The 69666-nt window shown below is 42.0% G+C and overlaps 3 protein-coding genes and 7 pseudogenes across 3 annotated transcripts; 5 read left to right on the forward strand and 5 right to left on the reverse strand.

Moving 5' to 3' along the window:
• The first annotated feature begins 1877 nt into the window (after positions 1-1877).
• On the forward strand, positions 1878-4866 carry LOC130140034 (uncharacterized; annotated as a pseudogene).
• A 6921-nt stretch (positions 4867-11787) lies between these two features.
• LOC115683580 (uncharacterized) lies at positions 11788-14067 on the reverse strand. The gene is made up of 2 exons (XM_030608114.2): positions 13406-14067; positions 11788-12951 (listed from the first exon to the last, which is right to left on the reverse strand). Exons 1-2 carry the CDS (start codon positions 13745-13747, stop codon positions 12040-12042), a joined length of 1254 nt encoding a protein of 417 aa, XP_030463974.1. The 5' UTR covers positions 13748-14067; the 3' UTR covers positions 11788-12039.
• A 7234-nt stretch (positions 14068-21301) lies between these two features.
• Positions 21302-23464, forward strand: LOC115683548 (uncharacterized; annotated as a pseudogene).
• Positions 23023-24714, reverse strand: LOC115683581 (uncharacterized; annotated as a pseudogene).
• A 406-nt stretch (positions 24715-25120) lies between these two features.
• Positions 25121-26967, forward strand: LOC115683549 (uncharacterized; annotated as a pseudogene).
• Positions 26968-27828: 861 nt separating this feature from the next.
• LOC115683550 (uncharacterized) lies at positions 27829-29643 on the reverse strand (annotated as a pseudogene).
• A 1552-nt stretch (positions 29644-31195) lies between these two features.
• On the forward strand, positions 31196-34094 carry LOC115683551 (CRIB domain-containing protein RIC5-like; annotated as a pseudogene).
• Positions 34095-35546: 1452 nt separating this feature from the next.
• On the reverse strand, positions 35547-37359 carry LOC115683552 (uncharacterized; annotated as a pseudogene).
• Positions 37360-38143: 784 nt separating this feature from the next.
• Positions 38144-42499, reverse strand: LOC115683595 (kinesin-like protein KIN-10A). The gene is made up of 6 exons (XM_030608138.2): positions 41783-42499; positions 41167-41322; positions 40971-41078; positions 40754-40864; positions 39089-40660; positions 38144-38597 (listed from the first exon to the last, which is right to left on the reverse strand). The coding sequence occupies exons 1-6, from the start codon at positions 42446-42448 to the stop codon at positions 38316-38318; spliced, it is 2895 nt and encodes a 964-aa protein (XP_030463998.1). The 5' UTR covers positions 42449-42499; the 3' UTR covers positions 38144-38315.
• A 10387-nt stretch (positions 42500-52886) lies between these two features.
• LOC115683554 (KIN14B-interacting protein At4g14310) lies at positions 52887-57174 on the forward strand. The gene is made up of 3 exons (XM_030608093.2): positions 52887-54649; positions 55496-56115; positions 56400-57174. Exons 1-3 carry the CDS (start codon positions 52955-52957, stop codon positions 56923-56925), a joined length of 2841 nt encoding a protein of 946 aa, XP_030463953.2. The 5' UTR covers positions 52887-52954; the 3' UTR covers positions 56926-57174.
• Positions 57175-69666: the final 12492 nt, after the last annotated feature.

Below are 69666 nucleotides of genomic sequence, written 5' to 3' on the forward strand. Positions count from 1 at the left end.
ATGCCAGCCCAAATCTCTCTCCTGGATCTTTTCAAATCTTCTGAGAAATACAAGGATGCCTTATTAAAGGTCCTTAACGAGGTTCATGTCCCGGAGACGATCGACGAAGCCCAGTTAGAGGAATTTGTGGGGACCATCCTGTTGAAGGATCAAATCTCTTTTGCGGACAAAGACTTTCCAGTAGAGGGCCGGAATCATAATAAAGCCTTGTACATTTCGGTTAAGCATCACGATATGATGGTCGCAAGGACATTGATCGATAATGGCTCCGCTTTGAATTTATGCCCGTTAGCCACTCTCCGTCTCTTAAAGGTTGATCTAGGGAAGATGCGTACTGCCAAAAATCCCGTGCGAGCGTTCGACGGCACTAGAAGGGAAGTAATAGGAGAGATAGAGTTGGAACTCCTGGTCGGTCCCGTGACGTTTCTGGTGCTTTTTCAGGTACTAGACATCCTAAGTGCATTCAACTTTCTACTAGGGAGACCATGGATTCATACCGCGGGTGCTGTACCCTCTAGTCTCCATCAGAAGGTGCGGTTTGTGGTCGACGGCAAGCTTGTCACAGTACATGGAGAAACAGACTTCAAAGTCTATCACGAGACAGCCATCCCGTACGTGGAACCCGAATGCAAAGAGGAATCCAGTTTCCAAACTCTGGAATTGGTATCTATGGTCCACGTTCCCGTTGGCTCACTCATGGGCACCCCTGAACTGTCCAAGCCAACTCTAGCAGCTGGAAAAATTATGCTCGCAAACGGGTACAACCACGGGGAAGGCCTTGGATTGCATGGGCAAGGGATTCGGAAACCTATCGAAGCCGGAAAAGGTGTGAAGAGGGAAGGCTTAGGGTATCGAAGCCGGAAAACCTGTCGAGGCCTATTACTCCCTCTATTGAAAGAGATGTTCCCCGGGCCTCCGAAGATGCTACATGAGGAAGAGGCAGCCATCGACAGTATAGCTAAGCTATTCGAGGAGAATGTCATATGCACTATTCTGACGTGTGAAGAAGCTGAATCTTCTGGAAATGTCGCCGACCCTGCAAAGTAGGGCAGTTCCCGTTCGTGTTGTTATTGGCTTTATGTTCTCTCCCCTGCGTGGGAGCTTAGCGTTGTTTCAATTTGCTAATCTAAACTCGTTTGTAATGAAAACTTTGTCTAGCCCCGAATCTTGAGCCGTTGGTTCGGGGCGGTATGTGTTGTAACGCGGCCTTATCCTTTTAATTCAATGAAATGCGTGCACGTTTTATTAAGGACACGTGGAACTGTACCAAACTAGTCCTATGATGGTCGCTGAGGGCTGGGGTCCCGCGTGCTCCCTGTTTTCATGGTCTTCACGAGCAAGGAAATCCGATGACATGAGGATGAGCTTTCAGAAGTCTTTTCCAAAAATTTCAAAAGCATTTTCAAAATGGCATGTACCATGTTTTGTGTCCTAACTCATCTCATCACATCTCAGGCATCACATTATGCATAATCATGATAAGGACACATGTGGTTCGGATTCGCACGAAAGGAATCTCTCAGGTATCGATAGAGATGACGATGATCCGAAGGGGATTGAGCGTGAATGGAAGCGACATGAGGAATCAAGGCCATTAACAGTGGAGCAAACAATCACCATAAACTTGGGTAATGATGAAAATGTCAAGGAAATAAAGATCGGGGCAAGTCTTTCGAAAGCAGAGGTCGAAAGAATGGTTCGTCTTCTTAAAGAATATCAGGATGTGTTCGCTTGGACATACGCTGACATGCCGGGATTGGATCCAGAGATTGTAGAGCATGTTCTACCGACTGATCCTGACATATTGCCGAGGAAGCAAAGACTCCGAAGGACCAAGCCAGAGTTGTCCAAGAAAATCGAGGAAGAGGTTATGAAATTGCTAAAAGTGGGGTTCATCGAAGTGTCGCATTACTCCGATTGGATATCAAACATTGTGCCAGTGATGAAGAAAGACGGCCGAGTCAGGGTCTGTGTGGACTATCGCGACTTAAACCGAGCTAGTCCAAAGGATGACTTTCCACTCCCACATATAGATGTCTTGGTCGATAGTACTGCAGGATTCGAATTGTTCTCCTTCATGGATGGATTTTCAGGGTATAATCAAATCCGTATGAAGAAGGAGGATAGGAGCAAGACCTCGTTTATAACCCCGTGGGGGACCTTTTGCTACAAGGTGATGCCTTTCGGTCTGAAAAACGCCGGGGCAACATATCAAGGGCCATGGTCGCGTTATTTCACGACATGATGCGCAAGGAGATCGAGGTGTATGTAGACGATATGATTGCGAAATCAAGACGAGGCGAAGACCATGTCGAAGTTTTGCAAAAGTTGTTTGATCGCCTCCGAAAGTTTAAGTTGCGCCTCAACCCCGCGAAATGTGTATTTGGGGCAAAGTCTGGAAAGTTGTTAGGGTTTATGGTAAGTAACAAAGGCATCGATATTGACCCGTCGAAGGTAAAGGCCATTTGCGACTTGCAGCCTCCGGCCACTGTCAAAGAAGTCCGCAGTTTGTTGGGACGGTTAAATTATGTGGCAAGATTTATCTGCCAGTTGTCAGAAACAGCAAGGCCATTTTTCAAACTCTTGAAGAAGAATGCGAAAATCGAATGGGATGCCGAATGTCAGGATGCCTTTAAAAAGATAAAGTATTATCTGACTCATTCCCCGATCCTGGTCTCGCCGGTGCCCGAAGTTCCATTAATTTTGTATCTAACTATCCATGATGAATCGCTGGGAGCCATGCTGGCCCAAAAAAGGCCGGACGATGGGAAGGAACGCGCAATATATTATCTCAGCAAGAAATTCACTACCTCCGAGGTGAACTATCCGGAAGTTGAGAAGACGTGCGCAGCCTTGGTCTGGGTGTTGCACAGGCTACGCCAATACACCCTCCATCACCAAGTTCTGCTAGTAACTGAGAATGATCCCATCAAGTATCTCTTAGAGAAGCCAGCCTTGATGGGGAAGCTGGCCAAGTGGCAGATTCTAATTTCAGAATTCGACGTGCAAAGCCTGGTGCAAAAGTCCGTAAAGGGCAGAGCCATAGCGGACATGTTAGCGGAGAATCCTGAAAAAGCGGAAGACCCCGATGAAGATGGTGACATGGATAGGCAGATTTTATTTGCGTCGAATAACAAATGGACCATGTACTTTGATGGTGCAGTCAACTTATCTGGTTCCGGTACTGGGGCAGTTCTCGTCTCTCCGGATAGTCAGCACCACCCCGTGGCTGCCAAATTGACTTTCCCTTGCACGAATAACATCGCGGAATACGAAGCGTGTATCCTTGGCCTCCAAGCTGCTGTTGACATGGGGATCCAAAAATTGCAAGTCTATGGCGATTCGGCCCTCATTATCCTCCAAACCGAAGGCAAGTGGCGAACGCGGGACCCAAAACTAGTCCCGTATCATGAGTTTCTGGAAGAGTTGGTAAAAGAATTCCAAGAAATATCATTCGATTACCTACCCAGGTCTCAGAATCAGTTCGCTGATGCTTTAGCCACGTTATCGTCAATGCTGCAAGCAACAAAAGGCTTGGATATCGAACCATTAAGGATTGAAATCCTTAAGCGTTCAGCCTATTGTATGGTAATTGAAGAAGAGCCTGATGGAGAACCATGGTACCATGACATTCTGAATTACCTGCAGAAAGGTGAGTTCCCTCAAGGAAGTGAAGCATCAGACAGGAAATATCTGATGAAGCTGGCCTCAAAATTCTTCATTAGCGGGGACGCACTTTACAAAAGATCTTATGACTCAGTGTTACTGAGATGTATTGACGCGAAAGAGGCCAATCGTTTGATGAAAGAGATACATGAAGGGGAATGTGGCCCCCACATGAACGGCCATCTCCTAGCAAAGAAGATCATGCGACTCGGGTACTATTGGTTGGCCATGGAATCTGATTGTATTCAGCATGTGCGATGCTGCCATCAATGTCAAATTTATGGAGATAGGATTAATGCTCCGCCGAACGAACTCCATCAGATGTCTCAAGCTTGGCCGTTTTCCATGTGGGGGATAGATATAATTGGACCGATCAACCCTAAGGCGTCAAACGGACACAGATTCATCTTAGTAGCAATCGACTACTTTACGAAGTGGATTGAGGCCAATTCATATGCTAATGTCACCACAAAGAACGTGGCCAAGTTCATTCGCCGCGATATCATCGCCCGTTACGGAGTTCCGGAAGCAATCATCACTGACAATGGCTCCAATCTGAACAACAAGATCATGGATGGATTGCTAGATACATTTCGGGTCCGGCATCTGAATTCATCACCATACCGCCCTCAAATGAACGGGGCAGTTGAAGCGGCAAACAAGAACATAAAGAAGATCTTATCAAAGACTGCTGAGAATTATCGCGATTGGCATGAAAGACTTCCATATGCATTGATGGCATATCGGACATCGATCCGCACCTCGACTGGAGCAACCCCTTTTTCGTTAGTATATGGAATGGAAGCAGTCCTACCCGTGGAAGTCGAAATTCCGTCCTTAAGGGTTCTCTCTCAGGCAAAGCTTGATGAGGCCGAATGGGTACGACAAAGGCATGAACAATTGAACATGATCGATGGGAGCAGATTACAAGCCATATGTCACGGTCAATGCTATCAGAAGCGAGTAGCGAAGTCGTTTAATCGAAAAGTTCGTCCCCGACACCTCAAGGTCAATGACTTGGTATTGAGGAAGGTGATATCAATTGTATGTGACCCTCATGGCAAATTTGCCCCGACTTATGAAGGCCCTTATGTCATCAAAAAGATCCTGCCAGGTGGTGCTTTAGTGTTAGTGGAAATGGATGGCCACGAGTTGTCAAAACCTGTAAACTCTGACGCAGTCAAGAAGTATTTTCCATAAATGAAATCAAGGCTAGAAAGCTGTTTCTTGTGCAATCCAAATCACTTAGTATCATGCATGTCATGCATACATTTCCATACACGTACATGTGTTTGTGTTTCAGGTATCCAGCCGCAATGAAATGAAGGATGAACGATGAAAAGGCTGAGGTACAGGGACGAGAAACATTTCTCGCGATAATAATTCTTTGAATGAATGCTCAAAGTCATGTTTGGTGATTGATCGTTATGCGGTTATGAACTTTCCTATGCATGTGAATGATAAGTCAAAAATGCCCATGTCTTTTGAAAATGGACTTTGTAATGATTTTTATCTGTCTAAGTCGCCAATTCCATTGAGGATCATTAAAATGGACAATTTAATGAGTGGTGCGGAAATGCTTGAATATGCTAAATGAGACGTGTCGGAATGATGAAAGGCAAGCCATGTCCCATACACTGTCCCATGTACTAACTCCTAGTGAGTTGAGCAGAAAAATTCCATGTTCACAAGGTGAAGGGTTATCTCGCAAAAGGTACGGCAACTAAGGTGATGAGAGGCATTTCATTCATCCATCGCAAACGCAATAGGTTACCATTTGCTTAACCCTTTTGAGCTCAAACACTTGTGAAGCTTCTTTCATACTACCCCTGTCAAGAACCACCCCACACCGGGGCAAATCGGAGGTGAGTCGGCATATCGAGGTGAGAAAATGAGTAGAAAATATTCTTGCTTTCACTTGTATCAATCTTTGAGTGCCTCTATTACGAATGAACTAGTACGTGAATTCAAGTGCCTTAGGACGACGAAAAGCGTTTCTTTCTCTATCCTACATACTTATATCCATTGAATAACCCAATTGAGCCTGCAATTTTTGCTTCTCATGAACCCAGTTGGTGATCGTCCCCCACACCGGGGCAAGGTAAAAGTCACCACTATTCGAGCATCATGGTCCGGAGTGTCGACTAAAGATGAAGACTTGAGAGTTCAATAGCATTGTATTGTTTAAATTTGTCTAGGCCAATCCATAAAAAAAAAAAGAAGTGAAAACTAGGGGCACGAAAAAGCAGTATACCTAGTAAAAGCAAGGCCAATGCCCATAGATATAAATGTTGAAAAAAAAAAGGGGGGGGGGGGGATGAACTAGGGGCATTAAAGGCAGTGTGCCCGTCAGAGTGAGGCTGGCGCCCATGTATTAAATAAGAAGCAAAATGTTAAGATGATATGTGTTGAAATAGCAAAATCAGCCCTAGTCAAGCAATAGTCGTCCTTCAAGTCTCAAGGAGACGAGTGCCAAATGGTTAAGATCGATAGTGCATTTCTGAGGATAATCCCCGATGGCGAAGAAGAAGATCGGTGACAATGTCAAGATGATCACCAACTCTCACCCCAATACACATCATTGAGCCTGTGATCCTTTCGTTTCTCAACCCACGAACCCAACCTACGTTACGTCCTTCGTAAAGTCTTTTCTGATTGAGGCACTTGAGTCAACGTAGGAGCTCATATGTTTATAAGCATCGCTCGAAGAAGTGCAAACAAGACTATTTTCTATCTCGCAGAGTTCTCGACTTGTAAACCCGAAGATGATCACGAAGTATTTATTTCATAGCTTCGACTTGGACAGTCTCATTTGTTAAACCATCGACCAAGCCTATATTACGGTCCTGATGAAGACCTCTCAGATTGGTGAGGTTGCACTGTTTGCAAGAATACTCGGACCTTTGTCGACGTGATGATGGTAAGACAGAGTGATTCTCACAAAATAACCCTTTTAGATGAGAGTGAACAAAAGTCCTTTTTAATTGAAAGTCCCTCATTTAGCATTTTCAAGATGATTCATGCTATGAGTGGAAATTGTCTTAAATGATAATTATCCCCGGTGGAAAGTTGGCGATGCGGACATGTTAAAATCGTTACGCATGAACTCCAATGGAACTGATCTTGAAGCATGTATTTTAGAGAGTGCCGGTCGTCTATTTTCGAGATGAATACATGTACCTGTTATTACTAATCCTGTAAGACAGGTGACGTTTCCTCAAACACCAACCTTCAGGCTGATCTCGGAAATGCTAAGACACATCCAAGCATTCATGAATTCCCAAGACCCTGCTGGCAAGGACACAATAGGCGATTTATCAAACCCTCGGACAAGGACCCCTAATTGTCTGGGTCTTTTCAAGCCCCGCTGACAGAGAGCCTTTAGACAATCCGATCTGACCTATAGGTATGTATACCTAGGTACGTTTTTCCAAAAGGTTTATGGTCCAACCTTAAACCACGCTTCCAAAGGTTTGTGGTCCAACCTTAAACCACGCTTCCAAAGGTTTGTGGTCCAACCTTAAACCACACTTTCCAAAAGGTTTGTGGTCCAACCTTAAACCACGCTTTCCAAAAGGTTTGTGGTCCAACCTTAAACCACGTTTTTCCAAAAGGTTTGTGGTCCAACCTTAAACCACGCTTCCAAAGGTTTGTGGTCCAACCTTAAACCACGTTTTTCAAAGGTTTGTGGTCCAACCTTAAACCACTCTTTCTCAAAGGTTTGTGGTCCAACCTTAAATTTTCTTTAAACTATGATTTTCGTTTATTTAGATTTTATTTTATTTTATTTTCCCCTCTTCCTTGCATTGCATCATCCCGTGCCCTCTGTCAACAAAATTTAGGCGTCTCTTATCTTTGAAAGGAACCTCTTCGAGCTCCCCTTCAAAGAGGGGCAGCTGTTGACACCTAAATATTACCCAAATCATTTAGGGCTTTATCGCATAAAATTTTTAGGGTTTAATTTTTAAACCACTAAACAAAAAATATTTTCATTAAATTGCATGGCATATAGACATTAGGTGCATTTGTATTAATATGGTCTATTAGGACATAATCGGAAAAAAAAAAATAGATTTCCGGGCAGAGTTCGTCGGCCCATTCTTTTTCCCCCTGTTTTTCTTTTATTGCGCTCGGCCCATGTTCCCTTTTCTATTTTCGCGCGGGCCGGCCCATTTCCCACGGCCCGGCCCGCGCACTGTTCAGCTCCCCCTCCCCAGTCAACGCTGCTGAAGCGTACAGGGAAGAAGACCGGAACAGTGGCAGAACGCCACAGATGGGCGGAACAGGAGCCAGAGGCACGGGGATGGCAGCGCGATCCGCGGGTCGCAAGATCGGCCGGCCGCGACAGCCTGGCGGTGGCAGAGGCCATGCGCGCCTGCCGGCAACAGGGGCCACGCGGGCGTGCCGGCCAGCTCCTTTAAGACCAGATCTGGTCGTGAAGGAGAGAGGCGGGGACTCGAGAGAGAGAGATCGGTGAGAGAGATCCGAGAGAGTGAGAGGTCGAGACGGAAGGGTCCTTCGCCGGCGACCGCCGTGCCCAAGTCGCGGTCGACAATCCTTTGTCACGGTAGGTCCCGGTCCCGAGCGCTCGCCGGGTTTTGTTTCGTTTTGATTCGATTCGGGGTCGGTCTTCCGAGGATCTCGGCTCGTAGGTGTGCGAGGCGCGCGGATGTGGCCCGATCCACCGCGTTCATCCTCCATTCGCCGTCGCCGAGTCGGGTAGGGAGTGTTGCAAGGAACCGTCGCCCCTGTTTTTCTTTGCACTCTGTTTTCGGGGCTCATTGGCCGGAGCTTACGGCCGTCCGGCTCGCGCGAGTTCCGGCCCGTGACGCCTCGTGCTTGTTCTTTCTCCTCCGTGTGTCTTATGTTGATGATTTGAGTCCGTTTTGAGGCTCCATCAAGCCTAAAATCTCCCGTTTTCATCGCGCGCACCGACTGTTCGACGCTTTGCCCGAACCAAATTTCATGGGTTTTTCTCTGTTCTGCTGCTTTTTTTGGGAATGTCAGACGGCCCCGGCGTACCGCCGGTGGCCGCGGCGGTCCGGGCGTGACCGCGGGAAGAAGTGCAGAGCCAATCCCTTGCCGGGATCTGGCTGGTCCGTGACTGATCAGCCTCTCGTTGAGGCTTGGACAGTCCCGGACGGTCGCCGGTCGCCGTGGCGGTGACGTAGCTGGTCGGCTCGGCGGGTGGCGGCCGAGCATGGGCTCGGCCACCGGACCGGAAACCCTGACCGCGGGGGTCAGGGTCCGGCGGGCGGTGGCCGAGCATGTGCTCCACGTCGGAGCGGCGGCCGGTGTTCAGGCGAGCCCCTGGGCGCGGTGTGGCGGCCACGAACCGGGTTAGGCGAGTCGGGACGTGGGCGCTAGGGTTTCTAGCGAGTCGGGTCGGCGGCCGGTGACCGGGTCGGGTGCACGGGTCCATCCGGGTAGGGTTTTTTGTTTGGTATTTGGGCCAATTTTAGATTTATTTAGTTTTATTTGATTTGGGCTGGAATAGGTAGTGGGCCGGCGCATTTAGGATTTAGGGCTTTTATTTCCTTGTTGGGTTTTGGTTTGTTTTAAAACAAATTTTGGGCTGGGCCCTTTCCTTTTTTTTAAAAAAAAAAAAAAATTTCAGACCGGGCCCAATGAATGAGCCCGGTTCGGTCGTGGACCCGGGCCGGCGCGCCCGGGTCAGTCCTGATTCGGGTCGGATGTGGAGATCCGACCCGGTCCGTTTTATATTATTTTAATATTTAAATATTAAAAAAAATTTTAAAATTTTTTTTTTTTTAAAAATTTCGAAATATCAGAAATTTTATTTGAACTTTGGATTTGGTTTTTCTTGCCCTATTGTGCGATTAGTGTCAGGTTTAATTGCACGTTGCTTGGTTCACGCACTTTGAATTGCATGTTTAATTTAATCTCGCGTGTGGTTGAGTATGCACATCAGGTTCATGTATTGATTGTGGACTCCCTTAGCCTGGTTAGGGATCGAATTTCGTGACTCTCGATTAGTGTGAACACGTTAGGCAGTAATTGAACGAGGTTAGGTACCGAAATGCCACTAATTGGTCAATTAGTGTAATCAAGTTCCCGTACCCATTGAATCTCTGGTTCGTAGAAGTAAAGCATTCCTCCCGTGCTTTACTTGGGTGTCTAATCGACCCACAAAAAAATCGATTAGTGGCGACTCCTAGATGAAATTGATTTGCATGTTAACAACTTAAACTTAAGTCGCGAATTGGTATGGGCTTGGGAGAGCTCGAGCTAGGTTTAACTTAGTAATCCATTAGCCAAACCCCTTAGGCGGCTGGGGCCGGTTCGGGGAGGTCGCGACATCGGTGCCTCCATCTTTCTGGGCATCACAGAGTTGGATGGTCTGATGATCAGTTCAAGAATATGCGAAGCATGATTATGCAATAATTTAGAGATTAATTTATGGAGACTCAACCACATGATGCATTCTAATGATATCCCACAACCAGCTTCCATTTCGCATGGAATTGCTTGACGATTCACTGATACAAACAAGGATGCTCCAACTCATAAGGACATTGAAAGAAAAAGCATTGAGATCACTTTCGTGAAGTCTTTGTCATACAAACTAGCAGCTAATTCGCTGCATGCTAATGCAGATGAGCAAGTTTCATTCGACTCTGCAACTCACGTTGCAGCTGGTTGATCCTCTAGGAGAGACCACAGACCCTTCCATACATTTGGCATCCGAAGGTTGGTTCCAAATTTCCTCCTCAAAGTGCATCTAGAAAGACCAGATGATATTCGTTGTTAAACACATTTAGCATGAAGAATAATAATCTTGTTCTCTACGTGCAAACTTGTCGTTGCAACAGATACGGAGCAAAGTGGGGCAGCAAGCCTGGACTCGCTCTTGCAAAACATTAAGGACGCACAGGACTCACTGAGACACCTACTATCTACCAGTTTTGGCTCACCTCAGAGCTCACCTTCCAAGCAGGGCTCTGGTGCAACGAAGCATGTGAGGTAGCACTGCAAATCAGCTGCGTCCACTGATTCCCCAACTCAAGAATCATCGCGCCCCACCCAACATTCTAGAAGAAATCAGAATTTGGGTCTTGGGGTTGAGTCATCCTCACATGATGCCGCCATGATGTTGAAGCAATCACGGAGGAGAAAATCGAAGGGTTCATCTGGTGGTGGGTCAACGTGAACATTGAGATCAAAGGGGCAAAGTCCTTCGAATGATGCATCCTCATTCACAGAGCATGGATCAGGGTCCGAACATGGACAAGGACTAAGGAAGATTCAGATCATCTCAGCGCAGTTGCCGAAGTGACCGAAGAAGGGATAGGGTAAAAAGTGATAGTGATTAGTGTACATGCAAATTGTTAATACTTGAACAAAATCTTCTGGAGCCAGGTTGTCCCTCTTGTTGAGTTTCTTGTTCTAAGGACATTTTCTGCTAAAAATTTGCGTGTGGAAGATAAGTACTTTGGTAGGCTCACAAAGAACACAAGACCGCACGAAGGCTCAGATAATGAAAGACTTCTACGCTCAGAGTTGCATCAAGACATGTAGCTCAACTTGAGGGTGCCATGTTTTGACCATCGACAAAAACTAAATGCATGTGCTTAAGAATACCCCAGCCCAAATACAAATCGTGGGGATAAAAACAGACTCAAGCAACATTTGCAATTCCTATCAACTAGTCAGGCAGGTAAACTAGCAAACCTATTTTTCATACGAATAGAACTAATGAAGTTACTTAATGCAAGTTATCAAGGTTTCAACTTTTAAAAGAGTTGCTTTCTTACAGGTTGCAGTTTGCAGACAAGAAAAGGTGTCTAAATACGTACTACCAATGTATACGAACCATAACCGACCATCTGCCCCCAAAAGATTTCTTGACTTATTGTCTTACCATTATTGTTGCGGGTACATTTCTTTCCAAATGATTGATTATATGCAATCAGGTGCAAGAAAACCATCCAGTGCTCAAACATTTGCTCGCACAAATTGATTCCAGAAATCATGAAACAACTACTAAATGAAAAAATCAGACCTCCCTCCAAGTTCTCTCTGGTGCTGCTAATTAAAAGTACCAGGGTGCTTTTACTGAAATAGGTAGGTCTAAGATCAAGCTGTCCGCAAAAAACATCAATCAAACAGAATAACCCGCAAAATAATGCACTGCTGATATTATACGATTTCCAGATATTCAATGAAAGGAAGCAGAGAAATACACTGGACCTTCATTGTGCCTGATGTACTAATGACAAACCAAGAAAATTAGCATCAGGTGCATATATGTCAGATACTAATTTCCAGCTTTCTGTTCAAAATTCCTTCTAATTCAAAAGCCAAGTCAGAACTATGATGCTGTTCGCTCATTACTTACAAACTCAAAGCATTTCATTTACTACGAGGCGTGATAATCTCAAAGAGAGTCGAATTCTCCTGGATGCCATAGCTCGCCAGGTCACGGTCGTCTGCAAGCCTTTTTCCCACATAAGCAATAGCATGCAATTTGGCCGGCACACTCACCTGGAGCTTATGAAGAAGCTTGTTCTTCACTTCTTTGACTGTGTCAGTACTGCAAACCTGAAGAGCAACAGTCTTACCATTCTTGCACTTGACAAATATCGGAAATGGAGCATAGGGAGACACCAATTGCAAGACAGAGCCATCCGCAATGTTGTAACAAGCTAAGGTTGTGTCATCCTCAAGCTGCTTCCCCTGATAGATCATGTGCAAGCTCATCACCTGTGCTGACATCATTGCTCCGACAATGGCTTTGACATCACGCACAGTGTACCAAAATTTAGCGCCTACTGTGACTCTGCAATTGGACATGTCAATAATAACTGACACATCATCTTTGGGATGGAAAACTAAATGAAATGTGGGCTCTTGCAGCAAGTCAAGCGAGGCGAGGGTCCTGTCCACTGCAAGCACCTTTCCACTGAATACCAGATCGAACTCATGCGGTGGAATCCCTTCCTTGTCTTGAATCATCACTTTGACATCTTGGATGGTATCCTGATGCCTCGGTTCGACCAGCAAGCTTTTCTGAGTGGATAATATTTCGACTTTTACTCTCATCCTAGCCGAATCCTGAAGGATGACATGGAGCGTGGGGTGACCGTGGATTCCGTAGTCAATCAGTCTTTTTCCATCTTGGAGACGATTGCCTCCAAAAAAAACCTGCTGACTATGTTCATCGATTTGTTCCTTGTCTTGAATAAATGCTTTGATATCCTCCACGGTCGAATTTCTCCTTGCTTTCAGGGCCACTGTCTTGGTGATCTTCAAGTATAGATTCACCTATGGCACCAAAAAACAAATGGGGTTCCATTAATGACGATAATCTGAAAATCAAATCAACATCCGTATTATAAACAAAATCGAAAAAACCCGAGAGAACTGAGAAAGAACTGGTTATCTGTTTTGAACAGCAAGTGCTCGAAACTAGACCTTCACCAAGCAATATCTCAAATGGAACGGCAACACACAAAAAAATTCCAGTTTCAACGAGTTTCACCAAAAAGATGGTTCTTTTCCACTAAAGATGTTTCTTTTCCAGTAAATTAGTCTTCTTTGCTCTAGTTTTCCTCCTTCAGGCTGACCCAGTTCAGAAAATAGGGGAAAAACATGAAGTGTCCTCACTTTTCGTCAAAAAGCAAGAATCTCGAAGCCCTCATGAAAATACTAGGAAGTCGACAACCAAAAAAACGACGAAACGGACAAGAGACCCCAGAGAGAGAGAGAGAGAGAGAACCTCTTCATCGTCTGAACTTGGAGGCACGGAGGGTGGCAGTAGAGAAGGCGAAGCAGCATGGAAAGCTTCGAGCGCAACCACGGCATCTTCATGACCATTCTTGATCAGAAGCTCCTTCAATTTCTCGCGTGCATAAGACGGCAGCTTCGCCACGCGTTCTTTGAAAGAGTTGCGACCCGGGTGATCCTCAAAGACGCCATTACACGAACCTTGAGCATCGGACAACTGAAAACTATAGTCGGTAATAACCGTCATGGATTGACTCGGACTTTCCCAAGACGTGGCGGTGGAATTCAGGCTATTCTCGTCAAAGAAGAAGATGCGTCGGATTCTGGGAGACATGCTTGATGGGTCGAGATCAAATGATCCGCTGCAAGCAGGAAGATGGTGCAGGCAGAATGAGAGTGCTTCCTGTACAAGCAACGATGAAGGATTGTGCCGAGCTTCTTGGTTGGATCATGGATGTTGACTCGATGGAAAAGCCTTTCTTTATTCTTCTACTGTGCTGGATATGGTTCTTCCCCTTGTAGTAGGGTGACAAGTCTCCTTCACTACTGGGAGAGACACGTTGATGGGTGGTCGAGATATAGTGCAGGCAGAGCGAGGATGCTTCCAGGAAAAAGTAACGATGAAGGATTGTGCAGGGCTTCTTCGTTGGATGTTGACTCGATGGAAAAAGTCATTCTTTAGTCTTCATCTCCTGTACATAGTCCCCCCCTTGCAGTAGGGCGACAAGTCTTCTTCACCTGTACTTTATTTTTGCCTTTTTTCAAAAATTTCAATATTGATAATTTGAGCGTTGGAAACAGAAATAAAAAAACTATCGGATAAGAATCGAATAATTGATGACGGAATATCATTAATCTGTTATCGTACACGCAATCGTGCTTGTTATCTATGTGCTTTATATAATATAATTTGTAAGAATCCAATTGCCGCCGATTGCTTTTTTCTACTTAGTGAATTCGGTAATTCATTCCTTACTTAGCTTATTAACTGAAATTTTTTTTGACTTAATTGAACCCTTCAAGTCTTATGGTTATCAAACAATGCCTAGGAAGCGTAGGGGGCAAAATGCCAGGAGGGTACAGTAACTTATGCTAGTACGATTGTTCAGATATTCAAATCAAGTGGCTTGTTAAATCAAATTTATGCTATAATCCGACGTTATCACCCTCCATTTAATCTAAATTGCAATCCTTGTCGATCACTTTCAGCATAAAAAGACTAGCTAGATGCTCTTGATTGACCGAACGAGCTCCTTAGTTCAACTTGTATATTTTGAACAGTTCCCTAGTTTTCTGCACAATAACCGTCAGAAACAGTGGAAACATCTATTCCAATTTCTCCCAGCTTCTGGCAATATTTGATCAGCATGACAACTGATTTTTTTTTTTTTTGGTCAGAATGACAACTGATTTGAACATGTTGTTTACCGACTACCCTGCTAATTGTAACGCTCGGGACTGGTTTTGCTGGTACCATGACGGCGGGCACAAGATTGTGTAAAGCGGAAAGAATGGAGAAGACCAACATAACCGTTAAGGCAGAAGCTTCCTGCCATATATATAAGGGATACACAAAAAGATGCAACATATTATGACCGCATCAATTATCCAGCAAATGCACCTATACTCTCAAGTTCCTCCAATTCCAACATCAGAGATTACACATCCAGAGTATGCCTACTCTGGTACCATTATCATCATGAGATCAACCTGAAGTGAGGCGGGACCACGAGAGAAGAACCGAGGCCTTGTACTAACTTTGGCGATGAAACACCCCCGCCTCCGTGTCAAGAGGGAACTTGGATCAAGTGGTAGTTTGTTCTCGAGGGGAGTTAGAGGGAGATGGTTTGAGCATTGCATGCTCTTGGCCGGTCTAAAGCACACAAGATGGCGCCGGTTGGATCCTGCATAATTTGAACAAAAGTTAGAATTTTTCTAAGATCCTAAAGTTCGCCATACATAAGCTGGTGATATTCTTTGTGTAAGGACCTCGGCCCCACCACGCTTCCGCTGCGCCACTCCTTGTGTAATATTGTCCGCTTTGGACACTAAGTCCTCACGGTTTTAAAACGCGTTACACAAGGATTAGGGGCCAAGCCTTATAAACTCACCAAGATCTCACTCCCTAAGCAATGTGGGACAAGAGCAATGCAATCCCTTGCCATCCTAGAAGATCTCACTCCCTAAGCAATGTAGGACAAGAGCAATGCAATCCCTTGCCATCCTAGAAGCCTGCCGGAAGCCGCTCCTTGTCCAGGTCCTCGGACCCCGGCGACCACTCCCCGCCCTCGTCGGATCGGGTCATTACACTTTGTGTCGTAGTTGATGTTTCAATTCCATTAACACTTGGACACCAACTAATTTTTTGGCTACCTAGTCCATCATCATTCATAAATATAAGTCAGATATCCTAACTATTCAAGATCATTAATCAGAGTGAAACATAATGGGGAAAAAAACAAGAACAAGAAACAAGAGACGGGTGAAAGCTACCGCTATCGGTCTTAGGAATTCCAGTCTAAATTATGAAAGAAAAACAAGCCAGGAATGGAAATAGAAATATGCAATTTCAAACGCATATTCACACATATCCTTGTCACGTCGTGTTTCAATAAAACTCCGCTGTAAATAACTCAGCATGCTCAAGAAGTTTCTTAGCAAGGATGTTCACAGGCCCACACAAGACATGGTCGTCAAGCAAAGCAGAAATGTAATAAGAGCAATCAGAGCAAGAATCGGGTAAAAGACATGGTCAATTAAGCACGAAAGTGCTGTGACATTACCCGTTGACTCATTATGTCCAACAGAACCAGATAATCATGTACTCATAGGGTTCCCCATAGTTCAGCTCTAAATATATTGGCGCACTTGACAAAACCTACCAAACAAATTTTCATAAAAAACCAGAAGAATGTAGAGAAGACTGGACGACATATCCCAAGCACTGCCAGGAAATCATTTTTTTCAAAACCTAACATGATCAATGACCTGTCCTAGAATATTATAGACCTCGGAGCATGATTATGCTTTGGCGTCGCTGACGTCTCCATGTTTCAGAGCCATTGCTAGCGTTTCAACGAACAAGGACAGAAGACACTTTCAAAATTTAGTTATGGAAGAAATTGCAATTAATTATCGTGCGTTTTCTACGCGAACATCCACGTTCCATCCTGTTACGGGTCTCGTTAATGGGAGTACCGTGCGAGGCGGAGAATATCTACATCCGCATCTCTAGCCATGCGGGTGCATGCATCTGAAATTTCTCGGTCAAAATTGGAGGATTTATAAGTTCCTCGTTGAATTTTACTATTTCCTCCTTTTCACTTCGACGCACGAGTAATCTGCATATTCAAGGGATGAAATAGCCGTTTCGTGTCCACGAAGGGATCGAGCGAAATGCGTGGAACGAGGAAATTTCAGTGGAGCTCATCTCTAATTCAAAGGAGTATTTTGATTTGGTTGGTTAGGATCCACCTATTGGTAGAACTATAAGGATTACCCCTCTACACGCTTCAACGAATTATTGTGGCTCATGAAATCCATGCTAGGAACCAACTCCATCGGGTATATATGGGCAACTTCAACGAAATACTCTCTATAATTAGGAGAAGGTAAGGAAGAGGGAAGTGGACAATTACAAGGTAGTGGCTTTCCGTGAGCTTCTAAATGGTTGTTCCCTAATGGATGTTCAGGGTAAGGGTTGCGCCTTTACTTGGGAAAACAACAGAGATGGTGATGCCTTGGTAAGGAAGAGACTGGTTATGGTTGTTTGCAATATCCACTGAAGAGTTATGTTTCCTAACACTGAAGTTTATGCGCTGCTGCGATCGGATCCGATCATAGTCCGTTACTCCTCTTGCTACATCCGAAGCTTATGAAAAGGAAAAAAGAATTTAAATTTGAAGCATTTTGGTTAGAAGATCAGGAGTGTTGTGAAATCATCATAAGAGTATGGCATGAAATGTCAGGAGACAATGTTGAATTTAAAGATAAGATCAAGATGGTCTTTGAGGAACACATGGCCTGGACTAAGAGAAAATTTTCCAGTGCCTATCGGTAATTTAAAGAGCTGAAAACGAGACTTACTGAGATATCAAATAGCACAACTAGTATTGATAGTAAGAGGGAATCCCAGGTGATAGAAGAACAGATTGAAAGATTGTAGAGGCAGGAGGAGATGTATTGGAGATTGAGATCACGAATTAGCCGGCTAAAATGGGGAGACAAGAACACAAAATACTTCCATGCTACCGCCGTTCAAAGGAGACAGGGAAATAGGATTTTGGCATTAAAAATTGATGAAAGTAATTGGTGTCGTGAACCTAATGCATTGAAGGAGCATATTGTTGACTTCTACCAGTCCCTCTATGAAATAGTACGATCCAGAAATTTTGGTCTGGTCATCGCCCAATGCTCTTGTATAGTGCGAGACAAGATGAATGTGAATTTGATCGTACCCATTTTGATGGAGAAAGTAACAGAAGCTGTGTATTAAATGGGAGCCCTAGAACCTCTTGGCCTTGACGGTCTAAACAACCAATTCTATCATCATCATTGGGACGACATTCAGTTCCATGTGCTCAGGTTGTTAAAAATATCTTTGATTCCGGCACCTTTGACCCCAAACTCAATGAAATCCATATTTCTCTCGTTCTGAAGATCCCGAACCCAGAAAATGTGACTCAGTTTTGGCCAATTAGCCTTTGCAATTTCAGCTATAAAAAACATTTCGAAAGTAATGGCAAATCGCCTGAAAACTTGGCTTCTCGACATCATAGCCACGGAGCAAAGTGCCTTTGTTGACGGGAGGTAAATCCAAGACAATATTATGATTGTTCAGGAGGTGTTACATTAATTAAGAGAAAGAAAGACAAAGAAGAAATTTCAAGCGGTTCTAAAACTCTATATGCAAAAAGCGTATGATAGAGTGGAATGTGATTTTTTGGAAGCGTGTTAATTGAAATTGGGCTTTTGTGAGAAATGGGTACATTTAGTAATGCATTGCATCTCCACGGTTTCTTTTTAGTGTGAAAATCAATGGTGAGCCTACACACTTCTCCGAATCCTCACGTGGGATAAGGCAGGGTGACCCCTTATCTCCCTACTTATTTATCAGTATGGCAAACGTCCTCTCGTGGCTAATGAATAAAGCAACCGAGGAAGGAAGCATCAAAGAAATTAAGTTGAATAGGTTTTGCCCAACTCTCTCTCGTTTACTTTTTGCTGATGATGCTGTCTTTTTTACGGATGGGACAGTTAGAAAGTGCCAATATTTGGCTGATATCCTTAATTAGTATTGCTTCACGACAAGTCAAGCCATAAACCTGAACAAATTAGGTATATTTTTTAGTGGCGGCTACCCTTTAAACTTGGAAAGGAACATCGCACAAGAGCTGAGAGTCCCGATTATTGAGAAGACTGGGATGTACTTGGGCATTCCCTCGGATTGGGGCCATTAAAAAAATACAGATGTTTGCGTGGTATTAGTAAGGGTTAATATGAAACTAGAGGGATGTAAGGAGAAGTTTGATATCAAAAGCAGGCAAGGAAATCCTCATTAAAACGGCGGTGCAAGCATTACCCACATATGCCATATCGATATTCAAGATACCTATTTCGGTATGTAAGGCAATAGAACAGAGAACTGCTTTGTTTTGGTAGAAATAAAATGAGAATCGAGTTGGCATGCATTGGAGCGGATGGGAAGTCCTAAAGACCAGGAAAGACAGCGGAGGGTTGGGCTCCAAGGATCTTGTTACCTTCAACAAAGCAATGCCGGGAAAACATGCCCTATCATAATCCCCATCAGCTTTGTGGAGTAGAATATTGAAGAGCATCTACTTTCCTCTGGGGGATATGTGGAACGCAAGAAAGGGGTCTTGTCTCTCATGGGGTTGGCAAAGCATTATCATGGGAAGAGATGCGACGCGGTTTAAAGTGAAATGAGCGGTAGGCTATGGTGCAACAATCAGAATACGCGAGGATCACTGGTTACCTACGGATGTGATTGGAGGGCCGGCAAACATAGATGACCCTTAGCTAGTCACAGAATTCATAAACCGAGAAACAGGCAGGTGGAACGAACAACGGTTGGAAAACCTGTTGGATGAGCACATAGTGCGACAGATCCTAGCGATTCCAATTATCTCGACACAAAGAGAAGACAGACTAGTCTGGAACGGACATAAACCAAGGTCATGTACAGTGAAAAGTGGGTATAACAGCATGCGACACACAGCCCTGCTACCAAGCACTACTCAACCTTCCACATCATTTCAGCCTCCCGGAACGTCATGGACTAATGTATGGAATCTACACATCCCTCCCAAAACCCGTATCTTTCTTTGGAATGCCTGTCAAAATGCGGTTCCCACACGTGAAAATGTCAGATTATAACATGAATGCGGTGGATCAAACCACAAGAAGATGCTTTTACCATCACAAACAGCCTATTGAACAAAGGGCTTTATCTCTGCGCTTAGTTTAAGAAGCTTCCTCCATATATAAGAGGAAGAACCAGCGGAAAGAATTCGCCGAAAGCTCTTCTATTTTGAAATATGGTTTTCACCCAAGCAATCCTCGAAGGACCAGCATCATCCACAACCCACAGCCATAGTAGCTTCATGATCCAGCTTTATTTCGTTGGTGAATCTGCTTTAATCCCAAACCTCCCTCCTCCTTTGGCAAGCAAATCGTCTGGCCACTCTACTTTTGCATTTTTGGTCTTCATTTCAGAACCTTTGCACAAAAGGCGCCACAGCAACTCTCTATAGGCATAATAAACTTCATCGGTAAAACAAGCACACCACACCCGTATGAAACAATGCTATATAGACAGAACCAACAAGTTATAACTTGCAAGCATAGGACAAGGGACGCAATCTCTCGGACAAGCTTGTGCTCGAGGAGCTCGGTCTTGAGTTGCGATTCGCACTCACAGAGGTCATAGACAAGGCGGAGGAGCTAGGAGATGTCAGGCGGGTGGGGCTGGACCTGGGCGGACTACTTTTTGCATAGCTGGTTTTTATGTTAAGCTATTTTACCAAATTAATCGGGGTCGTATTACTGGTTTTGATTGACTGGAAAAAGTTGAAACAACAAGCGCGTCCCAACCAGATTGTGTCTGCGACATGTCAATCCATTTTCCTTATTGACGAATAATAGTCATAAGGTCTCGTCTCATCGCCGTCTTCCTTGTACATCCTCAAGAAAATAATCGCGGATCGATCATTTTGAGCATATGAGCGCACATTCAGAGCATGACCGCCTCTTCGCCGTAGCTCCTCCACATTTTTTATCTCACAAACCGACCTGATTAGCGCTCCTTATATTAGAGCGAAAAAGAACGGTATTGTGCCGACCGGACCAAGCAATGTCAAGATGGCCGAGCTTCTGTCCCTCACTAATTGGCCGGAAGAGCCGAGATCGCCTTGATCTCACTTTGATACGCTTGTTCTCCATTCTTTTTCGGAGGTCTGCTTCTTATCTCGGATACACTTGGTGATGATGATTGGCCTCTAAAGCTTTCTCTATACTTGGAGGGATGTTTCTTTCTTTTCTTTTCATAAAAAAGTACGTAAAACACAACCACATCATTCGTCTTGAAGAAAAATAGGTTCAATTACCATGCCATAACATATGTTCTCAATATTTACTGAGTCTTAATATGCATTGAACGATGTTCATTATTGCTACTTGTCAAGTGTCTTTAGGACAATTCTCGACATAATGCTACATGCGAGTTTGGTCTGAGAAAACTTTCTGTCTTCTGATACTGTTCATCTTTTTTTTTGTCTTGAACGTTTGACCAGCCTTCTGAACGCTTCCTCCTCTATTCATAGCTGAAGCTCGGGAGCCATCCTAGAACGACCACGGCTTCTCAGAGGATATGCCAACGAAAGTGAAGGGATTCCTTAAAGGTCTGAGATGTATTTTGCATATATTTGGTGCGTCTTAACCCCGTTCCCTTTCCATTTCATTAAGCATGATCGCGAAAATAAGCATAGGGCAGCAGCTAATTCTCTGCATGCTTAATGCAGATGAGCAGGTTTCATTCCATTCCGCAACTCACGTCGCAGCTGGTTGATCCTCTGGGAGAGACGACGGACCCTTCCATGCAATCAGCATCCGAAGGTTGGTTCTATATTTCCTCCTCAAAGAGCATCTAGAATGACCAGAGGTTATTCATTGTTTCTCATTCAGCACAAAGAACAATAATCATGCTCTCTGTGCAAACTTGTCGTTGCAACAGATCTGAAGCAAAGTGGGGCAGCAAGCCAGGACTCGCCCTTGCGAAACATTAAGGACGCACAGGACTCACTGAGACGCCTACTATCTACCGGCTTCGGCTCACCTCTGTGCTCACCTTCCAAGTGGGGGCCTGGTGCAACGAAGCATGTGAGGCGGCACCACAAATCAGCCGTGTCCGCTGATGCCCTGACTCAAAATCATCGCTCTCCACCTGTCATTCAAGAAGAAACCAGAATTTGGGTCTCCCGGTGGAGTTGCCCTCACTTGATGCCACCTTGGCGTTAAGGCAATCCCAGAGGAGGAAATCAAAGGGTTTTTCTGGTGGTGGGTCAAAGAGAACATTGAGATCTCAAGGCCAAAGTCCTTCGAATGATGCATCCTTGTTGACAGAGCATGGATCAGGGTCCGAGCAAGGACAAGGACTAAAGAAGATTCAGAGTCATCTCAGCACAGTTACCGATGTGAGAGAAGAAGGGAAAAGGTGAAAAGTGATTAGTGATTAGTGTATATACAAACTGAAAAGACTTGAACAAAAATCATCCAAAACCATGTTGTCTCTCTTGTTGAGTTTCTTGTTCTAACGACATTTTCTGCTAAATTTTGCATCGGTGAAAAATGGATACTTTGGTAGGCTCACCAAGAACACAAGACGGCTCAAAGGCTCAGATAATGAAAGACTACTAGACTCAGAGTTGCATCAAGACATGTAGCTCAACTTGAGGGTGCCATGTTTCGACCATTGACAAAACTAAATGTGTCCTTAAGATTGCCCAAGGAAGCCCAAATACAGATCCTGGGGTTCAAAGCTGTTTCGAGCAACATTTGCAACTCCTATCAACAAGTCAGGCGGGGGAAACTAGCAAACCCATTTTTCATGGGACAAGAACTAATAAAGTAACTTAATGCGAGAAAACAAGGTATCATCTTTCAAAAGGAGTTGCTTTCTTATAGATCGCAGTTGGCAGACAAGAAAAGGTGTCTTCTAAATACATGTTGCCAGATATACTAACAATGACCGACCACCTGCCCGCAAACGATTTCTTGACTCGTCGTCTTACCATTATTGTCGTGGGCACATTTCTTTCCATGTAATGATTATGTGAAGTCATATACAAGAAAACCATCATCTGCTCAAACTTTTGCTTGCATAAATTAATTCCACTAGCAATCACGAAACAACTACTATATGAAAAAATCAGACGTCCCTCCAAGTTCACTCTGGTGCTGCTAATCAAAAGTAGAAGTTTTCCAGGGTGCTTCTACTGAAATAGGTAGGTCTAAGATCAAGCTTTCAGCAAACAAAATTGATCAAACAGAATAAATAATGTACTGCTGAGATTCTACGATTTTCAGATATCCAATGTAAGAAGCAGAGATATACATTGGACCTTCCTTGCACATGATGTATTAATGACATAGCAAGAAAACTAGCATCTGATGCATAAATGTCAGACACTAATTTCCAGCTTTGTGTTCAGAATTCCTTCTAATTCAAAAGCCAAGTCAGAACTATGATGCTCATCACTCAGTACTTGCAAACTCAACGCACATTTACTACGAGGTGAGATCATCTTAAAGAGAGTCGAATTCTCCTAGATGCCATAACTCGCCAGTTCAGGTCATCAGCAAGCCTTTTTCCCACATAAGCAATATCATGCGATTCGGCCGGCACACTCACCTGCAGCTTATGAAGAAGCTTGTTCTTCACTTCCTTGACCGTATCAGACCTGCAAAACCTGAAGAGCAACAGTCTTACCATTCCAGCACTTGACAAATATCTAAAGTGGAGCATCAGGAGACACCAATTGTAAGACAGAGCCATCTGCAATGTCGTAACTAGCTAAGGTCTTGTGATCCTCAAGCAGCTTCCCCTGATAGGCCATACGTGACCTCCGCAGACATCATTGCTCCAACTGTGGCTTTGACATCACGCACAGTGTACCAAAATTTAGCATCTAACGTGACTCTGCGACTGGACACGTCAACAATAACTGATAAGTGATCCTTGGGATGGAAAACCAAATGAAATGTGGGATCTGGCGGCAAGTCAAGCGAGGCGAGGTTCCTTTCCTCTGCAAGCACCTTTCCACCGAATACCAGATCGAACTCATCCGGCTGAATCCCTTCCTTTGCTTGAATCATCAATTTAACATCTTGAACGGTATCCTGACACCTTGCTTCGACCAGCAAATTTTTCTGAGCCGATAAAATATGTACATTCACTGTCACCCTAGCCGAGTCCTGAAGGTTGAGATGGAGGGTGGGGTGACCGCGGATTCCATAGTCAACTAGTCTTTTTCCGTCTTCGAGACGATTCCCTCCAAGAAAGAGCTGCTGACTATGTTCATCGATTTGTTCCTTGTCCCGAATCAATGCTTTGATATCCTCCACGGTCGAATTTGTATTAGCTTTCAGGGCCAGTGTCTTGGCGATCTTCAAGCTTACATCCACCTATGGCACCAAAAAAAACATATGGGGTTCCAAAGATGCCGACAAACCGCAAATAGAATCGACATCAAGAACCCGAAAGAACCGACAGGACATATTTGGGTATCTGTTCTGAACAGCAAGTGATCGAAACTAGACCTTCACAAAGTCAATCACAAAGCCTCTGAACTCTTTTCCAGATAAATTTGACCCACTGGCTTGCATACTAGGACCTTCACCAAGCAATATCTCAAATGGAACGGCAACACAAAGTAAAAAAGAAACAGAAAAGAATTCCTAGATCGCACTAATTTTCCAGTTCCGACAAGGATGGGGCAAAAATATGAAGGTGTCCTCACTTTTCGCCAAAAGCAAGAATCTCGAAACCCTAATGAAAATACCAAGAACCCAAGAACCCAAAAGAACGACGAAACGAACATGAGACCCCAGAAAGAGAGAGGACCTCTTCTTTGGTCGAACTCTGTTCTTCGTCAGAGTTTGGAGGCACGGAGCGTGGAAGTTGAGAAGGCGAGGCAGACATTGGAGCAGAACCATGACCACACCTCCACTCGCTCTCCTCGCTTGGAGCAGTAACGGTGACAAATAAAACGCCTTCATTTGTACTGTATTTGTGCTTTTTCAAAGGACCGTTTCATACCCGACCAAAAGAAAGGGGGGTCGTTTCGTAAAACTAGGAAAACAAAAAAGAAAAATTTCAGCAGGGCCACTTTTTTTTTTTTCCCAAAGTAACTTCTAAAGTGGTAATATTGAAATTTAAAAAAAAAGGACAATCAAGTCCTAAAATTTATTAAATTGATTCAATCGAATCATTTCATCGACTCCGTCTAACTTGGTTAACAGTAAAGTGTTGACATGACTTTTTTTTATTTTTATTTTCTCTATCCTACGTGGCGATGACGTGGTCAAAATGATGTCGTTTTGGTCCATATATGATTCTTAATACAAATTTTATTTAAATTCAATTCAAAAAAGAAGTTAATTTTTAAAAAAAAATGGGACAAACGGGGTAATGAAGGCTGCAGACCTCGCTGTCGCCACCCGGGGAGAGTGGGGGATGGCTAGGGGGTTGTTGGGCCACAGCCGGGGGCCGTCGATCTGAACAAAAGTCACAGCCCTCACCCAGATCGGACGAAGGTCGACCCTCCCTCAGACCTAGCTGAGGGCCGCCATTGGCGGCGGTCGGCTGCTTTTTCCAAAGCAACTGTTTTTTTTTTATTTTTTGGAAATTTCCAAAGTAACTTGAGGTGCCATATTGCTGACCATTGACAAGAACTAAATGCGTGTGCTAAGCAACCATGAACAATAACCGACCACCCCCCAAGGCCCAAGCAATGTCCGCAGAGCCACTTTGTCCCAAAGTAACTTCCAAAGTGGTGATTATCGCAAAAAAACAAAATTATGAATTAGTGATTTCGTCTCAATTGACCCTCTAGCTAATCAAAACTGCATGTCTTTTCGCTGGACAACTACCACGAGTATCAGATGCCATTCTTCGCATCGGGGCATCTTCATCCAAAATTGTTTGAACTCAATTTTCAAAATTTTTCAAATTTAATCATAATCCCCAAACTCTCTAAATGCGAATTTCTCAAACTTACTTACACGCAGGTGTGAGGTTTGGGTCTCGAGTCCGAGAGCGTTTGAGGATGCAAACAGAAGGCGTGATGTGTGGTTTTACTCGCACGATCGGTTCGATTGCTTCGTGAAGAAGAAAGCGAGGGAGCGGGAGAACCCGAGGGATCGGATGGGAACGCCCCTCGGCCAATGCCCTGACTTGAGCATGGTCACTGCTTGACCTCCTCTTTCAGCGCCTCCATCTTTCTGGGCATCACAGAGTTATTAAGTCTGATGATCCGTTCAAGAATGTGCGGAGCATGATTAGGAAATTATTTAGAGATTAATTTATGGAGACTCAACTACATGATGCATTCTAATGTTATCCCAAAACCAGCTTCCGTTTCGCATGGAATCGCCTCTTGACGATTCACTGATACAACAAGGACGCTCCAACTGATGAGGAGGACATTGAAAGCAATAGCTTTGAGATCACTTTCGTGGAGTTTTTGTCCTAATAATCATTTCATCAAGCAGGATCGTGAAAATAAGCATAGGGCAGCAGCTAATTCTCTGCATGCTAATGCAGATGAGCAAGTTTCATCCGATCCGGCAACTCAAGTTGCAGCCGGTTGATCCTCTGGGAGAGACCACAGACCCTTCCATACAATTGGATCTGAAGGTTGGTTCTATATTTCGTCCTAAAAGTACATCTAGAATTACCAGAGGTTACTCACTGTTAACTCACTTAGCACAAAGAACAATAATAATCTTGCTGTATGTGCAAACTTTTCATTGCAACAGATATGGAGCAAAGTGGGGTAGCAAGCCAGGACTCGCTCTCGCGAAACATTAAGGATGCACAGGACTCACTGAGACACCTACTATCTACCAGCTTTGGCTCACCTCTGAGCTCACCTTCCAAGTGGGGGCCTGGTGCAACGAAGCATGTCAGGCGGCACAGCAAATCAGCCGTGTCTGCTGATGCCCTGACTCAAGAATCATCGTGCCCCACCTGACATTCTAGAAGAAACCAGAATTTGGGTCTCCGGGTAGAGCTGCCCTCATATGATGCCACCTTCGTGTTGAAGCAATCACAGAGGAGGAAATCAAAGGGTTTTTCTTGTGGTTGGTCAACCAGAACACTGAGATCTCAAGGGCAAAGTCCTTCGAAAGATGCATCCTTGTTGACAGAGAACGGATCAGGGTCCGAGCATGGACAAGGACTAAAGAAGATTTGAGAGTCATCTCGGCACAGTTACCGATGTGAGAGAAGAAGGGAAAAATTCAAAAGTGATTTAGTGATTAGGGTATCTGCAATCTGTAAAGACTTGAACAAAATCATCCAAAACCAGGTTGTCTCTCTTGTTGAGTTTCTTGTTCTAATGACATTTTCTGCTAAGTTTTGCATCGGGGGAAGATGGATACTTTGGTAGGCTCACAAAGAATGCAAGACGGCTCGAAGGCTCAGATAACGGAAGACTTCTAGACTCAGAGTTGCATCAAGAAATGTAGCTCAACTTGAGGGTGCCATGTTTCGAACATTGACAAAAACTAAATGCGTGTCCTTCAGATTGCCCAAGGAAGCCCAAATACAGATCCTGGGGTTAAAAGCAGACTCGAGCAACATTTGCAACACCTATCAACAAGTCAGGCAGGAAAACTAGCAAACTCATTTTTCATGGTAAAATAGCTAATAATGGAACCAATGCAAGTAATCAAGGTATCAACTTCAAAAAGAGTTAGCTTTCTTATAGAACGCAGTTTGCAGACAAGAAAAGGTGTCTAAATACATGCTGCCAGATATACGAACAATAACCTACAATCTGCCCGCAAAATATCTCTTGACTCATTGTCTTACCATTATTGTCGTGGGAACATTTCTTTCCATGTAACAATTACGTGAAGTCATAAACAAGAAAACAATCATCTGCTCAAACTTTTGCCTGCATAAATTGATTCCAGATATTCTTAGCAACTAAGAAACAACTACTAAATGAAAAAATCAGACCTCCCTCCGAGTTCTCTCTGATGCTGCTAATCAAAAGTATAAGTTTTCCAGGGTGCTTCTACTGAAATAGGTAGGTCTAAGATCAAGCTTTCAGCAAACAACATTGATCAAACAGAATAAATAATGTACTGCTGTGATTCTACGATGTCCAGATATACTACGTAAGGAAGCAGAGATATACATTGGACCTTCATCGCACATGATGTACTAATGACATACCAAAGAAAATTAGAATCAGGTGCATAAACATCAGATACTAATTTCCAGCTTTCTGTTCAAAATTCCTTCTAATTCAAAAGCCAAGTCAGAACCATGATGTTGTTCACTCAGTACTTACAACTCAAGGCATTTAATTTATCACGAGACGAGATAATCTCAAAGAGAGTCAAATTCTCCTGGACGCCATAGCTCGCTAAGTCACGGTCATCAGCAAGCCTTTTTCTTACATAAGCAATATCATGCAATTTGGCCGGCACACTCACCTGCAACAGTCTTACCATTTCCACACTAGACAAATATACGAAATGGAGCCTAGGGAGACACCAATTGTAAGACAGATCCATCCGCAATGTTGTAACTAGCTAAGGTCTTGTGACCCTCAAGCTGCTTCCCTTGATACGCCATACGCAAACTCATGTCCTGCACAGTCATCATAGCCGCAGCCATAGCTTTGACATCACCACAGTATACCAAAATTTAGCGTCTACTATGACTCCGCGACTGGACATCTCAACAATAACTGACACGTGATCATTGGGATGGAGAACCAAATGAAATGTGGGCTCTGGCGGCAAGTCGAGAGAGTCGAGGGTCTGGTGCTCTGCAAGCACCTTTCCACCGAATGTCAGATCGAACTCATCCAGCGAAATCCCTTGCTTGTCACAAATCATCAATTTAAATTCTAGGACGGTAGCCTGATTCCTTGCTTCGACCAGGAAGTTTTTCTGAATCGATGAGATTTGGACATTTACTGTCACCCTAGCCAAGTCCTGAAGGATGACATGGATAGTGGCGTGACCGTCGATTCCATAGTCAGCTAGTCTTTTTCCATCTTCAAGAAAATTCCCTTCAAAAATAAGCTGCAGAGTATGTTGATCAATTTGTTCCTTGTACTGAATCAATGCTTTGAAATCCTCCACGGTCCAATTTGGATTGACTTTCAAGTCCACCGTCTTGATGATCTTCACTTTTACATTCACCTATGGCACCAAAAAAAGATATGGGGTTCCAAAGATGACAACAAGCGGCAAATAGAATCAACATCAAAAACCCAAAAGAAACGACGAGAAACATATGGATATCCGTTTTGAACAGCAAGTGCTCGAAACTAGACCTTCACAAGTAAATCACAAAGCCTTTGAACTTATTTCCAAATAAATTTAACCACTGGCTTGAAACTAGACCTTCACCAAGCAATAACTTAAATGGAACGGCAACACCAAAAAAAAAATAAAAAAATCAGATCGATCTGATTTCCAGTTTCAGCAAGGAGTTTCACTAAAGAGATGGTTCTTTTTTCAGATAATCTTGTCGTGTTTTCTCTAGATTTCCTCCTTCGGGTGAACCCAGTTCAGCGAATAGGGAAAAAACATGACGTGCCCTCACTTTTCGCCAAAAGCAAGAATCTCGAAACCCTACTGAAAATACCAAGAAATCGAGAACCCAAAACAAAACGACGAAACGAACACCGAGACCCCAGAAAGAGAGAGAAAGAAAGAACCTCTTCTGGTGGAAGTTCAGATGGCGAAGCAACAGGTGAAGCTTGGAGCGCAACCCCACCATCATAGGAACCTTGAGCATCGGACTCTTGAGAACAAAAGTCCGTAGTGATGGTCGTGGATTGACTCCAAGTTCTACAAGATGTAGCACTGGAATTCAGACTACTCTCATCAAAGGGAAAGACGCATTGAATAGAGGTAGACATGATCGATGGATTTTCAGATCCAATGATTGCCCACGAGCGCAGAAAGAGGAAATGCTTCCTGCGAAACGTGCGGATGAAGGGATTATATAGAGCTTCTGGTTGGACGTGTTCTTTATTGTTTCTTTTCTTGGCAGTACTTTTGTTTGTTGATAGCTGCTGACTCAATGAAAAGTCGTCCTTCTCGAGTCGATTCTTCTGATGTGCTGCCAGAAAAGGCCGCAGGGGGAAACTGTCCTGTGTCCCCTTGTAGTAACTAGGACAAACAACATGCCTTCTATTTTTCTTTCTTTCTTTCTTTTTTTCGTCGAAAACAAAATGCCTTCGTTTGTACTATATTTTGCCTTTTTAAAAGGGCCGCTTTATGAAATTGAAAATTAGACCCGAAATCTCAAATGGCGATAAATTTTAGGGCAAAAGTCACCAAATACTCTAAACTATGCACATTGTGTGATACCAAAAATCACAAACTTGTGCCTATGTGATGCCTACATGAGTGCTAGAAAGCAAATAATGTTAACATGGCATGGCGCATACATGGCTTAAGTGAAATATAAACGTTTTTTTTTTGCCAAGAGATTATCTAACGAAATCTTGACGGAGGATAAATGTGTCACATAAGTACAAATTTGTGATTTTTTTTATGTCACAAGAAAAAGTTTAGGATAAAAATGTGTCATAGTAAGCATGGTTTTGGGTTTTTGATGTCGCAAAAAAAATTCAAAATAAATGTATTACAATGGGCATAGTTTGAAGTTTTTTGTGGCTTTTTTTTTTTAAATTTCAATATATGAAAATAGGAATTAAAAGTTGCGTGATAATAACAATAAATTGATAACCGAGTTTGACTATTTTCTTGCCATACTTATAATTGTGGAGCTCATTGTTGGTGTGTTTTATCATTATAATTAGTAAGATCCTAATTGCCATGCATCAATTACTTTTTCTACTTAATAAATAAAGTGACACCTTCCTTAGTTATCTCCTTAACTGATTTTTTTGACTCGGTTGAATTTTTTAAGCCATTACTTGTTATGCTTATCAAACAAGCTTAATCTCATCAAGTGCCAAGTTCTTTACGTTTCAGCACTTAATTGAATTAACAAACATCTCTCTAAAAAATAATGCCACTAGTCGACTCGTTACTATTAGGCTCCATTTGTTTCGTGAAAAATAAATTATTTAAAAAATATTTATTAAAAATGATTGTTCAAAATAATTAGTCAATGAAGATATTCTCATTACCGACAAGTATATGTATCCAAACATTTTCGTGAATGATGAAAATATTTTTCGTTGATTCAGTTATGTAAGCGATACAAGCGATCAATTTTGGAAAAATAGTTTGTAAATCATTTATTTTTCGCGAAATAAACGGAATCTTCATTCAAATTCAAAATCGTTTGAGAGGATAATGAATTGTTTCTATTCAATGAAGGAATTACAATATATATGCTTAACATAACGTAAAACCCTCTAAACACAATATTACAATTCTACCCTCCTTATCATATTTCTAACACATTGTACTTGTTTGCTCGATCAGATGATTTTCCGAAGGTATTAAGTTTCTGGTTTCTTTGTCCAATTCCCCTCTAATGTATGAAGATCATTCTAGGAATCTCAGGTAAGAGAAGCTTGTAGAAGAGCATCAGAAGCTGGAGAACTAGTAAAACACTGCCTTTCCCAAATGAATGACGAACTCAATATCTACTATACAGTTGTAAGTTGTCTAAACCATACTCTTAGGCTGCGTTTGGTCGACAGGTCGGATATAGCCCGGATAAAAAAATCCGAGGGGGGAGGTGGGATAGACCCGGATAGGATTTCTAATGCCTATTTTTCCAGAAACCTTACGCTCCACTCGCCATCATCTTCATCCCCACACCTTGTGCACTTTCACCAAAAAAATTTCTCAGCTTTTTTTCCTTCACCGACTCCTTCAGACCCGTGAATAGAACAAAAAATTATCCTATCCGACTTTAAATCCGTAGTCCACCAAACAGTGGATAGGATATGAAGAAATCTCAGGATTTCTTATCCTATCCTATCCAGTCCTATCCTGTTTAGAAATCTGGACAACCAAACGCAGCCTTATTGTCGCATGATTCTTCAAACTGCCTAGTTCTGACTATTTACGAAACTTACCAAGTATTGTTGATCTCAATGGTGACTGCGCTTGCATTGCCCAACGGTAACGTTCAGTGACAGCACAGAAAACGTCACTTTACATGAAGAATTGGAAAGCAAAGGGTGTTGAGTAATGTCCTTGATGATTCTGTTCTATTTGTGCAACGCTAGTATCATTTGAAGATGTTAAGAATTACTTCAAGAAGCAAGGTCAGAGATCCTGATCGGGTCAGCATGAGTTGGGCGCGTTTTAATGAACCGGGAGACACAGGATGATACTGTCTTTGACATGGTCGGATGAAAAGATGTCCCATAGAATACGGCTGGAGCATTGAGGTGCACATTATGCAGTGTTATTTGGTCAAAGCATGTTGAAGTCAGTAAGTTGCTGTGATACAGCAAGTTATGCCTTCTTTTTCGGTAGTATGCTTCTTATCTCAGCTGCATTTGGTGATGATGATGTGCCTCTATAAGCTTTTTCTGTACTTGGCGGGATTTTTTCTTTCTTCTTTTTTCATAAAAAAACACTGGAACGTAACCACATCATTCATCATGAAGAAAAATAGGTTCTTTTACCATGCAATGACATATGTTCTCAATATTTACTGAGTTTTAATATGCATCGAACGATGTTTATAGTTGCTCCTTATCAAGTGTCATTAGGACAATGCTCGACATAATCCTACATGTGAGTTTGGTCTGGGAAAACTTTCTGATTTTCTGTTATTATTCACCTTTTCTTTTTTTGGCTGGAATGGTTAACCAACCTTCTTAACGCTCTATTCATAGCCGAAGCTCAAGAGCCAAACTATAACAACCACCGCTTCTCAGAGGAAATGCCGACAGAGTGAAGAGCCTTCTCCAAGGCCTGAGATGTATTTCGCATATATTCGGTGCGTCTTGATTCCGTTCCCTTTCCATTTCAAGTCTGTGAGCATGAGTTAAGTAGCACGTCGACAATAAGTCCAAGAAAATGTTTATCGCTTGCTGCGTATCATGTTAACGGTAGAGCAATATGTATTTAATCCAATCCGCATCCATTTGAAGTCCCATGACAAGAAAATTACTCTCACATCAGTTGTGGGAGACTCGATTGAGATTACACCACCTTGTATCATGCTTGTTCTTAAGCGCTTGACCACAGATGATACTTATAGATTGAAATTCATAGAAGTTTGGCATTTTGAATCGTGCAGACAACAAATAGGAGCAAGAATTGCAAATTGGGTTTCCCACATATGTAAAGCAAGTCTCTCACAATGGATGGGAAGGTCCCTCCGCAAACGCCCTGAGTTGGGTGTGGTCACTGCTTAACCTCCTCTTTCAGGGCCTCCATCTTTCTGGGCATCAGAGTTAAATGGTCTGATGATCGGTTCAAGAATAGACGAAGCATGATTATGCAATTATATGGAGACTAACTCATGGATACTCGAATCCATGATGCATTCTAATGACATTTCAAAACCAGCTTCCATTTCGCATGGTATTGCTTCTTGACGATCACTGATACAAACAAGGACGCTCCAACTGATAAGGAGGACATTGAAAGCAATAGCTTTGAGATCACTTTCGTGAAGTCTTTGTCCTAATAATCATTTCATCAAGCATGATCGTGAAAATAAGCATAGGGCAGCAGCTAATTCTCTGCAAGCTAATGCAGAAGAGCAAGTTTCAATCAACTCCGCAACTCACATTGCAGCCGGTTGATCCTCTGGGAGGGACCACAGCCCTTCCATACAATCGGCATCTGAAGGTTCATTCTATCTTTCCTCCTAAAAGTGCATATAGAATGACGAGAAGTTATTCATTATTAGCACATTTAGCACAAAGAACATTAATCTTGTTCTCTATGTGCAAACTTGTCGTTGCAACAGAAATGGAACAAAGCGGGGCAGCAAGCCAGGACTCGCTCTTGCGAAACATTAAGGACGCACAGGACTCACTGAGCCACCTACTATCTACCGGCTTTGGCTCCCCTCTGAGCTCACCTTCCAAGCAGGGCTCCGGTTCAATGAAGCATGTGAGGCGGCACCACAAATCAGCCGGGTTCACCGATGCCCCGACTCAAGAATCCTTGCGCTCCACCCAACATCCTAGAAGAAACCAGAATTTGGGTCTTGGGGTAGAGTTGCCCTCACATGATGCCGCCATGGTGTCGAAGCAATGACGGAGGAAGAAATCAAAGGGTTTATCCGGTGGCGGGTCAACGAGCACACTTAGATCTCAAGGGCAAAGTCCTTCCAATTATGCATCCTTATTGACAGAGCATGGTACAGGACCTACAGGTCCGCGCATGTACAAGGACTAAAGAAATTTCAGAGTCATCTCTGCACAGTTACCGAAGTGAGCGAAGAAGGGAAAAGATGAAAAGTGATTAGTGATTAGTGTACATGCAAATCGTAGGGACATGAACAAAATCTTTCGAAACCAGGTTGTCTCTCTTGTTGAGCTTTTGTTCTAAGGACATTTTCTGCTAAAACTTTGCGTCAGTGGATGATGGATACTTTGGTAGGCTCGCAAATAACCCGAGACCGCTCGAGGGCTCAGATAATGAAAGGCTTTAAACTCAGAGTTGGATCAAGACATTTAGCTCAACTTGAGGGTGCCATGTTCCGACCATTGACAAAAACTAAATGTGTGCGCTTAAGATTTTTGGGAGCAGTACAACAAGCATGGGAGTTGATTTGAAATATCCAATGATTGCTCTTCAAGAATATGTAAAAGGAAAGAGTCCTATTATGGTAGTTACATGAAAAGGAAGAAGTATAAATAAGAAGAATCTTATGTAGGAAGAATACCGGGATGAAATCAATTATGGTGATTGCCCAATTAGAGGAATTCCAATCAATCGGGGAGATTTCTAATTAGAAGGTGATTGCCAATCAATTAGGGAGGATTCCTAATTTGTGTAGAGGTTTACCACTATAAATAGAGAGCTTGGGTGGAGGTTTCTTTTGTCCACCATAAATACTCTAGAGAGATCACAATAGTCTTCAACAATATATAATAAGAAAGAGAAACATCATTATAGTGTTAATTGTAATCATTTGATTATAGAAGAGCAGCTCCTACACCAGCGTCTTGTGATTTTTCCTATACTGGGTTTTCCACATAAAACTTCTGGTCAATCGTTTATCTTGTCTCTTGATTAGTGATTATATTTACATTTTTCTGCAAAGAAACTATCCGCATATTGCGCAATTCTAGCAGTTAAAATTCTGCTGTGATTAGTTGCGATCTGACTTAATTTACAACAAAGGTTGCCCCTGCCCAAATTCAAATCCTGGGGTTCAAAACAGACTAAAGCAACATTCACGACTCCTATCAACAAGTCAGGCAGGGAAACTAGCAAACCCAGTTTTCATGGGAAAGGAACTAATAAAGTAACTTAATGCAAGGAATCGAGGTATCAACTTTAAAAAGAGTTGCTTTCTTATGGATCGCAGTTTGCAGACAAGAAAAGGTGTCCAAATACATACTGCCAGTGAATATGAACAATAACCGACCATCTGCCCACAAAAGATTTCTTCACTCATCGTCTTACCATTACTGTCGTGGGTACACTTCTTTCCAAATAATGATGGAGTGAAATCATATACAAGAAAACCATCATGTGCTCAAACTTTTGCTCGCATCAATTGATTGCAGAAATTTTTAGCAATCACGAAACAACTACTAAGCGAAAAAACAGGATCTAACTCCGAGTTCTTCGCGGCGCTGCTAATCAAAAGTAGAAGTTTTCCTGGGTACTTCTACTGATATAGGTTAGTCTAATATCGAGCTTTTAGCAAACAACATCGATCAAACAGAATAACCCGCAATGTAATGTACTGCTGTGATTCTACTATGTCCAGATATTCAATGTAAGAGAGCAGAGACATACACTGGACCTTCATAGCACATGATGTACTAATAACATATGAAGAAAATTAGCAGTAGGTGCATAAATGTCAGACACTAATATCCGGTTTTCTGTTCAAAATTCCTTTCAATTCAAAAGCCCCGTCAGAACTATGATGCTGCTCACTCAGCACTTACCAACTCAAGGCATTTCATTTGCTACGAGGCGAGATAATCTCAAAAAGAGTCGAACTCTCCTGGATGCCATAACTTGGCAGGTCCCAGTCATCAGCAAGCCTTTTTCCCGCATAAGAAATATGGTGCCATTCGGCTGGCATACTCACCTCCAGCTTATGAAGGAGCTTCTTCTTTACTTCCTTGACCGCGTCGGACCTGCAAACCTGAAGAGCACACAGTCTTACCAATCCAGGTGCACTTGACAAATATCTGAAATGGAGCATAGGGAGACACCAATTGTAAGACCGAGCCATCCACAATGTTGTAACAAGCTAAGGGCTTGTGATCCTAAGGTGCTTCCCCTGATAGACTATATGCAAACTCATGACCTGCGCAGGCATCATTGCTCCTACTATGGCTTTGACATCACGCACAGTGTACCAAAATTTAGCGCCTACTGTGACTCTACGACTGGACATGTCAACAATAACCGACACATCATCTTTGGGATGGAAAACCAAATGAAATGTGGGCTCTTGCAGCAAGTCAACGAAGATTTGTTCGAGAAGATTGTCTCCGTAAAAAAGCTGCTGACTATAATCATCGATTTGTTCCTTGTCCTGAATCAATGCTTTGATATGCTCCACGGTCAAATCTCTCGGAGCTTTCAGGGCCACTTTCTTGGTGATATTCACGTACAGATCCACCTATGGCACCATAAAAACAAATGGGATTCGGAAGACAATCGAATCAACTTTTATAGAATGAACAAAGTCGAAAAAACCTGAGAGAACCGAGAAAGAACCGGGTATCTGTTTTACTCAGCAAGTGCTCGAAAACAGACCTCACAAGTCAATCACAAAGCCTCTGAACTTTTTTCCAAATAAATTTAGCCGCTGGCTCGAAACTAGACATTCACCAAGCAATATCTCAAATGGAACGGCAACACCAAAAAAAAATCCTGATCCACTGATTTTCCAATTTCAACAAGGCGTTTGACCAAAAAGAAGGTACTTTTCCACTCCATTTTCTTGACCTCCCTGGTTTTCCTCCTTCAGACTGACCATGTTCAGAAAATAGGGGAACAACATGACATGTCCTCACTTTTCGTCGAAAGCAAGAAATCTCGAAGCCCCTCGTGAAAACACTAAGAAATCGAGAATCAAGAAACGACGGAACGGACATCAAGACCCCGGAGAGAGAGAGAGAGAACCTCTTCTTGGTCTGAATTTGGAGGCACTGGGAGTGGAAGTTGAGAAGGCGAAGCACTCACCGGAGCAGAATCATCACTTCCTACTCCGTCTATGATCAAATTCTTCGAAATGAACACGATGTCGTCGCTTTCCTCATGTAAAGCTCTTGCCTCCACAACACCATATTCCTCCTCTGATGTCTCGAGTACATGAGATGGGAGGAGCTCCATCCCACCTCCACTGGAAGAGGAGTCAAGAACAAAATGATCCTCCAAAATGCCACCATAAGGACCTTGAGTGTCGGACGATTCAAGACTATAATCGGTAATGATCGTCCGACAAGACGTAGCCGCATTAGAATTTAGACTATTCTCATCAAATCCAAAGATGCGCGGAATCTTGTGAGACATATTGATGGGTTCAGATCCGCTAGTCAACTCGCTACTCTTAATTAAATTTCAAAATCGTCCATTCACTTTTGTTTTTTCTCTTGTTGCAATAAAGGGCACACCAGAGCCGGCCAATCACGGAACGGGATTTTTCACGTGAAGTTGATTAAGACAAAAGATGTACATCGCTCGCATATTATGATGTGCTAGGTTATTATGATGCCTTTCAGAGTATCATGACATGCACCTATTAGCCGTTGGATCATGAATGACAGAAAAAATGTGATCATCGGTTTGGATTAAATATTGGTGATGCAATGCCTAGGAAGCGTAAGGGGCAAAATGCCGTGAGGGTAAAGTAGCTTATACTAGTATGATTGTTCAAATATCCGAATCCAGTGCCCATGGGACACCAGTTAACCAAATTCATGTTATAATTGGACGTTTTCACCCTCCATTTAATCTAAATTGCAATCTTTGTTGATCACTTTCAACATAAAAAGGCTAGCTAGATGCTCCTGATTGATGGAACGAGCTCCTAAGTTCACTTGTTTATGGAACAAGCTCCTAAGTTCACTTGTTTATTACCCTTTATCCTCTGAAGAGTTCACTAGTTTTCCGCACGATAAGTATATCTCAGAAACAGTAGACATATGTTCAAATTTCTCCCAGTTTCTGGCATCCTTTGAACTGACAGCTGATTCGAACCCATTGCTTATCGACGGTCCTGCTCATTCTATGGCTAAGGTCTTGTTGGGTCTGTGATAGCGAGTATGAGATTGTAGAGTGGAAAGAATGGAGAAGACCGCCATAACCGTTAAAGCAGAAGCTGCTTCCTGCCATATATAGAAGGGATACACAAAAAGATGCAACATATTATCACCACATCAATTATCCAGCAAGAGTATACATGCACATATACTCTCAAGTTCCTTCAATTCCAACAGTAGATACACATCCAGAATATGCCTACTCTAGGTACCATATCATCACGAGATCAACCTGGAGTGAGGCGTGACCAAGGGAGAAGAACCGAGGCGTTGTACTAACTTTGGCGATGAAACACCCCCGCCTCTTTGTGTCAAGAGGGTATTTGGATCAAGTGGTAGTTTGTTCTCTAGTGGAGTTAGAGGGACATGGTTCAAGCATTGGATGCTCTTGGCCGGTCTTAAGCACGCAAGATGGTAGCGTAGCTGGTTGTTCCACACAGGAAGCTTGCTTGCCAGCACCATTCCTTCCTTTTCCCTTGGAACTGGGGCGCCAGTTGGATCCTGCATAATTTGAACAAAAGTTAGAAATCTTCTAAGATCCTAGAGTTTGCCGTACATATAAGCTTGTGATATTCTCTGTCTCGCAGTTGATGTTTCAATTCCATTAACACTTGGACACACCCCAACCAATTAATTGGCGATTTGGTCCACCATCCATAAATATAGGTCTCAGGAATTCCAGTCTAAATTATGAGAGATAACAAGCCAGAATCTTAGCAAGGATTTTCACAGGCACATAAAAGACATGGTCCAGAAAAACAGAAATAATATAAGAGCAATCAGAGCCAAAATCAAGTAAAAGGATGATTAAACACCAAAGTGCTGTTGAATTAGACTTATCCATTGAGTCATTATGTCCATCAGAACCAGATAATCATCCACTTATTACGTTCCCCATAGTTCAGCTCTAAATATATTTTGAAGTACTTGACAACTCCACCAAACAAATTTTCATAAAACCAATAGAATGTAGAGAAGACTGTATGACATACCCCAAGCACAAGGAAAGTGAAAGCCTGATTATCTGCTCCAAGATAGATCTCTATGAGCTTCCTTAAATCTGCCAGGGTAACGTCCTTCACGACCTTAAGCGTGGTGATAATGTTCCCAGTGTTTTCCTTCGATGCTTCCCACTTCACACATACCTCTATTTGTTCGTCAGATCCATCGCTAGAAGGATCACAATTCTCCTTTAAATCCAGTGATAGGTCAATAGGTGCCCGGCTTTTGGTCACCTGGATGTCTGCCACTTTCATCTCTTTTGGCTCGGTTGAAAGCACCGGGCTTTGGATTTGTGATATGGATTTTGTGTTCACCTCCGAGAGAATTTGATTGCCAACTGCAGACTCAGGTGTATTCTTCAAAATCTCTTTGGTAAGAGTCTTCCCAAGCGGATCTTCTTTAATCATGATGAAGGGAGTTGTTTGGGGATCCGCATTCTCTGACCCTCTTTTCTCTGTTAGTGGTGTTCCAATTTGTTGGGAAATCTCCCTATAGTTCCCGCACAGTGTGAATATATTTTGAATCCTTAACCTTCTCGAAGAGGCCACATCTTTCTCGTTCGATGGTTCCACTGTATCACTCGAAAGTCCTTGGGGAAAAGTTATCGAGCACACCCTCTTTTCCTCTATCACTCCTTTCTCTACTTCTTCATCCGAAGCCTCTTTATGTCCCTCTTCCTCTTCGACTTCTTCTTCTTCCTCGAAAACTGTGCTCAAGCAGACTCTATCGTTGAACATTGACCCATAAACATCGTATGCAGCTACCTCATTTGAAGTGCTTGTATTTGAATAATTGGGAAGGTCCGAGAGGTTACTGCTTCTATCAAACCGGTTGACTCTGTTGTCCACATATTTCACTTCACGTGCATAACAGTCTTGATCACCCATGTCCAAATCCATAGATTTCACCATTCCAGGGTCCTCATCCGCAAATGATCCCAGCAACCTCTTAGCAAAGCCACTCCATTCACCATCCGTAGCCCCGTTCTCATTGCCTTTCCCGTTCCTCAACTGAGACTCTATTTCCTCTAACCGTCTTCTCAGCATTTCAACTTCCTCTTGCTGTTGCCGTATCCTCTCCTCCATTCTCCTCCTCTCCAATTCTACAAACTCATCAGCCATTCTCTGACATTCAGCTAATTTCTTTTCCAGCTCGGTTTTAAGAACATGTATGCGCTCGTTCACCTTCATGTTGATCTCGTCCTCACTCGTGCCAGATACTTTCCCTTCCACTAGCTGGAGTTTCGTTCTCAGGGATGCGACCTCCTGTTCCTTCTTAAGGAGCTCTTTGTGTGCTTCGTTGCGCTCTTTTTCTCGGAGCTTGTTCTCCATTTGCAGCTTGCAGATGAATTGGTCCATTGCCGCAATCCTTGAGCCCAACATTTCTGCGGCCGAAGAATCTTCAGCTCCAAATCTGTCCTTCACTGGCGTATGTGGGCCACGAACAATACATTTTGCTTTGGCTCCATACTCTAGCGTGGAAATTGTCTTGTGTATCTCCTTTGGGTCTGGGCTTGCACATAGTATCATAAGAATCTTCGATTTGTCATCCTCAAAAGAATCCTAAACAAAAGGAATAATTCAGAATCCATAATATATATAAGACATAAGAAAGAAAACAATCATACTATCAATCGACCGAAACAATATGCTCACCTGCAAAAGCATTGTTAATTTGCTGTCTCTGAAGGGCACATGTGAATCACCATTAGCAATAGATTCAACCACTCTCTTCAGTGCTACATTACCTTGGTTGATCTTTGCAGTCTAAATCAAGAGGAAGAATACTTTAGTAACTTGAAGATACTAGACTAAAAGTTCAAGCTGCAGAGTAAAATTTTGTAGCCTTTCCCTAATAAAATGTACTTAGTACCTGCATTTTGGCCTCAAATCCAACTTGGCCAGCTTGCTCAATGTTTTCAGAACCAGCCATATCAACAAGCATTAGCCGTCCCCCAACAGTAGGCACATCCAAAATAATCTGAACAAAATTCAATCAATAAGTTCACTTTCAACTGTCTCTTGACTCTTATATGTCACTGATAATCCATGTTTAAAAAGATTCATACCATGCAGTGGCTTCGAGAACTTCTCTCATTGCAGAGCGTGCTCTTAACAATCCTCCGCTTCTCCACTTTCTGAATCTCTCTTGAAATCTTCCCAGCTTCATTACCCGAGATAAATGCTGCATTTTTCGCCTTTTTCCCCATCACTTCGAGTCTTACCTGAAGTTGCCAGAAGACACATGCTAAGCTAGGACACAATATGCTGTTGTTAAATCTCGTACATTGTTATGACCGACTCACATCCATCGTATAAAGATTATCATGCTACTTCCAAACTATCAGAAGGACAAAGTCAAATGATTTTAGCACAATAAAAAAAACATTTAGAAGTGAACAGGGGCACCCTTGTTTACCTTTCCTATGTTAAAACTTTTACTTCATAATCCCAGATACTTTTTAGTTCTTATAGAAATCATAAGCAACAGAAAATGGTCTCATTTGCAATCTTTCTACGATTTAAGCTAAATACACCAATTATACTAAATTACCAAACAGCAAACAGCTCAGAAGCACACGGATAGCTGAATGTCTAACATTAAAAACATATAAATTCCTCAAATCACACAGAGAAGAGACACCAAACCCAGAAATGTAAATCCATCAAAAAATCGAAACTTACCTTCGACGAACCACCCTTGGGCCACCCGACCCCGAACCCTCCTCCGTTGCTCGACAACAGATCATAGATCTCCTCATTATAGATCTCCAAAACAGTAACTTGCACGAAAGTTCCAACCCCCAATTGCCCTCCGTTCGCCCCGCCTTCCTCCCCATTCTCTCCCAAAATGTCCTTCAACGACCGGTACACGATCCCCGGCTGCTTCGAGCACCCGAACATCGTGTGGCTCTTCCCCGACCCCGTGGGCCCGTACATCATTATCGTGCACTTCGCCCCCAGCTTCACCCCGTCGATCCTCGACCCCACGAACTTCTTGTAGAACGAGTCGAGATCCTCCTCCTCGGACAGGGACACCCCGTCGAGGCTGAAGTCGCGGTACCCGAACTCCGCGCGGACGCGGACGGTCCGCCCGTCCTGGTTGACCTGCAGGACGGAGGGGGGCCTCTCCTTGCGATCCGGGCAGTCCCGGATCCGGCCGACGACCTCGACGGGGTGATCCCCGGCCGGGGCCTCTTTCTGGGCCGAGCCGGGGTGCGGGGACGGGTGCGCGGATCTGGGTCCATTGAAGTGGAGGCGGTGCTTGGACTGAGGGGTCTTTGAGGCGGTGTGCGGTTGACTGGACTTGGAGGAGGAGGAGGAGGGGGTGGGCGTGGGCGTGGGCGCCATTTAAGGTAGGAAAAACCCAAGAAGAAGAAGAAGGGGAGAGAAAGATCGTGAATTCGGTGGTGTTCTTGCTTTGAATGAATCGTTCAAGGTGCGATCAAAGCGCAGAGAGAGAGAGAGAGAGAGAGAAAGGAAGGTGGAGAAGATGGAAAGAATCGGAGGAGAGAGACGGAGGGATAAGGAAAAGGGGATGGGGGGTGTTTCGGGGGCTGTTCGAAGTGAAAAATGTAGCCGTTACAATTCCTAACGTCTCTTTTCTTCCTTGGCCACGGCCAGTCGGCCACGAGCAAAGAGAGCCTTTTTTTAAGTTTTAGAAGTTCTTTGCTTCAAGAAAAGAAAAAAAAGAGAAAAAAAAGAAGAAAATTTTTAAATTTTTTGTTTGGATCAGTCCACTTCAATTTAGGTCGATTGCGAAGAACTCGTGTTATTTGGATGTTGTAAAATTAAACTGAATTGAATTGAATGTCGTTTATTTTGCTGAAGCCCGATTTGGATTATGTCGTTTGGAACAATAACGGCAACATCAATCAAAACTATTTTGACATGAACATCGATATCCGAGGTTTGAATTTTGGGTATGATGAAAATCACAACTGCTAGACTCAAAAGGAAGATTCATGGGCTTATATTAAAGAATCGATCTCTTTGATACCATGCTCAAATTCAACACTTATGTCAAACACTATCCCAAGTCTTAGAAATCTACAATTTACATTTTCAAACAAAAATCCCCCAATTACGAAGATTAAATTACCGCTCCATCTCGGGTAAACTCAAACCCCACCTCTCCCCCTCCTCTCCCTTCCCCACACAACCAAACAAACCATCACACTCTCTTTCGCTCTTGTTCACTCCTAGCCGCGCCGCTTACCACCTCATCCCAACCCCAACAACACCGCCGCTTCCCCTACCGATGCCGTGTCGCTAGACCTGTTAAACGGGTGGGTCGGGTCGGGTCATAAATGGTTCGATCCAAATTGATCCATTAACCCGTTTATGACCCATTTATTCATAGTGTAAATATCTCGACCCATACCCGACCCGACCCATACCCAACCTATACTCGACCCGACCCATATTGCTAAAACACTTTTATATTTAACCTAATCTAGGAATACTTGTTTCTTATGGTTTTTTTTTAAAATTATACTGCTAAAACATTTTATGCAATACAAAGCTAGTGAAAAAAACTTATAATTTTTTTTAAAATTGAGGTTCTGTTTGTTTTACAAAAAATGCGACATTTCTAAAAAATATTTTCCATAAAGTCATTATCCAAGAAAATAAAAAAAATTAATATTTTTTTATTTTTTAAATCGAATTTTTAATTATTTTTTATTTTTTCTTTTTCCTTTATTTTTGGCCGATCGCCGGCCGCCGTGGCCGGCGACCGACCACAGGCGAGGACAAGCTCGCTGGAGGCCGGCGAAGCTCGTTCTCGCCGATCTGGCGAGGCCGAGGCCTCGCCGGCCTCAGGCGAGGCTCCAGCCTCGCCGGCCTCAGGCGAGGCTCCAGCCTCGCCGATCTGGCGAGACTCGAGCTCGAGCTCGCCGGATCTGGCGAGGTGGAGCCTCGCTCGAGGCCGGCGAAGCTCGAGCTCGCCAGCCTTGGGCGAGGTCGAGTTCGCCCGAGGCCGGCGAGCTCGAGTCTCGCCGGCCTTGGGCGAGGCTCCACCTCGCCAGATTCGGCGAGCTCGAGTCTCGCCAGATCGACGAGGCTGGAGCCTCGCCACAGGTCGGCGAGGCTGGAGCCTCGCCGGGATTGGGTGAGCCTCGAGGTCGCCGGAATTGGGCGAGCTCGAGGCTCGCCAGATCGGAGAGGCTCGAGTCTCGCTCGAGGCCGGCGAGCTCGAGCTTCGCCGGCCTCCGGCGAGGTCGTCCCGCCCCGGTGGCCGATCGCAGTGGCCGACCACCGGCCGGAATAAAAAAAAAAAGAAAAAGAAAGAAGAGAAAAGAAAAAATAAAAGAAAAGGAGAAAAAAAATAATTAAATTTCGATTTTTTTTAAACATTTTTGTAAAAAGGGAGAGAGTGTGTGGATGGATCTAGTACTTAACCCATTTACTAGACTAGTAGATGGGTTGGACAAGGGTTTCAAACTCAACCCATTTAAACCCATTTATCTTTAAGTTTTAAAATTTAAAACCCATTTAAGGTTGACTTTTTAAAATTAAAGTGACCCATATATGACCCATTTATTTTTAAATGGGTCATATATGGGTTTAAGACCCATTTTGACACCTCTACGTGTCGCCCCCGATGCTAAAGCCAACATTGGACAGAGAGTGGCAAGAACAAAGGGACGAGGAGAGATAGAGGGGGTCGTCACATAGAGAACGATGGGGATCGACAGAGGGACAAGCTTCGGTCGAGGGTGGATATCGGTGACGAGGCTGTGGCTCGGCCCGGGATGGTGGGTGGCAACGGCAGCAATGGTCGAGGAGGAAGGCCGAGCTAGTTTAAGGTTTTGGTTAGGTGGGTCTAGAACGATGGAAGGAGTAAAATTGGAAAGGAAAGTGACATCTGTTAGTAGGATTACAATCTAAACGCAACTTGAAATGCCACTCCAAAAATTTCGTTAATTTTCTCAAGTTTCGAAAACCGGAGATTGTATATGATATCCGTGTGCAAATATTAGTATATATATATTTTTTGTTGAAATTTTCTCTATACATTCTAAAGCCAAAGAAAGCAAACCAAAGCATTCTTTCCCTTTCACTATGTTAAGGCGACAAAACTTAGATTATGGTAAGGTAGGGACAACAAAGAAAGGGAGCCGTTGATATTAATGATGAAATTGCTGCCAAAATCTATGTCATCATACCAAAGCTTACTCGAAACCCTACTTCAGCAAAATTGCTTATCAGTAGATCCTATCTTGAATGATTTGCTGGAGATTTTTTATTTGCGGATGCTCATGAATTTGCAGCTGGGTTTTGTCCTTTTCATGATGATCCTTCTCCTTCTTCTGTGTTGTGAATTTTCTCATCGAAGACTCGGTTTAACGTGAACTCGACGGACCCGTTTACATTTTTATCTCGCGAAAGTTTCACGATCCATCATATTTTCACACCCACATAACATTATCACCGGGAAAATTATCCAATCGGTTGTAAATATATTGTGCGGATGCCAATTCAGTCTTAAACTTTTCACTTTTGTCAATTTAATCATAAAACATTCGTGCGAAATTCCTAGGGAAAAGTGTAAAAAAAGTCCTAAACCTTTTATATTAGTGCCAATTTAGTCCTAAACCTTTTGCATTTGTGTTAATTCAGTCATAAACCTTTTTTTTAGTGCCAATTAAGTCATAAATCTTTTGTATTTGTGTCAATTCAGTCATAAACATTTTTGTTTTTGTGCCAATTCAATCATTCCGCCCAATTTTGGCCGGATTTTGCTAATGTGAACTCCGACCGGCCAGTGGCCAGTCACCGGCGCTGACGTGGACAACTTTAATAATATTTTAATTTTTTTTGAATTTTTATTTATTTTTTTATTTTCTCTTTTTTTTCCCCCTCCCCTCTCCCCTTTCTCCGGCTGATCGCCGGACTAGCGACCGACCAAAGGTCGGCGAGGCTTGACCTCGCCGGATTTGGCAAGGTCGTACCTCGCCCAGCCATGGCGAGGCCCGACCTCGCCAGCTCCGGCGAGGTTAGGCCTCGCCAAGCCATGGCGAGGCTCGCCTTCGCCAGTGGCCAGCGAGGGCGAGCCTCGCCGGCGCCGGCCTCTAGCCAGTCGCTAGTCTAACGATCGGCTGGAGTAAGGAGGGAGGGGAGAGGAAAAAATAATAATAATAAATAAATAAAATTTCAAAAAAATATTAAAATATTATTAAATTTGTCTAATTCAGTAAAATTCGGCCAAAATTGACCGGAAGGACTGAATTGACACAAAAAAAAGGTTTATGACTGAATTGGCGCAAATGCAAAAGGTTTAAGACTGAATTGACACCAAAAAAAGATTTAGGACTAATTTGGCACAAATGCAAAAGGTTTAGGACTGAATTGGCACCAAAAAAAGATTTATGACTAAATTGGCACAAATGCAAAAGGTTTAGCACTTTTTTGACACTTTTCCCGAAATTTCGATGTAGCCCTTCTAGTTAATTTTTGCGAGAATCACTGGTGTAACGGTCCAGTCATTCACATCGCCACGTCAGTGATTTTCGATGAAAATTGGCTAGAAGAATAATAATGAAATTTTGCACAAAGATTTAGGATTAAATTAGCAAAATAAAAAATTTAGGATTGAATTATTATCTGTACGATAAGAGTAAGATTGATTGGACAATTTCCTCCATTTTCACCCCTCCTCATTTCCCTAACAGATCATAAAATTCTATAATTTTGCAACTTAACCCTCGGTCTCTAAAAGTTCAGATTTTTGGTCCCAATACTTAGATGTAGGGGTGAGCGGTTCTCGGTCCAGCCCAATCCAACCCAAGAACCGGAAACCGGACCGGGAGAACCGGTTCCTAGTTTCTAGGACCGGGGATCGAGCCGGCTAGTCTTGGGACCCTGGACCGGATCGGACTGTCCGGTTCGGTCCGGTTCCAATGAGACCAATCACTTATTGGTAAAGGCAAAAGGAAAATGGGGAATTTAGATTAGGCTTTCTATTTTTTTCAAAAATTTTAAAAAGTAAATAAATATATATGAAAAAATTAGAAAAAAAAATATATTTATCGGTCCAGTCCGGTCGGTCCGGTTCCCACTCTAGAACTGGGAACCGGACCACCCGGAAACCGATTCAACTTTTAGGAACCAGGAACCGGACCGATATTCTAGAGAACCGGACCAAACCGTTCAGTCCGGTCCAATCTAGGTTTGGACGGTCCATCTTGCTCACTCCTACTTAGATGTGATTTTGGTACATGACTTGTTAATGTCGAACATGAATAGGTGATGAAATGGGTCACATCCTTGCCCATGATAGAGTTCCACAACATACTTGCTAGTCAATGATGCCACCTATTTTTTAACATTTTTTTGGGTGTTTAGTCACGTGAAGTATTGCAACATTAAACACAAGCATTGGTAAACTATAATGCCACAAAATTTAGGATCTTGTAATTGAATCGAATCGCAGTATAATTACTTACAATTCAAACAATTTAAGAATGAAAACCGCTTCAAAATTAGGCCAAATATAAGAATTGTCACGCCCCGTACCTCACGAAGCGGTAACATTCCACGCAAAGGTCGATTTGCTTGTATGCGACGTCCCAGGAAGCGTCGCCGACCCAACGTCCAAACAAAGAGTAAAGCACAAGCGGAAGTAATAAATAATAAACCCTGACTAAATATACATGAGCCAAGGATAACCAAACAAGTAACCAACATAGATGAAAATATACTTGCACTTTACATTGCTATTGAAAACTTTTTTACAAACATCCATACACAACCATGAAAAAGATACAAGTCCACACCTATACGATCAGCATGCCACGGGGTCAAAAAAGGAAGTGGCTAGGGAGGTCAGACTGACTCAAAGAAAGGGCTCCAGTCAAAAAGTTACCAGCCCTCACTACTATCTACGGTTCAGGATAAACCTAGGGTTTCCACTCAGGGTCGGAAGATCCAGTAGTGTCATCCGACGGCTCCTCGGAAGGATTCTCTGAAGACTCGGACGGTTCAGAATCCATATCTTCGGCTTGGGCTCGCTCGTCTTCAGAGTCTTGCTCTAACTCTGGATCTAGGTAGAGATCGTCGTCCACTCCCAGCTCTTCGTCAGATCCTATCTCCACGTCTGACCCTACCTCAGCTACCTCTCCATGGTCTTCATCAGAATCCAGATCCATGTCCTCCAGCTCGTCTTCTTCCTCGGCAACTTGGTCTTGGTCTTCAGCTATCACCTGTGGCTCTTGTGGCTCCCCATTCATAGGCTCATCAACGCCATCTACATTGTAAACATCCTGAGGATTGATCACCTCGCCATCCGCATATATGGGTTCCATCAATCCATTTTGACCGATTGGCGCATCAAAAGTCCTAAGGGGTTGCCCTAGGTTTCCGTCGGCATCTCTTAGGCACCAAGCCACATACTCCTGAGTTTGATGAAAATACTCTCCCACGTTTACAAACACCATGGATGGGTATCTTACATAAGATTCCCCATTTCCTGCAGGGTATGTACTTGTATACTGATGTATCTGTACAGGTATTCCAAAAAGCGGCGGATTCGGCATTCTTATGGCTGGGGGTCTGAAAAAGTGGGTTATTACAACCGTGAGACGAATCTCAATGAGTATAACCCCTAAACCTAGGTTAGGCTAACATGCAATCTCCTGACAGGCAAAACAACATAATACGCAAACAATAACCTGGGCCCTCGGGCCCGAATGGAACATAAGAATTACCCTGCAGGTTAGGCAGTTCATTAAAATTCTCAAGATACGTGCGCGAATACAATGGTCACACGTGCGCCACACTCATGCTCATGTTTACGGTGTTCATTTCGCATGCCGGGTCACGCATTCTATGCATGTGGTGTCAATGTTATGCTATGCTCCCGTTTCAATTCACACTGCACACTGTCTTAATTGTTAATATTTATTACGACTCGAGTCAGCACCATTCCCGGCCCGGTGTGTCTAGCCTGCTTCAAAGTGCATGAGACGCAACACCGATCTGGCCCAGTGTCTCTTGCCTGCTTCAAAGTGCATGAGGCGCAACACTGATCTCCTCACGAACCAGAGTCCGTGTAAAACGCATCAGGATGGTCGTCTTCCGGACGAACTGGGCATTGTCCTGCTTCAAAGTGCATGGGGACGGCATACCCCGCGTAACACGCATCAGGGCGAATTGTGATCACACATACACACACTGCCATTATTATCTGAACCCCGCGTAAAACGCATCAGGGCATAATTAGTGATCACATGCTCATGGCAGGCACGCATTCTCACACAATTTCATTACACGCCTCATTCTCGGCATTCGAAATGCGTGGCCATGCAATGCAGTACAATACACCATGAGCAACAACAATTTCAGGCATCCAATCAAATTCATGCCATCAATTGGCCAATCACACTCCGCATTGATCGGCCACTCAGTCACACGACATGGCATTAGTCAATTCCCACCATTGGGCACAGCAATCAACAAGTCGTTCAGCCCGGGCATACCCGGCAGTCCAGTCACTTAATCCTCAACTAATCCATGCTCGCCCAATAAATCACCAATATTATTTTAGTAATATACCTCACCAAATGGTGCTCTAATTTTTCCCAATATACACCGACAATACTCAACCTAGTCCAGAAAATGCACTATCAGTCCTAATCTGGGTTTAGGAAATACACTCACTTAATTCTAGGCCACGATGACGAGGAATGGCGGCCGATCACTGATGAACAGTGGAACCGGCGGCGGCGTTCCCGACGACGGCGGTACGGATGACGTACGGACACTGTACGGAACCGTACGGGGACACTGTACGGACAGTGACATACGGGGGGATGTACGGACGGGCTGGGGGTCGCGGCGGCAGCAGCTCGGCCGATCAGGCTCCGGTGCGGCGGCGGCGAAGCTCCGGCGGTCCTTTGGCCGGACGGAAAGAGAGAGAGAGAGAGAGAGAGAGAGAGAGAGAGAGAGAGAGAGAGAGAGAGAGAGAGAGAGAGAACGGGGATGAGGGAGAGAGAGAACGGACGGGATGAGGGTGAGACTAGGCTGCGCCGGCGTCCAGCAGCTCCGGCGAACGGCGGCTCCGGCGGTGCTCCGGCGTACGGACGGCGACCAAGAGGAGGACGGGCGGAGGAGGAGGAAACGTGGAGGAGAAGGGGCTGCTGAACGGTGGGACTGGCTGAATGGGGGAGGAGAGAGAGAGAGGGCTGGTCAGACCAGTCAAAAGTATCAGCCCAAAAGTGCCACTTGTCGCCGATCCGGGCCATTTGACCAAAATACCTCTAATCCGACGGCCGACGTTCGTTCCAGCCCAATAATTGATGGGCAAAATGGTCTTTAGCCTCAATAATGTAGCTGATAAGTACTCTTAATTATCCCAAATATTTTCCCAAAAATTCGGAACTGAAAACGACCTAGGGGCAAAACGGTCATTTTTCCGGTCCCGGGGCGAAATTCCAATTTTTGGCTATATCAATCCCAAATGAGTGTGGCCAACATAATATGGCGTCGGAATCGCGAAAATAGCTTCTTAAGCCCTTGAAAATCGACTGCCAAGTTCTGGGAATAAAATAATATTATTTTTTACTTCCGAGCCAAAATTCCAATTTTTGACCGAAACCACTCTAAATGTGCGTGGCCACCCCAAAATGACATCGGCTTCGAAAAATAACCTCATACGGCCTCAAAATCCAAGTCGGTGTCCCGAGGGGCAAAATCGTAATTTTTCACCCCCGGACCGAAATTCTAATTTTCAACCATACTAACTCGAAATATGCGTGGCCAGCATAATATGACGTCAAATTCCCAAAAATAGTCTCTTAAGCCATCGAAAATCAACATCGAAATCCGGGCCCAATTTCGTGATCAAAACTCGCTCAATTTCCAATTTCAGGGTCTTTCACTAATGGGCGGCTGTTTAGAGGTTACGCGTATCGACCTAGGGTTATCCGAGTCATAACGGTCCGATCATTGAGAGAATGAGAAATTATCACTAGTCCTAGAAGTCATGATCGTCCGGTTTAAGTTCAGGACTGGTTGGCCACGTGCACTCTCGGTCATGCAGAATCACCTGCGATCTGATTGTACATCGTTGGCTTTGGCCAAACCAAATCCGTCACCTTTCCTAAGATCGATCCACATTGGTTCATAATATTCTCTCATCATTTCTCGTGATCGGCGTCCGCTTCACGATCGGATTCTTGGTCCACGTACCGCTTTCTAATTAGCCTTACCCTATTGGTTAGTATCCCTAGAGTGATCAGCTCTGGGCGAGACTTACTAAAATGAAATGCGAAATAATGTCAATTTTATTGATCCCGGAATTACATCGAAATTCGGGTTGTTACAAGAATGGCGATCCAAGTTCAACCAAAATGAATGTGAAAGATGATATAAACACGACATTTTCCGCGTTAAAATCCCTCATTTACAATTAATTTTGTTTCTTTTTCAAGCATTTAAACTCTTTTTTCCCCTTCTTTCTTTCCCTAAAAGCATTTGATCTATTGAGTGGATTTATAGCTTGGTCCTTTTTTCTTCGTGGCTTGGATTTTAAAAATATTCTTATCGAAAGCAAAGAGTGTTCAATTTTCGGTATCTAAATTGAAGCAACTTTTTTTTTAATCGTTTGGCAAAATTGCAATTGCAAGTATTTGAATGGTAATTCAACAACTATTAAAAGTACTGTCTTTCTTCACAATGAAGGACTAAACTTGGTTTTTCGTTTGGCATAATTGTAGCCCCACCATGTTGTGATTGTGCTATTAAGTGCTACGACTCATATGTTTGATAATTCACGTTTTAAAGTTACAGCACTTCAAAGGTGTATGTGAGTCGACTTCCTAAAAGCTGCTATGAACTGCCGCGGCTTTGTAAGTCATGCAGTTGTTGAGGCGTTTGCCGAACACCTTTAAAAAATTTACTACTTAAAACATGTATGATCGAAAATACATAAATTACAAAATTTAAAAAACAACTACGAAGTAAGACAACTCAACTTATATTGTATGTTTGGTAGGCACAAAGTTACTAAATAATTTGATCTTTCCATGGTTATTGATCTCACAAAAACAGGGAAAGGCATGTCACATGCATCTACCATATACCGATTAACAATATCGTTCCTCAAAATGTGGTTAGATTTAGGTATAGCGCCACGCATTCATGGAGGATAGCTTTGCTTGCAAACATCGAGCGCAAGTACTCCTACTTATCTACATATTGCTATTTGATAACCCAGTTAATTCCTGTAAATTAGAATATTCAAAACTTGTGTACTCGAGCGAGCTTAGCAACACTAATTAGTTCTGAGTCGGAAAGATTCCATTAACTCAGAAAAAAGTCGCCAAATGCGTACGTCAATTAAGAAAGTGATTACGGGGAAGAAAAGTACCCGAGTAAAAATTCAGAATGTTACCAATTCTGCTCTTTTACTTTAGCACTTGTATTCTCCAATTTCGGTTTTATTACTAATTTATTAATATTTTCTCCTTCTGTTTTGTAATTCAACCAATAGAAAACAGAAAAAGAGAAAAAAAAAAAAAACAGAAAATCTCGGCCCGTAGAAAATTTCCCGGGCCCCTCTCCTTTCCTTTATTTTCCACTTTCGGCCCAACACCTTCCTCTTTTCTCCCCAGTCCTCAGACTCCTGCGAAATTACGGAAAAAGCCCCGAGGCCCACTCGCTCCGTCCGATTCCACGTCACCAAATATTTCAAAAATCGAAAACTCATCCGTTTCCCGCCCAAAAAACCCAAAAAAAATAAAAGAACTGAAAAATAAAATGAAATTCTTTGAAATCTGCATCGATTCTCATCTTCTTCGGGAACCTCCAAAACCCCAACCTCAGCTTTTCCCCTCTCCCTGCGTTCTGCATCAAATGTCCGCGCCGTCGGCTCGCCGGATCAAGGACCGCGGCGGCGCCGGCGCCAAGGACGCCGCTCCCAGGACAGGTAAGCCCCTGACCCCGCTCTCCGGCGCCAGATCGGCCCCCGGGAAGGAGAATTCCGGCACCGGCGCCGGCTCCAAGCCCGGCCCCAGGGCTCCGCTGGCGTCGGCGCAGAAGCCCAAGCCGCGCGCCGTGCCGCCGCGCGTGTCGAGCGAGGGGGCCCGGTGGCCGTCGGTGCCGAGGGGGCGGAGCCCCAGCCCTTTCGGTGGGCGGGTCGGGTCGGACGGGAAGAAGGAGAAGGTGTTGCCTAGGGTTTCGCTGGAGGGGCGGGAGGCGGAGAAGAAGGAGAAGAGAGGGATTAGGGAGGCGGGGGCGAAATCGAGGGAGGAGAGCGGCGGGGGCGGCGGCGGGTATAGGATTTTGAGGGATTTGAAGGATAAGGTGAAGAAGGGCGGGACTTGTGAGCAATCATCGATTGCGAAAGTAGGAGTGAAGGGAAGGAATGTACATAAAATGAATGGAGAAGTGTCCGTTGATTCTGAAAGTTTGGTCAAGTCGAGCGAGGTAGATGCTCAGTTAGATTTGAAGGGTCGCGCTGAAGAGGTGAGCGCTGAAGAGGTTAGTGTTGATCTAAGTGGTCAACCTTTGCATGAACTATCAGTGGATAAGAAATCAGAAGAGGGAACAAATGCTAATTTGGCATCCTCATCTGGTGTTGCCAGTGAAATGACTGGAAATGCGAGTGCGAAATGTTTGAGCAGTTCAGGGGTGGAGAAGGGGATGAGCTCCGAAGCTGTTAATGGTCAAGCGGGTAACAAGTATCAGAGTAGGCTGCATGAAAAGCTTGCTTTTTTAGAAGGTAAGGTTAAGAGGATCGCTTCGGATATTAAGAGGACTAAGGAGATATTGGATTTGAATAACCCAGATGAGTCGAAAGTCATACTTTCAGATATCCAGGAAAAGATTTCAGGGATTGAAAAGGTGATTGGTCATGCAATAGGTGACTCTAATGGTAAGATGGCTGCTGTAAAGAACACTGCAAATGCTGTCCTTGAGAGTGATAAATCGGTCGGCGAGATTCAGGTTGAGAAGAAGAGTAGCTCAAAATGTTCAGTTAAAGTTTTGAATAGTGAGGAATTAGAAGCTCGACTTTTTCCTCATCACAAGCTGCTAAAAAGTAGAACCTCTGTGAAGGCAGCGATAGCAAGCACACGGTCATCAAGTGAAGCAGGAGTGCTTGGGATGAATACTTCTGAGGCTAATTCTATGTCAAAGGTGGAAGAGAAATTGAACCCTGATGACAACCCGATAGCTTTGGAGTTTTTGGCTTCATTGGATGAGGAGCAATCTATGATCACCATCAGGGATCAGAAGTCTGACATGGAGATCTGTGGGGTTCAAGAGATGGATGGTGTTGCAACTTCAGCAGTAGAAGAGAAATTTGTTGACGGGAAGGCCGAACCGGAGATAATTCTTACGGCTGATGAAAAGCTTGATGAATTTGATGATCAGGAGAACAGTCAGAGGCTTATAATTGGAGAGGAGAATGAAGACACTTATGCTTATCAACTGCATGAGATCGGCAGCAAGGCCTCCACTGGAGGTTGGTTTGTGTCAGAGGGAGAGGCAGTTCTCCTTGCTCATGATGATGGCTCATGTTCCTACTATGATATTACCAATTCGGAGGTATGTTATTCGCTTTGCTCTCATGATAATTTAGCTGAGAGTTTATGCCTCATTGCCACAATGTCCTGAGGAGCATGTTTACGTGTGTTTCAAATGTTAGATGTTGGGATTACACACTCCAGAGAAGCGTATGTCGCTAAGTGAGCTTTTGTCAATATGCATTCACTACTACTTGGGTGTCAAACCTTGTTAATTGACTAATAATCTTTACACTTGGTGTGCTTTTGCATTTTTAGTGATAAAAAACTGTACTCATATATTTGAATTTACTTATAGGCAAGGTGACTGTTTCCCTTTTAGTAAGTTCCATATACTTGAATTTACTTATAGAGCAAGGTGACTGTCGAGTGAATTTCTTCTTAAATTTGTGTTGGCTTTTATTATTGGGTCTTTGGTTGGTCATTCTTGAATAACAGCTGGTTGCATTCTTTCATGATGTCTATAGTTCACTGGTAGTTAATCAACTGTGCATGAGGAAGAAAAGATGAAATTAATGCTGGCTGCATTTAATCAGTGGTAAAGATAGTGCCACAATAAGCAACTATGACTACCAGGAACTTCATCATTTGAGGATTAACTATATCAAGAGATATGCGGCTGTTTTATTTTACTTCGTTTATTGAAATAAATGAAGGTCTCACCATAGGTTGTGAAGATTTCTTTATCATTAGAGATCATTTTTTGTGAAAATTGCATGCTCAATCCCCTTAACCTGGCAAAAGAGGCTCATTCATCCATGAGTACCATCATTGTTGACAAGTGTCAACCGCAGGATATAAATGGGATCTGGTGGAAAGAAAACAGAAAATAGATCTAATGTGCCTCTAATGGTTTGAGATTTTGCAGGAGAAAGCTGTATACAAGCCCTCCATGGCAATCTCACCTAACATATGGAGGGATTGTTGGATTATCCGTGCTCCTGGTGCAGATGGGTGTTCAGGGAGGTATGTTGTTGCAGCCTCTGCTGGAAATATGATGGATGCGGGGTTTTGCTCCTGGGATTTCTACACCAAAGATGTTCGAGCTTGCCATGTTGAGGAAGGTGGTGCTGTAACTTCTTCGAGAACAGTACTTGGCCCTTTACACAGTGACACTTTGTATAGAAGAAGTGCTCTGTCTAGTATTATGGTCCCAGAAAATCAGCTATGGTGGTATAAGCCATGTGGACCTTTAATTATCTCAACAGCCACCTGCCAGAAGGGTGTCCGAGTCTATGATATCCGGGATGGAGAGCAAATTATGAAATGGGAGGTGCAGAAACCTGTGTTAGCAATGGACTATTCGAGTCCTTTGCAATGGAGAAACAGAGGGAAAGTTGTTATAGCCGAAGCTGAGACAATTTCTCTATGGGATGTGAATTCTCCTAACGCGCAACCATTACTTTCTGTGCCTTCCTCTGGACGAAAAATATCAGCCCTTCACATTAACAACACTGATGCTGAAATTGGTGGAGGGGTTCGACAAAGGTAAATGCTCCTAGACAATTTAAGTCTCTATCCCTGTTAACAATATCCTAAATGTAGTTATTCTTGTGCAAGTTGACTGGATTTTCGTATCATCTACATCGGCACCTCTTCATACTGACTGCACTGCATCTCTCTTCCTGATTTTTGTGTTGCTTTTCTGCTATAGCTGTAATATTTGTTTGAAATAAAGGATGCATGATTCTGGTATTTGATACTATCTATGAATCCCCATTTGAAGGTTTTCATTCCATAGTCTCTTACGACTTTCCGTGTCTTGAGTGCAGAGTCAGTTCATCGGAAGCTGAGGGCAATGATGGCATATACTGCAGCGCCGATTCAATTAATATCATGGACTTCCGCCATCCATCTGGCGTGGGACTCAAGATACAAAAGCTCGGGATCAGCGTGCAGTCAGTCTTCTCTCGTGGTGATTCTATTTTTCTGGGCTGCACAAGCCTAAAATCGGTAGGAAGGAAACTGAGCTGCATACAGGTGCAACAGTTCTCCTTGCGCAAACAAGGCCTATTCAGCACTTATACTTTGCCAGAGTCAAACTTACACTCCGATCACGTGGCAATAACTCAAGTTTGGGGCAACTCCAACCTGGTCGTGGGGGTAAGTGGGCAAGGACTGTTTGTGTTTGATGCTGAGAAGGATGAAGCATTGCACACTCTTGGGGGGGGAAGCACACAAAATGTCAGAGAAGTCATCGGTCCAGATGACTTGTACTCGCCTTCTTTCGACCATCTGTCCTCACGTGCTCTCCTTATATCGAGAGATCGCCCGGCATTGTGGAGGCACTTGTCTTAGATATGACAAACAGTTTGTGCCTTGGTGGCCAGGTTTCGGAAAGAACTGCATGCATGGAGGATCTTCTTCCTTGTTCTTGCCAATGTAAGTGAAGGGCTGTCTTATTATTATGATCTGCCCATATGGTGCCCTTCATTTTCTGCTTCTGGATAAAAGGTCTGTTATGACTTAATGTAATGTTCTTATTTATCATAACAGGAACCTATCCTGTAGACAACTATAAATAGAATTTCGATTATTACAGTAGAACATGCACATTTAACTGGTAATTGTAAATCGAGTACAATGTTAGCCGGGCACCAGAAAAGCAAAAGAGGAACACACAGATGCAGGGTCGGTCAGACACTTCACTGTTATGGAGCTTACGTTCTGTTCTAGCCTCCATGTTGGTTTAGATCATTCTCAGCCAACCATGCGGAGTACTTATCCTCTTGCTTTCATTCGATAAAAATAATAAGAGCGAGATGGTAATATGAGTATCTAATTGATGATTTTACCCATCAAAGAATGAAATAAAAATGAGCATCTAATCAGAGGATGAAATTTAAAGGTAAGTAAGCAAGAGACGATGCTTCAATAAGTCAGCTGTCAAGTTTCTTCTTCTATCGCAGACTGTTTGATCCATCTGTACATTTAAACCCGTCTCTCCAGATCCATCGATTCCATGTTTCCATGGTAACATTCTTGTATCTGCTTTTGTACTTGATGCAGCTATGGTTACCTCGGCTTTCGATTGATCTCTCGCCATGTAAGGAAATAACTTCAGAAAATTTTGACACTGGCATCAGTTGCGGAAGTTGAAAGTGTTTAATTACTTTGTTGAGTATTCCTGTTGTGTACACTTTTGTCCCAATCGTTTTGTTTAATTAGCATGTCTTAATAATCATCCGAGAATTGAGCATGGTTTAACGAAAGTGCAAACAATCAAAGTATCCCTAAACCGAAGTAGCAATTTTGTGCAAAGAAATTGGACAACTAGCTAGAAATGCCTCAATCTTTTTGATCATCAAAGATGAGAAGGGAAAGATTAGGGGATGAGATGTCCTTCTTTCTTGACTTTAGGGATCGTCCTTCTTTGGTCTAATTAAGAGCACGTTGGGCAATGAAAGGCTTCGGTGGTTAGACCCGCGACAATCCCGATCATGACAAGAAGATGCTTAGTAAGTGCACCTTTCTTGTGCGTCTCAATGATCTCCAAAGTAAAAATGCTTGTATTTATGTCTATGAAGATAGGGGACTTGAGGAATTCTTTAATCAAATGATACTCTCGACGACGGAAGATAGGGGACAGGACGTACTTCTTTCGTGAATTGAGGGATCGTCCTTCTTCGGTCTAATTAAGAGCATGATGGGGACTTTTGACAGATGTTGGGAGATGAAAGGCTTCGGTGGTTAGACCCGCAATAATCACGATGATGACAAGAAGATACTAAGTACGTGCACCTTTAATGTGCGTCTCAATAGTCTTCAGATTAAAATTACTTTTATATATGTCTAAGAAGTGTTGAATATTGTTTTCGGGGTTACTAAGTGGGGATCAATTGTTGTTTAGAGCATACTAGAAAGGCTAGAAAGGCGAGGAAAGATATTTTAAATATAAGGATATTCTTCAAACTTATACTTAACCTAAAATTATCCATAAGCCTGTGGCAAAGTACATGTTAACATGACTAATTTTGACAAATTGGGAGATGTAGTGGTGCATCGAAATAGCTAGTTGGATGTTTTTACCTATTTCGACAAGTTAACAAGGAGGAACTAAGTCCTAAAAATTCGGTGAGACAAGCTCATAGGTTTGAGGGACAAAGGTGAAGTGCATATAAAGGTCCAAAGCATGTCGGGCTTGAATTGTCTCGAGAAGCACTTTTTTTTTTCTTATATTACTTCTTTAAATGACGAGACACAATGATTATTATTATTACATTAAGATATTAGACCGTTCTATTTTTCGTGTGTTTACTTTGATAGAGTCTGAGAGGGCTAAATTGTATGGCGGGAAGTGATTCTTAGCCAACGGCAACTCCATCTTCCATTACTTTTCCTTAACGATTAGTGGAAATGCAAATGCTAATCTGGGTATTAGCATCTGGCTTTACGACAAGGATAGCTCATATTGCACTGTCCTTCCATCATTGATTCAAATCATTTCTTGCTCTGGACAGCAACGTGTTGCATGATCACTTTCAATTCTGAACTTAGGTGGAGGTCCATCCTTTTTCACTTTAATAACCGAATTCGATATGCAGGCCCAATAATAAAATCATTGGTACAACTCATTTAATGTATGGATGGCACGCCACCGAATGTGGAAATCTTTTGAAGTTAAGTACTTTACGGCATTTATTTCGTGTCATTTTAGGTAACCATCGCCGTACATATTCATCGATCAAAGTGCACTTGAGACGAAACTAAAAAGTATCGTGAGGGCATCAACAAAAATAGATTAAATGAGCATTTTCGGGTGGACATGCGTCACTCTCTCAATCCCTCATTTCCTTGTTTTCTTCGTTTTTTATATTCGGAATAAGAATTTAATTACTTTTATTGATGAAATTACAAGTTGCACTTTATACTGTTCACATCTATGTTTATTTCCATCTTCATTGTAGAATATTCACATTTCCTTTCTTTAATAAAGGAGTTCTCTAGAAAAGGTTGTTTGAAGTTATTTCAATTTTCACCATTCATGTAGTTTTGCGACTCTCTTTTAAGGAGTTTTCTCGAGTTTATTGCATAAAGTGACTTGTATGCTTGGCTTAGTTTTTGTATCAAACCAAAATATTTACTTACCATAGGGAAGAGTATATTTAAATGCCAAAGTATTATAGGGAATTCGAAATGCATTACATATAATAATTAGTTGTCTTCTAAAATATGAAGTGTTTGATATAAGAATAAAAATTCAATACCGTTCATATGATTAATTTGCACTTGAGAAATTAAATAACGAATTAATTTAGAACTTAATTGTCGACAAAATTTGTTGTATTGAAAAGGTGTAACGAGATTGCTTACCCTTCCTCACGTGTAATCGACCGTTCGAGCTCTAAACTATACATTTTCGGGCAAGTATGCATATAACTTTCATTGCAACCTAAGTGATTCTCGGTGACTTTCTATTAATACCTGGGACTATGTCTCCTATCAACTTAGAGTGCGTTTGTTTAGTGGAAAAATGAATGATTTAAAAAATACTTTCCTAAAATTAATCGCTTGAATCATTTACAAAAATGAATGAATGAAATAATATTTTCATTGTCTATGATATTGATTAGACATAAATTTGTTGTCAATAATGAAAACATTACTCATTGGTTAATTATTTCAAGTGATACAAACGATCATTTTTTAGAAAATATTTTCCAAGTCATTCATTTTTCGAGAAATAAACGGAATCTTAGTTATTGGCCATTTTTTTAATCGTTCTCCAATATTCTTCGTTGTATTTTTATCTATTTCCCTAAAAAAATCTTTTTTATATATTGAATTGTTACTCTCATAGTGTGCTTCCCCCATATGCCAACTTTTATTGCACGAAATAAAAAAAAAACTTTTTGACTATTATGTCTACGGAGCACTTGAAGTTGTGCTTACGTTCATGTATTTCTACTAATTGGTTTACTCTAAAGTTAACTAAAGATACATAAAAGCAATAAAAGAATGTTCACCATTTCGGAGTTTTTACACTAATAAGACCCAAAATTTGAAAATAATCAATAAGAATGTTTAAGAGATTCTATCTGGGAACTCATTTTAGTCTCTGCTTGTTTCGCGAAAAATCAATTATTTTAAAAAAATTTCCTTAAAATGATCGCCCGTATCATTTATAAAAATTCATAAGCGAAAAATATATATATTCATTGTCCATGAAAATATTTGGACATAAATTATTTTTGATAATAAAAATATTTTTCATTGACTATATTTCACATGATGACAAACGATTATTTACGAAAAAATATTTTTCGTTGTATTTATTTTACACGAAATAATTATCGCCTTAAGTCCTGTTAAAGTCGAGAAGGGATTGAAACCAATTGATCTCCCCTCACTCCCATCACCATAAATTGGTGGTTACTGCTACTCTGTCATGTACCCCACTCAAGATCCTGTTTAGTCTATTTATAATATTTGTGAATAAGATCCTTTTCGAAACATCTAATGTTAATCTCGGGATTGCATTGAGTTATTAGCTGCACAAACATACTATAGACATTCAAGCACTTAAAAGTAAGAAACTCGAAATTCATTTTAGATCGATGGTCCAATTCGATTTGATCTTGTCTACTTTGAGCCCAATTTGGATTCATTTCATTTCAAATTCATCATATTAAATCGCAAACCAAATCATATGGATTGATGTTCACTCCTATTCTCATCTATTTTTCTTTTCGTCTTGGCAGCCTCTATTAACACCGGATGGCAATTATACCGGGCAAGAAAGAATATATATTATCATTGTTTTATAAAAATGAACTTGAAAAAACGAATTTATCATAATAAATTCTAAAATAATGTTATATGGGTTTAAACAAATCATATTATGATCGAGAAAATCTTTTTATGAAAAATATCGTACATAATAATTGACTGTTGTCTCTATTGTGCTACTAAGGAACTCAAGAGAATATTGTATTTATACGTATAAGTATGATATCATATCATCAAATTGTTGGTACATAATTGTTAATTTGAATATTGAAATAAGCAAAAGATTAAAATGCTTTTACCCAAATAAAGTATGTGTATAATGAATTACACAAGGATGACTACAACTTTTTGTGAGTCCATGAATGTGTGGGAGAATATGTGGAAGCCTGCGTTGATACTGATGAAAATTATATGGTGTGAGATATGACCGAATATATGTATCGTTATTTTCCTTGGAAAACATGAAAAAAAAATTCCGGCTTTGTTATAATAGAATCTAAAATGACGTCATCACTGATCTAAATAAATTATATCTATACACTTTTATACAAAACAAAGATGGCCTCCTACTCTTAAGGCAAACACAATCCTTCTTTTCTTACCCTAAATCTCCTCAATTAGGTATTTGATGAAAATTATGTGCCGACACCAATAACTCTATTTTATCTGTCACGTATGTAAATTTTAGTATTTGATTCTTTTCTATTTTATAAACTCTTATAGAAACAAAAAATACAAATCTTGGAGAATTTTCTCTTTCCACATATATGTACAATGTCTTCATATTGTGTCAATAAATTTTTTAATCACTAGCTTATTTCGCAATAAGATGATTTTGAAATTTATAAGTGTCAATATATACTTCTGTGCAAACACTCTACGTTTGTGCATGTTTGTTAGTTATAATTAAGTAAAGCTTTAAAAAAGTACGATTTATTACATCAAAAGATTTTATAAAGGTTTCATTGCTAAAAATTGACATAGATGTGAATCATCTATAAAAGTTTCACCGCCGCCATGGTGCTATTTAGGAGGAAATCGGAAGACTATTATGTTTATTTGCATATATGATAATACATCATCATGACAAAATGATGCTAAGTACGTGCACCTTTCACATGTGTCTCGATCATCTCCAAATTAAAAATGCTTTTTGTGTATGTCTAAGAAGTGTCAAATATTTGGATAATTGTCAAAAAAAGGTCCTAAACCTATTATACGGCAGTCAATTTAGTCCAAAACTTTTTAATTATGCCAATAAACCTTTACGATTTGCCAATTTTATCCTAAATATTTTAATTGTGTCAAATTGGTCCTAAACCTTTTGATAGTGCAAATTAACCTATATATAAAGATCCAACATAGTGCAAGTACAATCAAAGTATCCCTAAATCGAAGTAGCAATTTTGCGCAAAAAATATTGGACAACTAGCTAAAAATGCTACAATCTTTTCGATCATCAAAGATGAAAAGTGAAAGATAAGGGCAGGTACTTAAGGAATTTTTTAATCAAATGATACACTTGATCAAGGAATATAGGGGATAAGACATACTTCTTTCTTGACTTGAGGGATCATCCTTCTTTGGTCTAATTATGAGCATGATGAGGACTTTTGACAGATGTTGGGAGATGAGAGGCTTTGGTGGTTAGACTCGCAACAATCGCGATCATGACATGACAATGCTAAGTATGTGCACCTTTTACATGCGTCCCAATAGTCTCCAGATTAAAATTGCTTTTATGTATGTCTAAGAAGTGTCGAATATTGTTTTCAGGGTTACTAAGTGGGAATCAATTGTTGTTCAGAGCGTACTAGAAAGGTGAGGGAAAGATATTTCAAATATAAGGATATTCTTCAAACATATGCTTAACCTAAAATTATTCATAAGCCTGTGGCAAAACACATGTTAACATAACTAATTTTGACAAATTGGGAGATGTGGGGGTGCATCTAAATAGCTAGTCGGATGATTTTTACCTGTTTCAACAAGTGACAAAGGAGGAACTAAGTCCTAAAAATTCGGTGAGACTAGCTCATAGGTTTGAGGGACAAAGGTGAAGTGCATATAAAGGTCCAAAGCATGTCGGGCCTAAGTTGTCTCGAGAAGAACTTTTTTTTTTCTTATTTTACTTCCTTAAATGATCGTGCCCGTTTAGAAGTCAACCGTTTGGAGTATGCCATAACGATATCAAATCACGAGACATAATGGTTATCATTATTACATTAAGATATTAGACCGTTCCATTTTTCATGTGTTTACTTTGATAGAGTTTGAGAGGGCTAAATTGTATGTCGGGAAGTGATTCTTAGCCAACAAAAACTCCATCTTCCATTACTTTTCCTTAACGATTAGTGGAAATGCAAATGCTAATCTGGGTATTAGCATCTGGCTTCACGACAAGGATAGCCCATATTGCACTGTCCTTCCATCATTGACTCAAATCATTTCTTGCTCTGGACAGCAATGTGTTTGATGATCACTTTCAATTCTGAACTTAGGTGGAGGTCCATCCTTTTTTACTTTAATGACCGAATTCAATATGCAGGCCCAATAATAAAATCATTGGTACTCCTCATTTAATGTATGGATGGCATACCACGGAACGTGGGAATTTATTTGGAGCTAAGTACTCCTCTATCTTTGCGGCATTCATTTCGCGTCATTTTAAGTAATCATCACCGTACACGTTCATTGATCGAACTACACTTGAGACGAAGCTAAAAAGTATCGCGAGGGCATCTACAAAAAATAGATGAAATGAGGTTTTTGGGGTGTACACGCATCTCTCTCTTAATCCCTAATTTCATTGTTTTCGTCATTTTATATTCGGAATAAGAATTTAATTGCTTTTATCGACAAAATTACAAGTTACGCTTTATGCTGTTCAAATCTATGTTTATTTCCATCTTCATTGTAGAATATTCACATTTCTTTTCCTTAATAATGGAGTTCTCTAGAAAAGGTTGTTTGAAGTTATTTCAATTTTTGCCATTCATGTAGCTTTGCGACTCCCTTTTAAGTGCGTTTTCTCGACTTTATTGCATAAAGTAACTTGTATGCTTGGCTTAGATTTACTATTAAACCAAAAAATTTACTTACCATAGGGGAGAGTATATTTAAATGCCGAGATATTATAGGGAATTTGAAATCCAGTTACATATACTAATTACCTGTCTTCTAAAATATGAAGTGCTTGATATAAAAATAAAAAATCAATATCGTACATATGAATAATTCGTGATTGAGAAATTTAATGACGAATAAATGTAGAACTTAATTGTCAACGGAATATGCGGCACTAAAAAGGCGTAATGAGATTGCTCACCCTTCCTCACATGTAATCGACTGTTTGAGCTCTAAACTATAGATTTTTTTTTGGGAGGGGGGGGGGGGCAATTCCAAAAAAGTCTTAAATCTATTTAACTGTGTCAATTCAGTCCTAAACCTTTTTTTTTTGCCAATTCAATCTTAAACCTTTTGCATTTATGTCAATTTAGTTCATCTGGCAAATTTTGGCTGGTCAGCGTTAATGTGGACGCCAACCGACACTGACGTGAATAATTTTAAATAATATATTAATATTTTTTGAATTTTTTATTTATGTTTTTCTTTTTTTTCTCTTTCTTTTTGTTTCTTTCCTTCTTCCCATGGTTAGTCGTTGGACCTCTGCGACCGGCTAGAGGCTAAGGCCGGCGAGGTTGACCTTGCCCTCGCCATGGTTGGGCGAGCTCAACCTCGCCCAACGACGGGGAGGTTGAGCCTCGCCATATTTGGGCGTTGCTCTTCGCCCACGATAGCAAGGGCGAGGACGAGCTCAACCTCATCCAGCCATGGCGAGGCTCAACCTCTCTGGCCCTAGACTCTGGCTGGTTGCTGGACCTCGACAATTGGCCAGAGGAAGAAGGAAAGAAAAAAAATAGAAAGAAAAGAAAATAGGGAAGAATAAATAAAAAATTTGAAAAAATATTAAAATATTATTAAAAATTATACATATCAGCGCTTGTTACGCCATATAGAACAGCTGGCATCCATATTAGTGCTAGCTGGCCAAAATTGGCTTTTTGGACTAAATTATCACAAATACAAAAAGGTTTAAGACTGAATTGGCAAAAAAAAAGTTTAGGACTGAATTAGTACAATTGCAATAGGATTATGACTTTTTTGGGTAATTTTCCTGATTTTTAGGCATGTATGCATAAGTGATTCGGTGACTTTCTATTAATACCTAGGGCTATGTCTCCGATCACCTCAGTTATTTTAAAAAAATATTTCAAAAAATGATCGAACATATCACTTATAAAAATCAATGAGCAAAAACTATGTTCATTGTTCACGAAAATGTTTGGACATAAATTTTTTTTATAATAAAAATATTTTTTATCAACTAATTATTTCTAAGGATGACAAACAATCATTTATGGAAAAATATTTTTAATTTTATTTATTTTGGAAAATATATCGCCTTAAGTCCTTCTAAAGTCGAGAAGGGATTGAAACCGATTGATCTCCATTCACTCCCATCACCACAAATTGGTGGTTATTGCTACTCTGTCACGTACCCCACTCATGATCCTGTTTATCTATTTATAATATTTGGGAATAAGATCCTTTTCAAAACACCTAATGCGAGTGTTGACTAATCTCGGGATTGCATTGAGTTATTAGCTACATGGACATGCTACGGACATTCAAGCACTTAAAAAGTAAAAAGCACGAAACAAGAAAAAGATTAAAGCACTTTTACCCAAATATAGAACGTTGTGTAATATTGAGTATAAATCATGTCATTATACAAGGATGACTACAAATTTTCGTGAGTCCATGAATGTGTGGGAGAATATGTGGAATCCTATGTTGATACTGAAAAAAATTATGGTGCGAGATACGACAGAATATATATCGTTATTTTTCTTAAAGAAAATTGTAAAAAATTCCGGTTTTCTTATAATAGAATCTAAAATGACGTCATCACGGATTTAAATAAATTATATGTATATTTTATACAAAACAAAGATGACCTCCTACTCTTAAGGCAAACACAATTCTTTATTTCTTACCCAAAATAGGGAAAACACCACCAAAAACTCTAAACTATGCAACTTGTGACAAATTTACCCTGAACTTTTTTTTGTGACACAAAAATCTTAAACTATACCACTTGTGACACATTTACTCCACAATACTTTGGCCAAAGGGCGTTTTCGTCTCTTTCCTTTTTTTGTTTTTTTTTCCCCTTTTTTTTTTTGTTTCTTCTCTCGACGGAGGGAAGCCGGCAAGGGCGGCCCTTGCCGGCGTTGGGGTTGGGTGAGGGCTGCCCTCACCGGATTTGGCGAGGACAACCCTCGCAAGTGTCAGGCGAGGACAGCCCTCGCCCAACCCCAATGCCGGTGAGGGCCGCCCTCGCCGACTTCCCTCCACCGTGGCCGATGGAGGAAAGAGAGAAGAAAGAAAAAAAAACATAAAAAGGAAAAAGATGAAAATGCCCTTGGGCCAAAGTATTGTGGGGTAAATGTGTCACAAGTGGTATAGTTTATAGTTTTTCGTGTCACAAAAAAAAGTTCAGGATAAATTTATCACAAGTGGCATAGTTTGGGGTTTTTTGTGATATTTTCCCCTCCAAAATATTCTCAATTAGGTATTTGATGAAAATTCTGTGCGTACATCAATAATTCTATTTTATCTCTTATGTATGTCAATTTTAATATTTGAATCTTTTCTATCTTATATACTCTTACAGAAACAAAAATTTCAAATCTTGGAGCATTTTTTCTTTCCACATATATGTGCAATTTCTTCATATCGTGTCAATAATTCTTTAATCACTAGTTTATTTCACAATAATATGATTTCGAAATTTATAAGTGTCAATACTTCTATGCAAACACGCAACTATGTGCATGTTTGTTAGTTATAATTAAGTAAAGCTTCCATATTAAAAAAGTACGATTTATTACATCAAAATATTTTATAAAGTTTTCATTGCTAATAATTAACATAGATGTGAATCATCTATAAAAGTTTCACTGCCGCTGTGGTGCTATTTAGAAGGAAATCAGAAGAGAATATTCATAGCTTTCATGCACACCGAGTTGTTTCTATATGAGTTAGGATTCAAAACTAAGTTTGTTAAGGCATTGTTTTACTCAGACAATACACATAATATGTTTGACGAAATGTCACTTAGTAGTTCTTGAAATGTAATGGCCGGATCCATGAAACCACCTAGGTGGTCTGGTTCCTGGGTGGGTCCTAGAACTAATAGGCGTTGCTCAATTTCCAGTTTGTGGAACCAGCCCCATGCAGTGCGTATATTTATGCATGAAAAGCCTTTAATTATGAAAGGAAGGGTGCTTTTTTTTTAAGTGCATAAATGTGGAGGAGATGTAAATTTCACCGAAAATCACATATGCATGTGTATAACATCAAAGCACTTTTCCTCTAGCCACTTGTGGGGTTATTAGAAGCGCGTAACAGAAATCCAATAGCTTTATCCGGAAAGATTGCCAAGAAGGAGCTTAAGTCCGAACTCGTTAACATATGTAGTTGGTCCCACCAGACCAACTCTTCAACGTGGAACTTTTTATAGCGCAACTCACGCGTGCATTTCAATACCAGTCACGGTAATAGGGCTCGTTCTACCTTGGACCGACGTGTAAGAGTTTTATTTGATGTGGACTACATTAATTGAGATTGTAATTTTCCGTTTTACGGAATTGGTCTTAAAAAGTAAGATATAAAGATTCTTAATTAGTCTAAAATGTAACTAACTAGTGTGGGCCGAGTAAAGCCCGACCTGTGATGAGAGGGTCTGTGGCTGAAAACTCTATAATGCTCAAGTCTCTCTTTTAATTCTGATGCACAAACATCCTCATATAAGGAACAGTTACAGAAGGTGAGAGACAGTTTCATTGAGCGAGTGATACAAAAGGTAATAGAGAAGAGAAGCACTTGCATATCGTCGCTATTCTGAATCAATAATAATGAATTTCAAATCAGGTTCGCAAATCCTTTTATTTTTTATTACTATATTTTAGATTTTAACTGTGAGGATCTTGAAGTGCCCTTTTCGCGACTGACACGACCAGTCATGAATGTGGCACCGAGCGACGACCCCTCGGGAGTACAAATCCCAACAATGGGTAACGTCCAAAAGTGAAAGGACAACGAGGTGGAAAGGGCCATTAGAAGTAACCTAGAAATGGAAAAAAGATCAAACCTACCACGATGACTCGGGAACCATGAAGACTGGCCTTTTCCGTTTCTCCACAATAAATTGACGGGGGTGGTTGGTAGTTTCTATAACTCCTTCGTACCGTGATGTTTATCGATACGTCCACGTAGCCCAGCTCTAAAGTTACACAACTGGGAAACCAAATGGGTCCTCTGTGAACTCTCTCTTTCTATTGTGTGTGGGAAAGTGAAAGAAAGTTCTATTATCTCAAAAGGGTGTTCACATTGCTTGGCCAAGAGCACAAAAAATTTGGTGGTTATGATAAATCATGGGTTGGAAAATAAGAAATTTCCTTCTCCAGTGGGCCATTCACACAAGTGGTTGTTGTGTTTGCCACGTACGCATTTCACAATTTTAAGGATGGATAGCAAAAAACCAAAATCACAATAATAATAGTAATTGAGTGGCGGTGTTAGAATAGAACCGGGTTTAGATCCGATTTATTTCATGAGCTTCACACCTCGTTCGTCCCATTCGATGTGTTGTTCCTAATTTGACTTGCATGTGAGAAAAGTATTAGGTATCTCAGCTTGTTTTCCTGATGCATACGCACTTTATATTTGTATATGCGGTCTCCCTCTATCTATTAATTCAAATTGTTGGATTGAACATGCTAAGCATTCTTTTTCCGTGTAAAATCGAGGGTAGTAATCAAGCCTCAATCTATCAACCAAGTGACATTGAGTTCAAAAAAGAATACCGACGATTTTGAATTATTCTTTTTTGTGTGACAATGATACCATAAAAGAATACTACTCGGAAGAGATCCATAACATGGGAGGTTGGCACTCTACTTGCTATCACCCTGTGAGAGAGAGAGAGAGAGAGAGAGAGAGAGAGAGAGAGAGAGAGAGAGAGAGAGAGAGAGAGAGAGTACTTCTGTTGAGCAGAGTATTTTTTGAACCTGGCCAGCCTCATAGCTCATTCATAAGTTTTCATAACTCAAAAAGACGAAATCGAGTGGGACGTGTATTGTGCGTGTGTTGCATCCTCATATACTAATACCTAAATATACAAATATCTCATCGGTTTCGAGATCCAAAGAGAGAGAGAGAGCGTGCCCGCGGAGAAGTTAT

This window comes from Syzygium oleosum, unplaced genomic scaffold (assembly GCF_021117445.2).
Source record: "Syzygium oleosum isolate NSW1041296 unplaced genomic scaffold, Sole_v2.1 Sole_v2.01, whole genome shotgun sequence".
NCBI classification, from domain to species: domain Eukaryota; kingdom Viridiplantae; phylum Streptophyta; class Magnoliopsida; order Myrtales; family Myrtaceae; genus Syzygium; species Syzygium oleosum.

Bases quoted from the DNA above. Each gene is read 5' to 3' on its own strand.
- LOC115683580 (XM_030608114.2), bottom strand. From the start codon at position 13,747: ATGTCTCCCAGAATCCGACGCATCTTCTTCTTTGACGAGAATAGCCTG. The intron at 12,952-13,405 runs GTTCTCTCTCTC...TTGGTGCCATAG, and splicing joins CAAGTTCAGACGATGAAGAG to GTGAATCTATACTTGAAGAT.
- LOC115683554 (XM_030608093.2), top strand. From the start codon at position 52,955: ATGTCCGCGCCGTCGGCTCGCCGGATCAAGGACCGCGGCGGCGCCGGC. The intron at 54,650-55,495 runs GTATGTTATTCG...GAGATTTTGCAG, and splicing joins ATGATATTACCAATTCGGAG to GAGAAAGCTGTATACAAGCC. The intron at 56,116-56,399 runs GTAAATGCTCCT...TCTTGAGTGCAG, and splicing joins GGTGGAGGGGTTCGACAAAG to AGTCAGTTCATCGGAAGCTG.
- LOC115683595 (XM_030608138.2), bottom strand. From the start codon at position 42,448: ATGGCGCCCACGCCCACGCCCACCCCCTCCTCCTCCTCCTCCAAGTCC. The intron at 41,079-41,166 runs GTATGAATCTTT...AATTTTGTTCAG, and splicing joins GTTCTCGAAGCCACTGCATG to ATTATTTTGGATGTGCCTAC. The intron at 38,598-39,088 runs GTATGTCATACA...CAAATTATGCAG, and splicing joins TCACTTTCCTTGTGCTTGGG to GATCCAACTGGCGCCCCAGT.